Source organism: Balaenoptera borealis, assembly GCF_965194805.1.
Source record: "Balaenoptera borealis genome assembly, contig: HAP1_SCAFFOLD_1288, whole genome shotgun sequence".
In the NCBI taxonomy this organism is placed as follows: Eukaryota; Metazoa; Chordata; class Mammalia; order Artiodactyla; family Balaenopteridae; genus Balaenoptera; species Balaenoptera borealis.
In genome coordinates this window covers 78,365-150,453 of record NW_028122931.1, presented here as the reverse complement: position 1 = coordinate 150,453, position 72,089 = coordinate 78,365, and the positions used below count along the sequence as shown (strand labels likewise).

Genomic DNA, 72,089 nt, shown 5'->3' with positions numbered 1-72,089 from the left:
CTTCGTGCCTCAGGAGTACAGACCACACAATAAGCAGTTCCCTCCCCAACCAGCAGGAGGAGGGGAGGAGAGCAGGGGCACCAGGGGAATCTCACTCAGACAACAACACCCCAGGGGTGCCAGCGGGGACAGTGATGATGCAGATGAGGCACAGACCAAGAGATGGGACCAGAGGACACAAAAGGCAGCTGGTCAGGTCCTGGCTCATCTGCACCCAGGACACCTTTGTCCCATACACCCCCTTCCTCATACACCCTCTCCTTAAATGCAGATTCTTCAGATGCAAACAGGCAGAGCTTCAGACTGAAAGTCAGCTCTTCCAAAATGACCCATCAGCAAACACTGCAGGATTCCACTCCCTGTGCTTTGTGGCTGCTTCCCACTAGCTATCTAGTTTACATTTGGTAGTGTATATATGTCCATGCCACTCTCTCACTTCATCCCAGATTACCCTTCCCCCTCCCTGTGTCCTCAAGTCCATTCTCTATGGCTGAGTCTTTATTCCTGTCCTGCCCCTAGGTTCTTCATAACCATTTTTTCTTTTTTTTTAGATTCCATATATATGTGTTAGCATACGGTATTTGTTTTTCTCTTTCTGACTTACTTCACTCTGTATGACAGTCTCTAGGTCAATCCACCTCACTACAAATAACTCAATTTCATTTCTTTTTATGGCTGAGTAATAGTCCATTGTATATATGTGCCACAGCTTTATCCATTCATCTGTCGATCCTGCCAACACTTTTACTTTACTCAACTGAGACCAATGTCAGACTTGTAAGGTAATAAATTTACGATGTTTTGAGTCACTCAATTTGTGGTAATTCGTATGAAAGCAATAAAAAACAAATACAGAGGTCCTACAAGAGCCAGGCTATATATTTATATTTAAGTATTTCTAAAATGAATTTAACCCTGTGATTCACAGCAGCAGCAGCTTCCAAGGGATCCCACCACACACCTGAGGCGAAAGCAGCCTAATAAAGAAGCAGTGACAGCAGCAGGTCACTGCCCCACACTTGGGGTAGAGGGGGATTTGATCTACTGTAGCAGCAGCATAGCCTGAATGGGAATGCATCCTCCTGTGGCACTAGTCCCATCAGCATTAGTCTAATCTGCTAGCATCTGCTGTGCCAACAGGCCCAACGTATACAAACCCTCCAACTCAGTAGCATTAAGTGAGCCAGGCTCAGTGTTTCCTGAAACTCATATCCAATGGCACTGGAAAGCCCAGATATCACCTACTGTTATGAAAACATAAAAAACAATAACAGAAGACTGGCAACTTCAGAAAGAAAAGGCGAACAATGGAATGGGTGAAAACAAGTGGGATAAATATAAGAGACTATCATTAGTCTCATGAGTTTCTTAAATTCCCTATGATGGTCAAAGCAAAAATTATGACACCATCTGATGTGGTTCTCAATGTATATAGAGGAAATACTACAGAAAATCATACTTTAAAACTGGGGACTATTAAGAGGCCTAAATGGAAGTAAAATTTTGAAACTTCACTTGAAGTAATAAAAGACAGATTCCAGTAGGCTATGATAAGTTACATATGTATAGTGTAAGGCCAAAAGCAACCACTAAGAAAACTATACAAACAGTATACACAAATGATTATAAATAAATTAGATTAAAATGGACTTACCAAAAAATGTTTAAGTAACCCACAAGAAGGCAAAATAAGAGAAACACAGGATTGAGAAACTAAGGTAAAAGACAAAACAAAAAATAAAATGGTAGACCTAATCTTTAACATAGCAATAATTACATTAACTGTAAATGATCTAAATAACCAAGTCAAAGACAGAGATTGAAAGAGTAGATGAAAAAATCACAAGCATGATCCAACTCTATACTGTCTATAAGAAGCTTACTTTAAACATCATGATATAGGTAGTTCAAAGTAAAAGGATGAAAAAGGTAAATCATGTGAACATTCATCAGAAAAAGCAGGAATGGCTATATTAATATCAGATAAAGTAGATTTCAGAGCAAAGGAAATTATTAGGGGCAAAGAGGGTCATTACATAAAGATAACAGGAATAATCCACCTAGATGACCTAGTGATACTAAATGTGTGTGCACCAAACAACAGAACTTCAAAACACATGAAGCAAACACTGAAAAAGGTAAAAGGAGAGAATTTCAAATCCACAATTATTATTTGAGACTTCAACACAGCAATTTATAGAACTCCCAGAGAGAAAAATCAGCAAGGGTATGGAAGAACTGAAAACATCATCAATCAACAGGATATAACTGACATTTAAAGAACACACTCAATAAAAGCAGAATACATATTCAAGTGTCCATGGAACATTCACTCATATACCATACACTGGGTGATAAAAAAAACATTAGCAGATTTAAAAGAATTAAAATCATAGAGAGTATGTTCTCTAGCCATAATGGAACCAGACTAGAAATCAATAACAGAAAGACAACAGGAAAATCTTCAATCACATGAAAACTAAACATCACAATTCCAAATAACTCATGGGTAAAAAGTCAAGGAAAAATTTTTAAATGCATAGAATGAAAGAAAATGGAGATATAACAGATCAACATTTGTGGAATAAAGTGAAAGCAATGCTGAAAGGGAAGTTTATAGCACTAAATTGGGAAAGAAAATATTTCAAAGAAATAGTCTAATTTTCTATATTAAAATAGTAAAAACGGAAGAGGAAAAAACACTAAACAAGCAGAAAGAAGGAAATAATAAAGATGAAACAAAAATCCATGAAACTGAAAACAGGAAAATGGGGGGGGAGGAAATCAATGAAACAAAAGGCTGGTTCTTCAAAATAAACAATCTCATCAAGAAAGATGTAGCAAGACTGATCAAGATAAAAAGAGAGATGGCACAAATCACAGATATCAGAAATGCAACCAGGGATACCATGACATATCCTGCAGGTTAATAAGGGACAAGTTATTATGAACAAGTCTACACTATAAATTCAAAAATGTGGATGAAATGGACCAATGCGTCTACACCCAAAACTACCAAAACTCAGCCAAGATGAAAGAGACAATCTCAATTTTCCTGTAACTATGAGAAACACTGATTTTTCATTTAAAAACTCCCAAAAGAAATATTCAGGCTTAGATGTTTCACTTTTACCCAAGACTTAAAGAATTAACACCAATTTTACATGACTTGATAAGAAACAGAAGTAGAGGGAACAGTTCCTAATTAATTTTATGAAGCCAGTATTACCTTGATACCAAAACCAGACTGGGATAGTATAGAAAGAAGAAAACTACAGGCCAGTATTTTTTATGAAATTGGCTGTAAAAATCCTCAGCCAAATATGAGCAAATTAACTCCAGAAATATATAAAAAGAATAATATACCATGACCAAGTGGTATTTATTCCAGTTATGCAAAGTTGGTTAAATATTTGAAAATCAAACAATGTAATCTACCATATCCAATAGACTAAGGGGGAAAAGTCATGTGATCCTAATCATTAATGCAGAGAAAGCATTTGACAAAATCCAATCCCATTCATGATTTTAAAAAAAGAAGAAAAGAAACTCCAAGCAAACTAGGAATAGAAAAGGAACATACTGAAACTCATAAAGATGATCTACAAACAACCTATACCGACATTATATTTAACTGTGAAAGACTGAACGCTTTCTCTGTAAGATCAGAAACAAGGCACCGATATCTGCTCTCACCACTTTTATTAAATATATTACTGGAGGTTCTAGTAAGAAAATAAAGCAAAAATAAATAAACAGATAAATTTAAAAGTTAAATTTTTAAAAAGTTTATTTAAAAGATGAAAGAACTATTCCTACTATGTTGAATAGGAAGGAATATATCCTCCTGAATGTTGAATAGTAATATATCCTATTATATTGAATAAGGAAAACTAAAACTGTCTGTATCTGAAGATGAGATGATAATCTAAATGGAGAAAATACCAAGGAATCCACATAAAGCTTGAGAAATAATATTAGTTTGTAAATGTTTTAGAGTACAAGATCCACACAATTTTATCAAATTATATATTAATAACAAATGTGTAGAAGCTTAAATAAAAATATGTGATGCCATTTACAACTGACCTAAATAAATACTTAAATAGAAGCCCAATAAGACATTTATAGGACCTCTATACTGAAAATTACAAAATGCTGATGAAGAAAATTTTAAAAGTCCCAAACAAATAGGGAGACATACCTTGTTCATAGATTAGAAAACACAACATAATAAAGCTGTCAATTCTCCCCAAGTTAAGAGGCTTAACACAATTACTCTTAAAATGCCCTCAAGGTTTTTGTGGATATAGACAAGCTTATTCTAAGATTTATATGGTAGGAAGAGGCTGAAGAACAGCTAAAACAATTTGTAAAGGAAGATTAAAATGGGAGGAATTAATCTACCCAATTTCAAGATTTCGCAGTAATGATGGAGGGTAGACACATAGATCAATGGAATAGAACAGAGAACCCAGCAATAGACTGACACAAATACATTTAACTTGGTTTTGACAGCAGTGCAAAAGCTATCAAGGAAGAATAAACTTTTCAAAAAATGGTACTGAAACAGTTGGACATCCCTCGACAAAAACAAACAAACAAACAATGAACCTTAACCTAAACCTTACACATCTTACACAAAAATTAAATCAAAGTGGATCATAATCTTAAATGTAAAAGCAGGACATTTTTAGAGAAAAAAAATAGGAGAAAATCTTTGGCATCTACAACTAGGTGAATAATTCTTAGACTTGACACCGAAAGTATGATCAATAAAAGCAAAAACTGATCAATTGGATCTCATCAAAATGAGTTAAAAATGCTTCATAGAAGATCCTTTTAAGTGGATGAAAACTCAAATTACACAGTGGGAAAACATATTTGAAAATCCCATAGGAGACAAATGACTTGTATCTATAATATACAAAGAACTCTCCAAACAACTTTAAAAAATCCAACTAGAGAATAGGCAGAAGACAGGAACAGACATTTCATGGAAGAGAATATACACATGGCAAAGAAGCACATGAAAAGATGTTCAACATCGTTAGCCATCAGGGAAATGCAAATTAAGACCATAATGAGATATCAGAGAATAACTAAAATTAAAGTATAGTGACAACATCAAATGCTAGCGAGTACGTAGAAAAATTATATCACATCACTGGTGGGAAAATAAAATGGTTTAGCCACTCTGAGAAACAGCTTGACAGTCTCTTTTAATCCTAAAAGTAGATTCACCCTACAATGCAGTAATTGTACTCTTGAGCATTTATCCAAAAGAAACAAAAACTTAATGAAGTTCCCACAGAAACTTACACATAAATGTTCATAGCAGTTTTATTTCTAATAGCCACAAACTGGCAACTCCCCAAATGTCTTTCAATGGGTGAATGTTGAAACAGATTGTGATAAAATCTTATGATAGAATACTACCGAGCAACAACAAGGAACAAATTATTAATATATGCAAAAATTGAAATGAACTTCAAGGGAATGATGCCGAGGGAAAAGTTTTTAAAAGCCAATCTCCGAAGATTAAGTAATTCATGATTATGTTTACATATTATTCTTAAAATAACAAAACTGTGGAGATGGAGAACAGATTAGAAGTTGCCAAGGGTTAGAGATGGGGGTAGAAGGTACAGCGGGGGAACTCTGTGAGGTTTTTGTGGTCCCAGTACAAATAATACAACAATCTTGGTTTTAATCCCTAAAGATTTTTAAAAGCAATTCCTAGTAAGAGGTGTCCAGATATTTAGCAATGGCAGCAGATTAGAGGTATAGCTCCCCAACATGACAACTTCGAAAGAGATCTATACTATCAATACTAATTTAATGCATATGTTAATTTTTAAAAGGCCAGTCACAATACTTAAATGGTACATATCTTAACGATATTACTCTGGGTATCCAGCTATACCAGATGGACTAGCAGGATTTTCTGTCCATTCAATCTTATTTAAGACAGTAAATCTTATAATAAGACAGTTAAAAAAAGAAAAAGAAAAACAACAAACCTCAACTACAGTTGGATATTCTCACAGCAAGATGAGGTGAAAATACGTAGCAGCGGTTCAAAAGCTTAAGCAGTGGCACCTAAATTTGGCTGCACATTAGAATCCTCTGAAGCACTTTTTAAAAACCCTCACACCGACGGTTGGTCATGCTAGACCAATACAATCATTTTAACTCTCCTCAGACGATGCCAATGTCTAGCCAGAACGGAGAACCAGCGGACTAAGCAGAAGGGGATGTTTCTACAAAGATTTCTTAACAATAAGTCCTCTCACCCAATCAAGATTTACCTCCCCGCAAAGGGGTAAAGAAGGCTAGATGTTGTCCATACTTGCTTAGCTTTAATTAGCACTTGTGACTTGCCCAAAACCTAGATCATGTTTCCCCTAAATTTCATGTTATTCCCTAAGTTTTTCAAACCCAAGGCTAAGGGGTTTGCCAGGATGAGATTTTAAGCGCTCACACAGGGGAAGTCCCTGGCAAACCAGGACAGCGGTCACTCTACACTGCAATGTAAAGCATCCTAAATAACCCTGCCACTGCTCCCAGATACTAGTCTGTGCCAACCAGTGGAGAAAAGGCATTCTCCATTACTACCATGGCAAATGCTACTGTACTTACCTTGGCTAGTCCCTATCTTTTCCAGGCGCCACTCCCCTTCACCTGCTGGTGGACGCTTCGGCCAGCTGACAATGCAGATATTTTCAAACTTTAAGGTGAATAAAAATCATCTGGAGGGCCTGTTGTAACAGAGATCACTGAGCCCCACCAGAGTTGCTGATTCCATAGGGCTGGGACCGGGCCCTAAAACTTGAATATCTAACACATTATCAGGGGATGCTGGGAAAGCTGGTCAGGTAATGGTAAAGCTGGCCAGGAAAAAGAAACCCGACGTGTCAGATCATAAAGTACGGAAGGGCAAGCCCGCCGGCAGTCCAGGCCGGGGGAGGGGGGGACCTGGGTCCCCAGCCCTACAGGGCCAACGGCAGACCGGCTCGGGCGCCCCTCGGAAGCGCGGGGTCCCCGCTGCCGAGTCTGTGCCCCCGGCCGGCCCCGGCTCCCCTCTGCCCACCCTGCGCACGGGGGCTGGAAACGGCCGCGGAGAACCAGGCAGGGCGGGAAGGGGGGCTCCAAAGAGGGTCTGGCGACTCGAGTCGCTCCGTTACTCGGTGGGCTCAGCGCGCGCCGTGGGGGAAGAGAGGTGGAGGTCCGGGAAGAGGGGACGGGCGGCACTCACGTAGACCAGCAGCAGCCATGGGTAGACGGCGGGCTCGGCCACCACGGGCGACTCCAGCCTCAGCTTCTCCCCCACGTTTTCGCGCGCGGCCCCCGCACCAGGCTAGTCTGGCGGTTGGGGGAGGGGCGGGGCGCCGCCGGCGGGGGCGGGACAGGCGGGCGGGCGGGCGGGAGGCTGAGGGGAGGGAGCCTGGCCTGGGCCTCAGCCGGCGCTGCCGCCGCCGCCGCCGGCCTGCTCCCGTCCGGCCCCCGGCTCCCTCTTTGTGGTCACAGGCCCGGGGCCTCCAGCGCTGCTGCCAACTGGGGCCGGCGTGAGGCAAGCACAATGAGCCGGGGCCCAGCTGAACCACTCACTCGCGGCGAGCGCCTCCCGCCCTGTGGACCCGCCCCCACGCACGCACGTACGAACGCACGCACGTACGCACGCAAGCACGCACGCACGTCTTCAGCTGCCCCCCCGGCCACACCCACCGGCCCGAAGTGGAGACCCGGGGAGACCCCTCGGGGCCTGGGGTGGCGGGTTCGACTCCCGCCCTTGACGTACCGTGACACCTCCCCCCCAATATGTTTCTAGGTATTATATGTATATATGAATATACTATTATATACACACTTGCGTATGAATTTATATGTGTATGTACATGCGCATATTTACATATAGGGGTGTGTGTGTACACATTGTATATATGTATGTGTATATATCTTATATATATGATATATGTATGTATATATACGATGAATTTCTATATACAGTACATATATATTTTTATGCTATATGCTTTTATATGTAGGTGTATATGTGTGTCTATATGTATGTACGTGTATGTATTGCATATATTATATGTGTATGTATGTATACTGTCTATATGCACACCTAAATATCTTTGTATGTGTGTATATACGTATGCTATATATGTACCTAGGTGTGTATATTGCATATGTTATACGTATGTGTACATACTGTATACATACCAACTATGCATTTTATATGTGTGTATGTATAGTGTATATGTATGTGTGTATTGTCTATATTGTGTGTATATGTGTGTATACATACTGTATATATACAAACTGCATTTTATATGTGTGTATATATGTATGTGTGTATTGTATATACTATATGTGTATATGTGTGTATGCATACTGCATATGTACACAGCTGTATATTTTTGTATGCTTGTACATATGTACGTGTGTGTGTATATACACACACACCCCATATGGATTCTGTTTGTCTGGAGAACCCTCACTGATACGGACACTTATGACAATTGAGTACCTGCTCTTTGCCAGCCAGGGAGCCAAAGGCTTGTCTTTCGGTGTCTCCCTTAAGTATCACGAGTCCCAGGAGGGAAGGTGATGCTGCTCCTACCAGTTGAGGTGCCTCAGGGTCAGTTAGGTGGACAGGGCGGGGGGCTGGAGCCTGGTGGAGCCCAGGTGGAGTTCTAGCAGCAGTACAGCCTAGCAGTCCCACTTCCCCGGGTGCTTCTCACAAAGACGCCGAGGGAGAGTCGGGACCTGAAGGAGGGAATGAGGAAGCTTCCGTGGGTCCGCAAGCCCAGACCAAGGCTGACTCGTCAAGAGTGTTAGAGGTCAGGACTGTGGTTACCCTGGGGGTGGGCTTACACAGAGCCATTCATATCCTGAAAAAGTATCCATTCTGCTCTTGTTTGTATGGTTACCCCCCTCCCCCAAATCTTTTAAAAACAGATTCTCTTGGTTGCTGGGAACACACACGGGGAAGTTGTGTGTGAGGGGGTATGATCCAGGGGACAGGGAGGATAAGCCCCCCACTCGTAGGGCAAGGAGTGGCTCAGCTTTGTGAGCTGAGGATGGCCCACGAGGTTCCAGAGAGAAGGGTCCCTGCTCCGTTCCTGCTCTGTGCACCCCATTCCCAGCCTGAGAAGCCCAGAGCCACCCACCCCCCCGCAACACACACACACCAGGGAGGAGAGCCAGTCACCCTGGCTCCCAGCCTCCGGCTCCAAGGCTCCCGGCACTAGGAGCTATTTTCAGCTTTCATGCCCTAGGACACGGCCAGAGCTATTGTCTCCGGAAACTCTCTGTCTGTCTCTCCCCCAGCCTCCCTCCCTTCCTCCCTCCCTCCTCCGCTTCTTCCCCTCCAGCTCCCTCTGTCCTCCCCTCCACCCTGCATTTCTACACAGGATGGCTCACAGACAGCTGCTCCCCGTGCCCACCTGCCACCATTCCATGGATGTCAAAGCAAGCCCTGGGGACTTCCCTGGAGGTCCAGTGATTAAGACTCCGAGCTTCCACTGCAGGGGACGCGGGTTCGATCCCTGGTCAGGGACATAAGATCCCACATGCCACACAGCACGGCCAAAACAAAATGAATAAATAAAGTTATAGTGATGAAACAGCCCTAGTGGTGCAAGGATGGGACGTATAGCTCTATGGTATAGAAAAAAGGTCCAGAAACAGATATATGAGAACTTGATATGATAGAAAGTGGGGAAATCAAGGAGTTTTCAATAAATGGCATTAGGACAATTGCATATCCATGTGGGGAAAAGTAAATTAGAAAAAAAAAAAAAGCAAGCCCTGGTCAGGTGTGACCTTGGGCCCAGGGCCATTGGCACAGGTTGTCATGTGGGATGTTCTTCCTTAGACTCCTCCCTCCCTCCTGTGTCACTGTCACTTCCTCCAGAACCTTCCTGGACTCCCCTCCACAAGCCCGGGGTGTGCCCTCACCCGCCCTGGATCACCAGAATTCCAATCCCGGCCCACCCTTCCCCGCCAGGTAGAGAACTGTGCATGGTCAATAAGACCGTAGAGGTCATTGGCCATTGCTATTGCAGCTGGAATTGTTACTGTGTTTAGATAGGGTGACCAACACCCGCCCCCAGTTTGCCCAGGACCGCTCAGGTTTGAGCGCTGGAACTCTGGGGAAACTCTCAGTCCCGGGGAACCCCAGAAGGCTGGTCAGCCTATTTAGGACAGATCTTTCACTTGATCTCCCAACCCCCGAGAGCCAGAAAGGGAATCTCCCCCCTCCTTCCATTGTAACCTTCATTCATTCATCCACTCATCCCTTTATTCAACTCCTTTATTCAGCAAGTATTTATGAAGCATCTACTACACAGCAGACACTCTTCTAGGTGCTGGGGACATAACAGCATCCCTGTCCTCAAAGAGCTCACGTTCTAGCGAGGGCAGCAAACAGTAAACTGAGAAGGTGTGATTTATTACATGGGGATGATGTCTCGGAGACCACTGCAGGGCAGGGGAGGTGGGAGAGGAAAGGGGCAGTTCTAAATGCAGGCGCTGACGGGATTGGGGCAGACCTTGCCCTGGGCCAGGCTGGTTGCTTCAACACAGCTGTCCTCGCCCAGAGCCATCCTGCCCCCGCCTCACCCAGTTCTTCCGTGATGTGTGGGGAAAATCTGTGGTTGTCACAACTGGGAGGGAGGGCCCCTGGAATCAAATGGGTGAGGCCAGGGATGCTGCTAAACCCCACACAGTGCCCAGGAGGGGCCCTCAGCAGAGGATGACCCGCCCCGAATAACCCCAGTGCCACAGGGGAGACCCTGCACTAATATTATTCAGACCCGCTGGTGCCCCGATTCCTGCACAGGCAGGGACTCTAACCGGCTCACCTCTGTATCCCGAGGTGACCTAGAGTGGGGCAGCCACGAGGGCTGAGATGAGTATCGGGGGTGAAATGACAAACCTCTGCACCCACTCTCCCCTCCGCACCCCAGGGGCGATGGTCTCTATCTCCTCCCCGTGCAGGTAGCTTTTCCCTGAGCCATTTCTTCTTGTCAAGGTCCCTGTCGCAGGTTGGGTTCCCCGAAGATGACGTTGAGAGCAAGGATTGGAGTGCAGGTGGTTGATGTGAGGCGTGCAGGAACAGATACAGCTGCCATAGGGTCCCACAATTCCACTCCCGGGCATAGATCCGGAGAAAACTCTAATTCAAAACTATACATACACCCCTGGCATTTCCCTGGTGGTCCAGTGGTTAAGAATCCACGCTTCCAGTGCAGGGGGCGTGGGTTCCATCTCTGGTCAGGGAACTAAGATCTCACATGCCGTGTGACAATAAAAGAAGAAAGAAAAAAGAAAGAAAGAAAGAGAGAAAGAGAGAAAGAGAGAGAAAGAAAGAAAGAGAGAGAAAGAAAGGAAGAAAGGAAGAAGGAAAGAAGAAAGAAAGATACATGCACCCCAACGTTCATTGCAGCACTATTTACAGTAGCCAAGACATGGAAGCTACGTAAATGTCCACTGATGGATGAATGGATAAAGAAGATGTGGTACATATATACAATGGAATATTATTCAGCCATAAAAAGAATGAAATAATGCTATTTGCAGCAACGTGGATGGACCTAGAGATTATCATACTAAGTGAAGTAAGTCAGAAGAGAAAGACAAATATCATATGATCTCACTTATATGTGAAATCTAAAATACGACACAAATGAACTCGTCTACAAAACAAAAACAGACTCACAGACATAGAGAACAGACTTGTGGTTGCCAAGGGGGAGAAACAGTGAGGGAGGGTTGGATTGGGAGTTTGGGGTTAGCAGATGCAAACTATTAAATATAGGATGGATAAACTACAACGTCCTACTGTCTAGCACAGGGAACTATATTCAGTATCCTGGGATAAGCCATAACGGAAAAGAAAAAAGTTTTATTTATAGGTTCCATCCCTAACTGAGCTGGCCCATCGCCTCCCATGGTTCTAAGTGCAGCCCGAGGCTGCAGACTTCCCACCGTGGTCTTCAGCTCCAGAGCAAGCCACCTGCGAACCACCCACATCTTCCCAGCGGCTGGCAACTCTCCTTTGCTACTGATTCCAAGACACATCCAAATAGCAAAAATGTGACCATGAAAAGAAACTCAGGCATGTTCAAATCAGGGAAATAACATTCTTAGCTCTGTTCAGTACTCGCTTAATTTTACAAGAGCTTAGAGTTACAAAAAAGTTGCAAAGATCTGTACAGAGGGCCGTGGACCCTGACCCAGTACCCCTATTTCCAACTCGTTAGTACCTTAGTACGAGATGTTTATCCAACTAAGGAACCAAGATGGATACATTGTTATTAACTAAAGTCCACACTTTATTAGAATTTCCCTAGTGTTCCCCTAACATCCTTTTTCTGTCCCAGTCTCCTCTGGGCTGTGACATTTCTCAGACGTCGCTGGGTTTTGATACCTTGAAAGTTTTGAGGACTGGTCAGGTGTTTTGTCCCTCAATTTGTTTGTCTGTTTGTTTTCTGGTGTTTTCTTATGGTTGGTCTGGAGTTATGGGGTTTGGGGCGGAAGACCCAGACAGAGATAAAAATGCCATTCTCCTCAGGTCACATCAAGGATACACACCATCAACGGGACTTATGACAAACGATTTTACCCTTGATCACCTGGCCAGTATCGTCTTTTTTTTCTTGCTGCGTTGGGTCTTCGTTGCGTGTGGGCTTCAGTAGTTCTGGCTCCCAGGATCTAGAGTGCAGGCTCAGTAGTTGTGGCCCACGGGCTTAGTTGATCTGCGGCACCTGGGATCTTCCCGGACCAGGGCTTGAACCTGTGTCCCCTGCATTGGCAGGCGGATTCTTTTCTTTTCTTTTTTTCTTTTGCAACCAAAACTTTAATCCCAAGGATTCTCACAAAACATATTACAAATGACAGCATGAAAAAAAAAAATTGCACAGTAACTCAAAGTTCAGCTCTACAATATACTCTTAATCTGGCAGGACATAGGTATCTTGATAATCTCAAATTTCCAAAAAATATTACAAAGAGCTATGTATTCATGTACAGCAATCACAGAGGGGATGTATGACCTAACTCAAAGGTAAACTAACTTCCTTGAAACTTCTTAGATTTTAAACTCCCTGGACAACCTCTTGTCCGGTGTGAAGACTAGTGGAATTTTTAAACCTCTAATCTAGGGTAAGGGTGCGGCTTTCATTTTTACCTGCTGGCTTGGGTTCACAGCACCTTTTAAAGACTGCTTGCTTAACTACAGCTGCATACCATATCCCAGCTACAGAAAGTCTTTTCAATGTTTGCCAGTGTTGTTTCCATAATAGTAAACATCACACTTTAGGTGGGCAGGAGTTAGAGTTTTATTATCAGTCTAGGCAAGACCAAAAATTCAAAGCAAGTTCAATTTTGCTTAAGGGAACATTGTAAGGTAACAATTCTTCATATTACATGCCTCACAGGACCCATTTCAAACCATAGAGAATGACACCTTTATGTGTCACTCTCCCAAGAGACAAACAAATGTGAACAACTAAAACATTTAAAAAGTGCACCAAGCTTCGGAAGTCTCAAACAAAACTTGAATTTTCTGTACATACTCCTGCCAAATGAAGTTATTGCCTGTACACCACTCCTCTTGCAAAGTGGTCTTCTATTTCCTTTCATCTGACCTAGATCGGCTAGGAGACCTAGAGAAAGATCAGGACGGCTTGTGATTTCTCTCTTGGGACAGGGATCTCTCTCTTCTCCTATATCTAGAAAGGGACCTGCTCTGGCTGACGGAGAAGGCTCTCCATCTTGGAGATGTGTGGGAGGTGGAGGACTCCTCCTCCCATAATCATCTCGAGGGCGACGACCCCAAGAAGGAGGCAGTCACGATTTCGACTTCTCTTTTCCCATTCGACAGGTCCACTCTTACTCGGCAGCCACATAGTGTTCTCCCATCTAGTTCTCGGACAGCATCGGTTGCATCTCGGGGATCTTCACATTCAACGAGAGCGAAGCCGGGAGGGTTTTTAGCACCCCACACACTTCAGAGTGGTCCATAATAGCCTAAAGCTCGTTCCAATTCAGCCTTGTTACCACTGTTTCCAAGATTCCCTACATAAACTTTACAGTCCAACGGACAGGAATCACGTTGCAAGACTCTCGTGGCTCCTGGGTTTCACGGGCCACAGGGTGGTCCCGGGCCTCTAGAATCTGGTAGCTGAATCTGCTCGCACAAGCTGTCCTGTGGGGATGCGTTTCCCCCTATGTGTCCAGCCCGGGGCCCTGCTGTCTTGGCCCGGCCTCCCGGGTGAGAGGGTGAACCCCAGCTCCCTGGAGCAGACACTCAGAGCCCTGGTGACCGGACTCACGGCTGATGGGGCTGGAGCGGTGGCTGGATGCGTGTGGCCAGCCTGGTGGTGTTTGGCCCCGTCTGCAGTTCCAGCTCCAGCTGAGAAAGAGCCTCCCTGTGTTACTTTCTCCTGGTTGTGTAAGGATCCCCGGTGTCATTTGACAGAAATGTAGACGGTGTGTTCTTTCTCTCTTTTCTCCCTGCTTCCTCTCCTCCCTCTCTGCCTCCCTCTCTCCCTGTACCTCTTTCCCTGTTCCGCTCTCCCTCTACCTCTTTCCCATTCCACCTCTCTCTCCCTCTCTGTCTCTTCCTCTATCCCTCCCTCTCTCCCTCTCCCTCCCTCTCCCTCTTTCCTCTCCCTCTCTCCCTCTCCCTCTCTCCCTCTTCCCTCTCTCCCTCTTCCCTCTGCCTATTTCCTCTGCCTCTTTCCTCTCCCTCTTCCCTCTCCTCTTTCCCTCTCCTTCTCTCCCTCCCCTCTCCCTCTGGGAGGGAGTGAGGGAGATGGAGAGATGGAGGGAGCGGGAGAGTTAGACGGAGAGGGAGAGGGAGAGGGAGAAGAGGGAGGAAAGGGAGGGAGGAAACGTCTCTCCCTCCCTCCCTCCCTCTCCTCCCTTTCCCTCTCCCTCAGTCTCTCCGTCTCCCTCACTCCCTCTCAGAGAGGGAGAGACGGAGGGAGAGGCAAAGACAAGAGAGAGGGGGAGAGGGAGAGAGGGAGGGGGAGAGAGAGGGGGGAGAGAGGGAGAGCTCTCTTCCTCCCTTCCTCTCCCTCTCTCCTCCTTCTCTCCCTCTCTCCCTCACCCTCTCTCCCTCTCCCTCCCTCCATCACTTTCCCTCCTTCTCCCTCTCCCTCTCTCCCTCCCAGAGAGGGAGAGACAGAGGGAGAGGGAGAGGGGGGAGACAGGGACACGGAGAGGGAGGGAGGGAGGGAGGGAGGGAGACAGAGAGGGAAGCAGGCACCCTCTCGCCTTCTCCCTCTCCCTACCTCCTTCTCCGACTCCCCCTCTCCTCTCCCTCTGTCTCTCCCTCTCCCTCCCTCCCTCTAGGAGAGGGAGAGGGAGAGGAAGGGAGGGAGAGGGAGAGAGGGAGGGGGAGGGAGACGGAGAGGGAGAAACGTGTCGCCCTCCTTCCCTCTCCCTCCCTCGCCCTTTCCCTTCCTCTCTCCCTCTCCCTCCCTCTGTCTCACCCTCTCCCTCCCTCTGTCTCTCCCTCTCCCTCACTCCCTCCCAGAGAGGGAGAGATGGAGGGAGAGGGAGAGACGAGGGAGAGGGGGAGAGGGAGAGAGGGAGGGGGGAGAGAGGGAGGGGGGAGAGAGGGAGAGAAGGAGGAGAGAGGGAAAGGGAGGAATAGACCTCTCTCTCTCTCCCTCTCTCCGTCTCTCCCTCTCTCTCCCTCTCTCTCCCTCTCCCTCTCCCTTGTCTCTGCCTCTTCGTCTCTCTGTCTCTGGGAGGGAGTGAGGGAGATGGAGAGACGGAGGGAGAGGGAGGAGAGGGAGCGAGGAAGAGGGAGAGAGGGAGGGAGGGAGGGAGAGAGGGAGGGAGAGAGGGATAGAGGGAGGGAGGGAAAGATGTCTTTGTCTTTCCCTCCCTCCCTCTATCCCTCTCTCCCTCTCCCCCCTCCCTCTCCTGCTCCCTGTCCCTCTCCCTCCACCTCCTCCCCTCTCCAGAGAGGGAAGGAGGTGGAGGGAGAGGGAGCACGAGAGGGAGAGAGGGAGAGGGAAAGAGGTATAGGAAGAGCGGAACAGGAAAACAGGGACAGGGAAAGGGGGACAGGGAGAGAGGGAGAGGGAAAGAGGGAGAGGGAGAGCAGAGCAGGGAAACAGGGACAGGGAAAGAGGGAGGCAGAGAGGGAGATGGAAACGGGGAAAGGGAGGGGGGACGGACAGAGGGAGAGGGAGAGAGGGACAGGGAAAGAGAGACAGGGATGGAGGGAGGGAGAGAGGGACAGGACAGGGCAAGAGGGACAGGGAGAGAGGGAGGGAGAGAGGGAGGGAGAGAGGCAGAGGGAGAGATGGAGGGAGAGTGAGAGGCAGGGAGGTAGAGGGAGGGAGGGAGGGAGGGAGACAGAGACGAAGACAGAGAGGGAGACAGGGAGAAGGGCTGATGGGGGCTCCCTCCCCCTCCCATCCTCTGCCCACTGCTTTCTCTTTTTTCTGCTTCAACAAACACCAGGCGCCTTTCAGATCAGCCCTGAAGTCCACGTTGATGCTTGGGACGGCCTGACCTCCCCGCTACCTTCCAGCCCAGGACCACAGCTGGGAGATGAAGTCTGCGGGGCCCTGGGGGGGGGGGCAGCGGCGGCGGAGGTGGTGGAGGCAGGCACCTCCTCTGACGCCCAATCTCTCCTCCTTTACGAGGCAGCCGCCAGCTCCCCTCCCTGACTCCCCAAGATTTGGGGCCATTTTAATATGTGTCGATAATGCCATGAGCTACTATTTAACTTTTCCACGAGGACCCATCTCCCGAAATGCAGTGGTTTTCAGGCTTGGCTGCACTAGAGAACCCCCAGGGAAAGGAGAGACGTCTGTACCTCCCTCTCTCTCCCTCTCCCTCCGTATCTCCTTCTGGCTCTCTCCCTCTCCTTCTGGGGTGATGCCCGATGAGCTCAGATTCGCAGATGTTCCCCCCATCCCCTCTCTGTGCCTTGCGTGGGGCCTGGGCCTTCTCACTGTGGCCCGGGAACAGCCTCGACATTCAGACATCGGTTCCTGCAAGGACACTTGCGTTTGGTCCATACCGCATGTGGCTGCAGTCTGTGCTTCTCCCGTTTAGCATCTTCAGTAGATGGGGGCTGTGCATGAGCCCTTCATCTTCCCCGCAGACACCACTGGTGCTTGCTCGGCCTCGCGGGTGATGTCCACGGGGGACAGACCTGTGTCCCCACCTTCTTGGGCTGCAGACAGGCCACATTGGTCCTGTGGTGACTGGGGGCTCCCAGGAGAACCCCACCGCAGACCCAGAGAGGTGGCCCCAGAGAAGGTGGCGTACGCCTGGGGCCAGGCCTCACCAGCCAACCATGGGCCACCTGCAGCAACAGGTCTCTCGCCGTCCAGGGGCTGGGTGTTCGGGCGCCGTGGGGATGAGCTGCTGTCTGCACGGCAGCCAAGTTTGTATTGTTGAGCCCGGGGAGGCCCCTGGGTGGCTCCTGGAGAGCCTGGTCACATTTCTTCCTGCCCTTGGCCTTAGAGCTCATCATGGTTCACACCGTTTCTGTTTCCAAAAGGACCTGTGTTCATAAAGACCACATGTTAGGACAGCACCAAAGTGTCTAGAAATCCAGGCCAGGAGGAGGAGGGAGGGGGTTTGGCTGTGCCTGCCAGTGGCCTGAGAGCCCTCCCACCCACAGAGACCTGGCCCGGGGCCTGTGGGGAGGGCGTGGCCCACGGTCCCCAGCGCTGGCTGTCTCTGGGTTCCAGGAGAACTGCGCGATCCTCGGGGAGCTGGTAAGGCTGCAGGCTCAGAAGTCCCGCCTGCTGGGATTCAGCACGCGTGCCGACTCTGTGCTGGAGATGAACATGGCCAAGACCAGCCAGGTGGTGGCCACTTTCCTAGGTAACCCCGCCTCCCCGAGTCCCAGTGGGGACGGGGGTCAGGTGGACCTTGACTGGACGTGGTGCTGCCTGAGACCCCACTGTGTCAGCCCTTGGGGGTCGCCTTCCCCAACCCTTCATTCTGCCTCGAGGGGCGTGGGGTGGGGGGCGGCTGGGCGGCTGCCACAGGGACATAGCTGAGCCTCTCCCCTCCGCCCGCAGATGAGCTGGCCCAGAAGCTGAAGCCCCTCGGGGAGCAGGAGCGGCCCTGATCCTGGAGCTAAAGAAGGCTGAGTGCCAGAGGCGGGGCCTGCACTTTGATGGGCCCATCAACGTCTAGGACCTGCGCTACTACATGAACCAGGGGGAGGAGACGCGCTACCACGTGGACCAGTACCTGCTCAATGAGTCCTTCCCCATGCAGGTGGTCACGCGCGGGCGGCTGGGCATCTCCCAGGAGCTGCTGGGGCTGACCTTCGACCTGGAGGAAGGCGCCAACATGCGTCACGAAGATGAAGATGTGAGGCTCTACACGGTCCGGGACGCGGCCTCGGGCAAGGTCATCCATCAGCAAGTTCTACCTGGACCTCTACCCTCGGTGCATGCGTGGGGGAACCTGTCGGCCGTGGGCCGGGGCTCCTCTGTGGTAGCGGGGCCTCACCCGCGTCCCTCCCCAGGGAAGGGAAGTCCGGGCACATGGCCTGCTTTGGCCTGCAGCCGGGCTGCCTGCAGCAGGACGGGAGGTGCCAGATTGCCATCGCGGCCATGGTGGCCAACTTCACCAAGCCTACGCCCAACCCGCCCTCCCTGTTCCAGCATGATGAGCTGGAGACCTACTTCCATGAGTTCTGGCAAGCGATGCACCAGCTCCGCTCCCAGGAGGGTGCGGGCGAGGGGCTGAAGGCAGGGGGCGGGGAGGGCCCGGGCTCTCCCGTGGTCCTCAGGCAGGCCCTCGCCACGGGATTCTTCCGCTGATGTCACCCCGCACGAGGAGACGCTCTCGGTGTCAGTTTCCATCATCAAACCCCACGCACTGGGCGCGTAAACAACGGAAGTGGATGTCCTCGAGACTCTGGAGGCTGGAAGTCCCAGATCAAGGAGTCAGGACTGGTTCCCTGCATGTTAAATACAGGTATTCAAGAGTTGCCTTTAAAAAAGACAAAATAGAAGAAAGGAACGTTGCATGCAAGGCTGGTGACAGGCAGTGATGAGAACCAGAGGTTAGGCTCTGGGGCCGGGAGCACCACGCCCTGTGAGGTCCTGGGGCTGCTGCAAGTCTCGGTGGAGGCTCAGCAAGTCCCAGTGACTTCCCAATGGGGGGGTCCCCAGCTGAGCGTCTGGGCCCAGGACCCAGTGCTCGTTCAGTCTTCCTGCAGTCAGCCCTTCGTCCTGAGAGCGATGCTCTCACAGACTGCAACCGGAGCGCGTGGGGACACTTTACTGAGCTGTGCAGCCGTCACTACTGCCCTGTTCTGGAACATTTCCCTCACCCCAAAAAGGTCCCTCACGCCCTTAGTTATCATTCCCTCCCCTCCCCTGTCCCTGACAACCAGGAACCCACTCTGACTCTGTGGATCTACCTGTTCTGGACGTTTCCCCTCAGTGGGGTCACACCCTGTGTGTCCTTCTGTGTCTGACTTCTCTCGCTGAGCATCGTGTTCTCAGGGTGCATCCACGTGGCAGCGAGTGGCAGGGCTTCACAGCTTTGCGTGGCTGCGGGCCGGAAAAAAGACAAACGAAAAGAAGGGCACATTGCCTGCGACTCTGGTGACAGCCGGGGATGAGAACCAGAGGGTAGGCTCTGGGGCCGGGAGCGCCGCGCCCTGTGAAGCCCTGGCGCTGCTGCCAGTCTCGGCGGGGCACGGGCAGCGCCGTCCCCCAGGAGCTGCTGGACAAGCTCATCAAGTCCCGGCTGGCCAACCCCCGTGCGGCCGGGCCGAGGGAAAGGAAAGGGGCTCCCGGACCGCCCGGCTGGAAAGCACGGCCTGGACACAGTGCCAGCGCCCCCGTCTCCTTCCTCCCGCCCTCCAGGCCTCTTCAACCTGCGCCAGATCGTCCTGGCCAAGGTGGACCAGGCCCTGCACATGCAGACGCCCTCGGACCTGGCCTAGGACAATGCCCGCCTCTGCCAGGAGATCCTCAGGGTCCCAGCCACGCCAGGTAGCCAAGCACACGCCGGGCCCACCTTAGCGGTCGGTTGGCGGCTACTGCCCAGTTCAAGAGGATCCTCTGGTGGTGTGTGAAGGGGGACCGACTGACGGGCTCTGGTCGAGGCCCGCTGACCTCTGGCCTCTTCCTGCCTGGGTTCCTGGGCTGGTCCCTCCAGCTGTGGCGCGCGGAGTCCGAGGGTGGGCTGGGCCTATCTGCACGTGCTTTCTGGAGAGCCTGGAAGAGGCAGGAGAGGGCTTCATACCCCGGACGGAACGCATCGACGAGGTTTGCCCGTGCGTGTCGGTGCGGAGACGCAGTTCACTCCCTCGTGAGCGCTTTAACCCGCGCTCTCCCCGTGCTGGAGGGCGAGCCCTGACTCATCCCTCGGAGCCTCGGGCAGCTGTCCCTGTAAGAGGCTTAGGGGTGAACCCTCGTGAGCTTCAGCAGAAAGTCGGCAAAGATTGAATTGTGTCCCTCCACTGAGTTGCCAGCAAGGTCCCCGTTTTCTAGAAGTGTTGGGCCAATACTCCCTCTAGTGGCAGGGGACTCAGACAGGGCTGCTTTGAGGCCCCAAGCTCTGGGCTCTGGGGAAGGGGCACGGAGCGGCCAGGGGGCCGGGCAGGAACCTCTCCGCGTGTTTCCCAGGGACCCACCTGCCTGCGACTTTCGGCCACCTGGCAGGAAGCTACGACGCCCAGTCCTATGGCTACCTGTGCAGCGAGGTGTACTCCGCGGACACGGTCCACACACTCGTTTCAAGCAGGAGGGCGTCCTGAGTGGCAAGGTGAGAGGCCGGCCTGCCGTGCAGACCAACACGGAGGTCCTTGGCCTGGGCCTAGATGCTTGTGCCGCCCGCCTGGGCCTGCCAGGCTCTGAGGGCCCTGCCCAGAACCCCCTGCTCCCCTGCCCTTTGTTGAGTCACAGCAGAGGTGGCCACACCCACACCCTCTGTGAAGGGGGTGCTCCACCCTCCTGCAGCCCCGCCCCCTCTCCTCAGGTTGCCATGGACTACAGAAGCTGCATTCTGAGGCCAGGGGGCTCCGAGGATGCCAAGGGCATGGTGAAGCTCTTCCTGGGTTGTGACCCCATGCAGGACGCCTTCCTCCTGAGCAAAGGGCTGCAGGTTGAGGGCTGCAAGCCGCCGGCCTGCTGACGGCACGGGGTTTTGCCCCCCCGGGCGGGCCGGGTGCCTTAGCGCCCCGTCGGGGCGGGGGAGGGGCCGTGTGTCCTCCCAGCCCCCGAGTCCCCGGCGGCCAGCCTAGGCCAAAAGTCTCCACCTGGAAGTGTCTGGAAAGCCTGGCATCAAGGCTCCCCCTTGTTGCACTAATGCAATCCCTTCCTGGGGAGCTTTCCTGGTAACAAAACGGTTCTTTGAAAACGCAGCCATTAATAAAAAAGACTCTACTCCTGGTCTCTGCCTGCCGTCCCTTCCACCACAGGAGTGGCATGGGGGCCGTCACACTGGGGGGAGTTCTGACCTTGGTCGGGGATCAGCCCTGGGGCCGTGGGGACGCGTCTGGGTCACTGGGAGACGGCTGAGCTGTGGGGTGAGTTCAGACGGGGATGGTGCCCCGCACCCCGACCGGGCAGGCTCTCCAGTGAGGGGGTGTCAGTTTCCTGCCGGCCTCTCGCCCGTCACTGTTTGGCATCTCGGGGGCTGTGACTGGCTGGAGCTGGTTCTGGCGGTGGGCACAGCTGCGGGAAGCCCGGCTGTGGCTGTCCCTGTCCCCGTGTCCTGTCCTCCTGCTCACGGCCGGCCGGCTGGCTCCCTCTGGTCATCGGCAGCTGCTGAAGTCTGGACCACAGCAAGGGGCCGCCTTCCTGGGTCCTAGCAATTCTTCCCAAAGGCCTTAGGGATGTGTTTTGGTGGCAGTAGGAATTCAGAGAGGGTGCTGCACCACTGGAGCGGTAGGGTGGCTCTGGACCGTCCCGTGTGTCCTTCCCTGGCCTTTGAGCTCCTTGGGAGCCCTGCCTCCACAAAGGACGCCAGGCAGCGGAACGAGGGCGCGGGCGGCGCCCCGACCTTCTCCCCGTGGCCCAGGCGGGCAGGCCGTGCCACGCTCTGTCCTCCCTTCAGCCTGCCCGCCCGTTCTGTTGTTATTTTACCGAAGAGGACACAGACATTCAGAGAGGCTAGGGTCCATGCCTGAGGTCTCATATCCAGTAAGTGTCAGAGCCGGGGTTTGAACCCAGACAGCCTGTCCCGGAGACCGCGCCCTTACCTCTACACAAACCACCTCCTGGTTCCCTTTATTAGCACAAGACTCATTTCCCTGACAAGCCCAGGCCCCATAAAGGCAACCCTGCCTCCCCCACGTGACCAGCCCTTGCCAACTACTCACCCCAGTGGCAGAGGGACGAGCCACACAGGGGACCCGCCCATCTTGGCCATGGGGACACAGACACCCACTCACACCCAGAAGGACCTCCTCTTTACCTTAGGCCACACGCCCATGCCGAAGGAGCTGCTGTCTGCCAGCTGGTGCAGGTACAGTTCTGTCCTGGAAACAGAGAAGGGACCAGAAGTAAGGGAGGACCCACCCACACCAGTGGCCTGGCAGGGCAGGTGGGCATCATGGCACGGGGCTCCACAGAGTGCCCCAGGTGGCCCCGGGGTCTGCCTCAGGCCCTGGCCCTGCCTCCCGAATATTCCTCACTTGCTGCCCTCAATGGGCCCTTCTTAAGTGAAGGCCTTCCAGAAGCTTCCTTACTCCTCAGTTACCCTGCTCTGAAAACTGGGAGTTTCCTCCCTAATCTGCCCTCTCTCCAAAGGGTAAGGTGCCCCTCTGGCCTTAGCCAGGAGGCTCAGGACAGGTTGGGCCTGCCCTTCAGACGGGGGTGGAAGGCAGGAGACAAATGATGGGGGACGCAGAGGCAAATTGAAAATTATCACCCCTCGCCTGGGGTGAGCACTCCCTGGAGCTTCACTAGATAGAACCTTACTCATTCGTTCAACAGATGAGGAAACCAAGGCTCAGAGACAGGGAGCCACATGTCCAAGAATTCCCAGGAGTCAGCGAGGGGCAGAGATGACTCCCTGGGCCACCTCCCCCAGAAGGCCCTCCCAGATGAGTCTTGTGGCTTCTCTGCTGTTCCACCTGGTGCCTCCTCGCCCTGAGCTACCTCAGGTGCACCCAAGGCTCTCACAGAGTTTAGGAGCTTCTGGAAGATTTGGGGTCTGCTGTTCCTTGCCCACCTCCCACGCTGCTGTCAGAACCTGTACCAAAATGTCACCGTCACAGCAGACACCCACCACCACCCCCCAGCGTGTATAAAGAGCCATATGTGAATTATCTCACTTAATCCTGTAAGGTCAGCAGTCAAGGTACTATTTCCACTTTACAGAGGAAGAAACGGAGGTTCAGAGCAGGTGACACCTGGCCAGGTTCACCCAGCCCAGGAGCAGTACCAGGCAGCAAGAATCAGAGGCCAGATTCCTAACCACTGGGCTCCACTGCCTCTCACCTCTGGGCAGAGGCAGGGCTGGGGCCCTGGAGAGCGGAGGCCCTTTGTCTCACTGCCCTCGGCTGTCCCTGCTCAGCCCAGTCGCTCACCTGAGAGCCAGGTCCAATCCGGATAGCATCTGGGAGAAAACCTCGAAACTGCCTTCCCCTTCCAGCTGCGGGGCCACGTGGCTCTTCTCCAACAGCATCGTCTGCCAGGGGAGAGGACAGGCGCCGGTCAGCACGAGGCCCCGCTAGGCTGCCCGCACACCCCCACCAACCCCCAGGCCCACTCTTCGAGGCAGCACCTCAGGCCCCAACTTGGCTGGACGCCTCCAAATCAAAACGTGCCAGGCCTTTGTCTCACTGATTCAGAGTCCACGCAGGCAATCAACGAATGCAACGGGCTCATTCCGATGAAGGAATCCAAGGGTACTAACAATTAACCCAGAGCCGCCCTCCAACACACTCTTATGCAACCGAAGCCCTTAATAACTTGACCCACATGGTGATGCACGGTAGACTTTCAGGGCCGGGACAGAAAGGGATTTATCGTGCACCAGCGAGTCTGGGTATTCTCCTAGCTCCACATACAAACAACCCTTCTAATAACCTAATCCTGTTTTCTGTTCAAACAGAATGTTGGTGGGGGCGGGGGGGGGGGGGGAAGGGGAGGAGCCAGGTGATTTCAGAGAGAGGAACAAACAGGCCATGTGCCTGTCACACACGGGCTGCCGCAGAAGGCCAGCGAGCGCCTGTTTAATTTCAGCTTACGCTTTTAAGACCCAGCTAATGAGCGGCTGAATTATGTATCTACTCATGAATATTTCATCCCTGTGATACTCCGAGGCACAGACGAGCTGGCCTGCTCCAGGAGGAGATGTCTGGGCACTGAGTGAGGTGGGGAGGAGTTGGCCTTGGCCTGGGGAGCGATGACCATTTAGACACATTCCAGGGTCCCAGCTGGAGGCGTGGGCCCTGCTGAGTGGGGCTGAGGCTACTGCAGCCCCAAAGAGCCCCCTCTCCCTCCCACCCAGAGGCCTCACCTGGAGCTGGGCGGCCGTGACTCGGCCTGTGGCGTTCAAGTCCAGTGACATCACCATGGAGCACCGGGTGGCACGGCGGCTGTGGCCGGTGAACACGGAGCCAAAGGCCCGGAGGACAGTGAAGGTGGCTCGAATCTTCTCCACTGGTGGGGCACAGACAGGGCATCACCCGTGGCCCGGGTGCTGCCACCCCCACCTCTCACAGGACCCCATTCTGGCCCCAGGCCCCAGCAGGGGCCCCTCCACTCCCCCAACTCAGCTCTAAGCCACACCTCTTCCGCTGCTGGGCTGGCCCTGTGCTGCAAGCAGGGGCGCGGGGTGAGCAAGAGTGAGCCCAGAAGGGGAGATACACACACCTAGGATTGGTACGATCTGAGTGACAAGGGCTGCCCTAGGGCCTCCTGGGCCTGGTGGAGTCTAGGAGGAGGGCAGAGCATTAACATTCTTGGACCTGCTGTCGGGGAACGCCCATCACAGCCAGCTCAAAAAGCCCAGCAGTCCCAAGCTTTTTAACATAACTATTTAACAAGCACCCACTATGTGCTAGGCACCTGGATACAGCCTAGCCTGACTCCCACTCCCCCAACACACACTTTCAGCAGATCTACATTCTGGGAGGGCCTCTCCTTGCTGTATCCCCAGCTCCTCACAGGGCTCTAACCTGGGCCAGGTGCAGAACAGGTGATCAATAAAGCATTGGAATAAGCCCAGTGGAGAAGCAGGATAGTACAATGGTTAAACAAGCTTGAATATGGCCTCTCCCCGTTGTTAGTCACCTGATTTGGAGCGAATAAATTAACCCCCCTGTGCCTCAGATACCCCATCTATAAGATGGGGGTAATAATAGTACTTACTTACCTCATGTGGTTGCCACAAAGACTAAAAGCTTTAATAATGTAAAGTGCTCAGAACATGCTCCAAATGTGGTGGTGTTAGTATTGTTTGTTATTATTAGAAAAGCAATACTGCCTGGGCCATATATTCTCAGCAGGGGGAATACTGCCCCCAAGAGGGCAGAAACTGATTCTTGAGGATGGGGGCAGTTTTCCTTTCTTATGTATAGAATAGAGCACAGATACACACACACACACACACGTCTGTGTGTGTCTGTATATATATACACACATACACACACACTGCATAAACAAATATATGGTGAATCTATGGCATTAACTTTTCATGGTGGGAGACGATTAGGAGAAAGAACAACTAAAAAGGCTCCTCAGAGGGGCAACAATACATTGAGAACACTGGCCCAGGGGTAACAGCTCTGGAGCCAAACTGTCTGTGTTTGAATCTCGGTGCTAGGATGTATGAGCTGTGTGGCCTTCGGCAAGCTGGTTAACCTCCCTGCGTTTTAATGGCCTCATCTATAAAATTCAAATAATAATAATGTCTACCTTATAGGGATGTTTTAAATAATAAATAAGTTAACCTGCTTGGAATAGAGCCTGGCGCGTAAGTCCTCAGCAAGCATTTACCACGATCCCCATCAATATTGTAATTATTATCACCAACTGACACTATTTTTTATTGAAGTATAGTTGATTTACAATGTTGAAACTCTTTCTTTAATGCCCAGCTCAAACATCATTTCCTCAAGGAAGCCCCCCGGCCCCTTCTCTGTGCTCCCTCCGCCTCTCCCCTCCCCAGCTCGGCCAGCAAGCGGTGCAGAGCACTGGAGTCTGGCACAGATGTGCAGCTGAGTCTCCCTTCCGGCTGTCAGTGCCTCCTTGTCTTTGTTTTTACTTATCGGGTCCTCTGCACAGTCCAGTGGGCTGTGCGCTGCACAAGGACACCACACCTAAGGGCACAGCATTTATATCAGATAGCCATAGGCCTGTATACTTATTAGGATGATGGCCCAGAACGTGGTGGTCAAGTGTTTGGTTCTAACAATGTCAATGCGTGACGACGGTTCCACATGTGGCAGTGAGTGTCTTAGGCAAGGAGTACCTGTTTCTAATTCACACAAAAGTACCCAACAGACTAGGGGTGGCCCTGCCCAGAAGCCAGCACAGGGTCTGCACACAGGTGCTCAGTGAACGCTAGCTGAGCAGATATAAGAAAGAGCCGCCCAGCACCCCCTCTGACTCTCCCTTCCCTTCCCCCACGCCACCGCCCCCACCACGTCCCAGCTGCACGTCACCTGGAGACCACTGTACCTGAGACCCTGCCATCCACACTGCCTGCCATCCCCACCAGGTGCTCCAGGACCTGCTCGCAGCAGGTGGTCTTGCCAGCACCGCTCTGGCCCAGGGCCACGATGCTCTGGTCCCTCTGCTGGCTCAGCAGAGCCCAGTACGCCCGCTGGGCCAGGGAGCCAACGTGGGCGGGTAGGCCATCCCAGCAGCTCCTGGGCACCTGCAGGAAGAGCGCCGGCATCAGCCTTCCCACCCAGCCGGGGCCCAGGGAGCACTCCACAATGCTCCAACCCGGCCTCAGGCCCAGATCCACGTCCATGCCTCCCATCCTACTCCAGCCTTGTCAGAGACGTCGTGCATTTTTCTGGGGAGAGCCCAGCCTGGAGATCTAGTCCTGCCACTGGCTCGCTGTGAGTCCTTGGGCAGCCTTGGACCCTGCTCTGAGCCTGGTCTCTTCTTCAGCCAATGAGAGGCTTGAACTAAAGCTGCATTAGCTCATGGGGCTCATCTCACTTGCTACACAAAGGACTGGATCGTACCTGTCTGAAATGAAGCAGGTGGATAAAATGGCTCAATTGATGAGTGACGTCTGCCATGGAAACAGAATGGGGCATGGGGGAATTGGCGGTACGTGTGCTATGTATTTGCTATAACAGATTTAGATACCGGAAGCCCCTTTGACTTCATTCATTCATCCATCCATACATTCATTCACTCAGTAAAAAAAAAAAAATTCATTGAGTGTCTACTACATAGCAGGCACTAACCCAGGCACTGGGGGCACAACACTACTCAAGGCGAATAAAGGAAATCTCTGCCAACCGTGAGGAGATATCATTATACACCTATTAAGATGGCTAAAAAACCGGTTTTTAATTTTTTTTGACACACTACCAAGTTCTGGTTAAGATGCAGAGCAAGTGGAATTCTCCCACAATGCTACACAATACAGCCACTCTGGAGAACAGCTTGGCAGCCTCTTTTACAGTGATACGTACACTCGTCATCCAACTGAGCAACCCCACTCCTAGGTATTTACCCAAGAGAAATGGACATTTGTGTTCACCAAAAAACCCTCTGTCACTGGTTATATTGAGTAGGTATTCAAAATCATCAACAACCTAGAAACAACCCAAATGTCCCTCAACTAAAGAACTAAGATAACCAACCACCCTGGTTTTAGCACTGAAAGTCCCATGTCCCAGAAAAACCATTCCCTCCCACGGAAACCAGGACAACTGGTCCCCCTCCGAACAGATAAACAAAGCTGTGCAATAAAATACAATAGAATAAAAGAACTAACGGCTCACAGCTGCAACAATATGGGTGAATCTCAAATGCGCTGTGCATTGTGATAAGTGGAAGAAGCCGATTCCAAAGGTTACACGCAGTACAATCCCATTTATATGACTTTTCAGAAAAGGCACAACTAGGGAAAAGGGACAAAAGAACAGATTAGTGGCTGCCCAGGGCGGGACATGGGGGAGGGGATGACCACAAGGGTATGGAGAACTTTTGGGGGTGATGGGAACTGTCCTGTAATTGATGGCAGAGACAGTTTCACAACTATACGTGTTTGTCAAAAACTTACAGAAGTGAACACTAAAAAGGGTGACATTAACTGTATGTAAATTATACCTTAATAAACCTGACTTAAGACAAAAAAAGCCCTGCCTGTAGAGCTTGCTTTCCTTTGGGAGAAGACAGATGATAAAAAACCAACTAATTAAATTATACTCAACGGGAGTCATTTGAAAGCCATGAGCTTGGATGAGATCACCAAGGAAGTGGGCGTTTAAAGAGGGAGACAGAAGAGGTGTAGGGATGGGGCACCCAGACTTGGAGAGATCAGGGACCAGCAAAGGAGGCTGAGAGGGAGGGCCAGCGGGACAGAAGGAAAACCAGGAGAGCGGAATTCCTGAGCTGCGGAAGGGAGTGATGGCAGGAGGAGGGAAGGACCAGCCCCTGAAGTGCTGCTGAGGGTCAAGTCAGAGGAGGCCGGAGAATTGTCCACTGGGCTTGGCAGCATGGAGGTCACTGTGACCTTGACAAATGTCTGCTTAGCGTGGTTTTCAGGGAGAACGGAAGAGGGCGGTGGAGGTAGTGAGGGCAGTAGAAAGGCACCAAAGGGAGCAGGGAAACGGGCCTGGCTGGAGGAGGACCTTGGAAGCCCAGGATGCTAAGCGGGTGACAAGTGGGCTAGCATCCACCCTCCCAGTGGCTTGGCAGGACCAGGGGCACAAACTCCGGTGTGGCGGCCCTCCCCCTCCCCGAACCCCCAGCCTGGGGCTAAGGAGCACCCCCAGTGCACTGTTGGCCTTTCCTACCCCGAGGCCCCCAGGAACAGCAATGAGTCCCCATCCTGACACAAATCAAAAGGCTCACAGACCTACTAGAGAATGGACCTGAGGATATGGGGAGGGGGAAGGGTAAGATGTGACAAAGTGAGAGAGTGGCATGGACATATATACACTATCAAACGTCAAATAGAGAGCTAGTGGGAAGCAGCCGCAGAGCACAGGGAGATCAGCTTGGTGCTTTGTGACCACCTAGAGGGGTGGGATAGGGAGGGTGGGAGGGAGGGAGATGCAAGAGGGAAGAGATATGGGAACATACGTATATGTATAACTGATTCACTTTGTTACACAGCAGAAACTAACACACCATTGTAAAGCAAGTATACTCCAATAAAGATGTTAAAATAAATAAATAAATAAAAAAGGCTCAGCAGGACCCCAAACCTGGCAAAGTAGGACAAGCCGCCACACTGGCTGGACACAGCCTAAGGGAACGCAGCGGGCAGGGGGTCCTGAGGTCCGAGCCTCGGAGCCACCTGCCGCTTTGGAAACATAAAGTTCAAGGGCCAGGCTATCCCAATCGTCAGCCTTCTCAGGCCTGCAGGGGAACAGGGAGGATTCTGCAGACCCAGGCCCCACAGTCACACACAGGTACCCCCTGCATGCTTGCACACGGGCATGCTCAAGGGCACACGCACCCAACAGCTGCAGAGGCCTCTGCACACAGGTGTGCCCATCTACACCCCACGCAGTCACAGCACACTCACCCCAAAAGAGGCCTGCACCCCCAGGCACGCACCCAGCTCCCAGCCACCCGGCAAGCCCAGACCCCCAGTGAGAGAGGCCCCCAGCCCTGCCTGGAGCCCTCCTAGCCCATCTTCAAGGAGGCCTCAGTCCCAGCCTCACCGCAGGTCTCTGCTCCCACCTGGTGGCCATTTGAGGAACCAGAGGGGACTCAGCCAAAGACAGAAGGAAGCTGTGGGTGTGGGAGGCAGCGTGACTTGAGGGGGACCCACGCCCACCGCAGGGTTACAGGGGCTTAGGGGGATCACGGGACTCAAGTTCTTCCTACCAGGTTGGGTCCCAATCCCCGCACTTTTAGGCTCTTTGACCCAGGCCGTGTAGCAGACGCCGCAATCGAGGACAGTCACGGTCGAGAGAACTGGGCTTGCGGAGAGACCTGTGACAAACACCCCTCCCAGGGGCCCCTAAGGAACCAGAGCAGGCTCTCGGGGCCTTGGGCTGCAGTAACAGAAGCACAGCCTGCCTGGCAACGGAGGGGAGAGTGCAGCGTCGCCCTTCCAGGCTAATGAGAACCTACTGTATAGCACAGGGAACTCTACTCAATGCTCTGTGGTGACCTAAATGGGAAGGAAATCCAAAAAAGAGGGGATATATGTATATGTATAGCTGATTCACTTTGCTGTACAGCAGAACTACGCTCAAATAAAATTAATTTTTTAAAAAAGGTGCCTTTTGTTATGTTAATGAGGTGACTTTTGGAAAGCCAAATATATATGAGATGACCAAATATATATATATATATATAATATTTTTTTTTCCTTTCTAGATTACCAGTTTATTATAAAAAGATCTAACTCAGGAACAGCCATATGGAAGAGACGCACAGGGCAAGGTATGGGGAAAGGGGTGCAAAGCTTCCATGCTGTCCCACCTGGCACCTCCCTGGGTACACCAATCCAGAAGCTCTCCAAACTCCATTCTTTTTTTTTTTTTTTTTTAATAATTTTGAAGAACTTTTTTTAAAAATTATTTATTTATTTATTTATTTTAGTTGTGTTGGGTCTTCGTTTCTGTGCAAGGGCTTTCTCTAGTTGTGGCAAGCGGGGGCCACTCTTCATCGCGATGCGCGGGTCTCTCACCATCGCGGCCTCTCTTGTTGCGGAGCACAGGCTCCAGACGCGCAGGCTCAGCAGTTGTGGCTCACGGGCCCACTTGCTCCGTGTCATGTGGCATCTTCCCAGACCAGGGCTCGAGCCCGCGTCCCCTGCATTGGCAGGCAGACTCTCAACCACTGCGCCACCAGGGAAGCCCCAAACTCCATTCTTTTAATTTCACTGAAGCTTCGTTATGTAGACAGGATTAACTGATTCAACCTCAAGCCCCTCTCCCCTTCAAGGGGGTGGGGGGGAGGGTGGAAGAGACTGAAAGTTCCAATCCTCTAATTCTGGTTGGTTCCCCTGGCAACCAGCCCCTTCCTTAGGGGCTTTCCAAAAGTCACCTCATTAACACAAACTCAGGTGTGGTTGAAAGGGTTTTGTTATGAATATCAAAAGACACTCCTATCTGGAAATTCCACGGGGTTTAGAAGTTTTGTGCCAGGAATGAGGGACAAAGACCAAATATATATTTTATTATACCTACTGCCTAATACTAAATCTTACTGCTAATAAGGTAAGTACAATTAAAACGATAGTGAAATACCATTTTCACCTATCAAATTGGCCACATGGAAAAGTCTGATATTACTCTGTGTTGGTGAGGATACTGGGGAACAGGCAATCTCATACACTGCTAGTGCAAGTATGAAGGGCAGCATCTGCTGAAATTTTCAATGCATATTTCCTTTAATCCAGCAAGTCCACTTTTGTGGGCAATTCAGAACCCTCTCTAGAATAAGGGTCCGCAAATTTTTTTTTTCCAAAAAGGGCGAAAATGTAAATATTTTAAGGTTTGGGCCACGTGGGAGATGGCCAAATATATATTTTTGGTCTGAATGACCAAATATGTATTTTTCTTCATAAATCACAATATTGCACCCAGCTCAATAAAAATCTCCAAATGCTTTGCACATCAGCTGGCTTTGACAAGTCTTCACCTCTCCCCCCACCCCCTTCCTCTCTCCCTAAATCATGCTCTGAGTGTTTCTTGAAGAAATAGAAAAATCTTGGCTCCTCCAGCACATTGCCTCTCCACTCTCCATATTTGTGGTTGCCTCACTGACCCAGGTTGGCCACACGTCCCTTGCCAGCCACCTTACAGCCTGGTGAGATCCTGGACCTCCCAGATGGGCCTCCTGGCCTAGGGATGACCAGTAATATTTCTCTCAAATGCTAGCATCTACTGATCTGTAGTTGGGGACTGCCTGGAGTGTTGTATTGAGAAGGATCCTGAGCTATGGCTAAACTAGCAAGAAAGTGTGTGGTGATTGACTAGCAGTGTCTGCCATGGGCGCAGGAATGGTTCGGAGTGGTGCCTGTGCCAAGTATTTGCCATTTCCAGCCTGGGGCTTCCCCTGCCACAGTGAGGCAAGAGGCTGGTCAGTCTTTTGCTGGGAGGCTCCCCTGACTGCTCCATCACAGGGCTGTCTTTCTACCCCTGCTCCCTTGCTACCTGGAGTTTTGCTGTCTAATACGGCAGCCACTAGCCACATGGGGCTATTTCAATTTAAATGAATTAAAATTAAATTAAAACCTCAGGGGCTTCCCTGGTGGCACAGTGGTTAAGAATCCGCCTGTCAATGCAGGGGACACGGGTTTAAGCCCTGGTCCGGGAAGATCCCACATGCCTCGGAGCAACTAAGCCCGTGCACTACAACTACTGAGCCTGCGCTCTAGAGCCGGTGAGCCACAACTACTGAAGCCCACGCACCACAACTACTGAAGCCCGCGTGCTACAGCCCGTGCTCTGCAACAAGAGAAGCTACCACAGTGAGAAGCCCTCACACCACAACGAAGAGCAGCCCCCGCTCGCCGCAACTAGAGAAAACCCGTGCACAGCAACGAAGACTCAACGCAGCCAAAAATAAATAAATAAATAAATAAATAAATAATTTAAAAAACACACACGTAAGATGATTTTTTTAAAAAAGATCTGTATGTAGAACACTGAGCACCTAAGGGCTCGATTATGGGCTGTTATCATTCAAACGGGACTGATACAGAACTTTTCAAAGCTTCTGCTTCTGAGGTTTACACGTGCTGCTATGCCTAAGCCGGAAACTGATCATCACCATCTTTACATCACTTTGTGAAGTCATAACAATGGTGTTATGCATCTAGGGTTTTACAGGCAGTCCCAATTTCACATATTTAACACATTCTCCTGCCAAGAACCAAATACTTTATTTCAAAAATAAAATTACACTTCAGAACATAATATGGTAACCAGAGCCGAACCTAAGCTCCCACAATAACAACCAGAAAACTGGACAAAGTATATGAAGTAACTGTTTTCAGACACAGAAGGGGCTAGAGTCCCTGAAAGAAGGGAAGCAAACTAGGAGGACCCCAGGCTGCGTCAGCTCTTCGCCTGGAGGCACTTTCTGAAATGTGGTGCTGGGAGGGGGACCCAAGCAGACCATGGTGGTCCTGCCGAGGCAAAGGCACCAGGAGTTCACGGAAGACGAGGTGCCTGGAAACACCAGAAAAATAAATGAAATGAAGAGCTATATAGCTATTATAAGCCAGTGGTGATGACAACTTACTAGGATATACTCAATCCAAAAGAAGACTGGAGAAGAAAAAAGCAACAAGGAAACAAATAATACATACGAGATTTAAATCCAACTAAATTGGTAATTATTCAAGTGTAAATGGTCTAAATAGTCTAATTACAAGGCAGAGGTCAGAGAATAGACATACCATGCAAACACTAATATCAAGAAAGCTCGAGTGATTATAACAATATTAGACAAAGTAGACGTCAGAACAAATATATTATTACCAGGACAGACTTCTCATCATGATAAAAGTGGTAGATTCATCAAGATGACATAACAATCATAATGTGTGTGTACTGGGAATTCCCTGGCGGTAAGTGGTTAGGGGTCCATGCTTCCACTGCAAGGGGCACAGGTTCAATCTCTGGTCGGGGGACTAAGATCCCGCAAGCTGCATGGTACGACCAAAAAACAAAAAAATACCGTGTGTACCTATCACAGGAGATGCAACAATGCCTCTCCTAGGCACTTACCAAAGAGAAATGACAGCATTTGTTCACAACAAGACTTGATGAAAAATATCCATAGCAGCTTTACTCATAATTTCCCTGAACTGGAAACAACCCGATGTCCATGAAAAGTGAAGTGTGTTAATAAGTCCATACATTGGAATACTATTCAGCAATAAAAGAAACAAAAATCCCAACACAAGCAACATGATAATGAACCTCAAGGAAGAACATGGTGCTGAGGCAAAGGGGCCAGACCCAAGAGTGCATAGGATTTGATTCTATTGATAGGATGTTCTAGAAAAGGCAAATATAATCTATTGTGACTGGAAGCAGAAGCAGATCAGTGTTTGCCTGGGGCTGGGTGGGATGAGCTATTTAGAAACGGGCCCAGAGTGTACTTTTTAAAGTGATGGAAATGGTCCATATATGGATCGTGGTAACAGGTACGCGGGTGCACACTTTTGTCAAAACTCAAACTCTATACTTAAATTGGATGTATTTTATTGTGAGTGTTTTATACCTCAATAAAATTGCTTTTTAAAAGAACAAAAGCATACAGCATATTTATCAGTAAACAAAGAAAAATTAAGTAACAACTGGATCCTTAGACATGTGGTATCTCACGAGAAGGAAATCAGGCATATTCTGAAAGAGATAAGCTAAAAAGTTAACACTAGAAGAAAAGGGCCCAAATCAATGTTCCCAATAAGCTATCCTATTTCAAGTTCTCTTCCATCACCAATTCTGAACCCACTTCTTGGTTTAAAAGTAGAAGCCACAAAACAAACCTAATTTCAATCTTCTGAAATAGTCATAGATTATATGGTAAGCAAATGAATTCTGAAAGAGCAAACTTTGAAGACAATGAATTAAAAAATAAAATCAAAGCAGTGAAATATTTCCAGTAAGGAAAAAAAAAAAAGATTTCTTTGGAGAGTAAGTGCCTCTTACAAGGGAAGAAAGAATATGTGTGCTTCTTGAAGAAGCTGTCCTAGTTGCTCTCACTGTGTTCTACTGTTATAAACAGTCTCTTTGAGGGACTAAAGCAATTCTCTCTGCCCCCACCTCCATCCACACTTTGCTGGGATTTCTCTTGGAAACCACCAAATCACAAGAATCTTCTCTGTTCATCAGCGAGCAGAGTTGGGACAAAGCTCTGAACTCTAAGGCTGACCTAAAAGCATCACGCAGAACACAGAGCGGGTGTGACAATACTCTTCAGCAGACGGCCCACTGTGCAAAGCAAGTAAGTCACCTTAATTCCGAGATGCATGAACACAGTCATCGCCCTACACCCTCAGGCTCTTGCCTGAGCCTTTCTTTCACCTTCTGACCCCAGCTGAACCCAAGCACATGGTACCCTGCAAGCCCCTGTGCCTCCCACCCGCTTTTGTACCACAGCACAATTCACTGCAAATCTATCCTCCCATCTTCAGATGACTTCTCACCACCTCCACTGCTGGCCGCTGGTCCCAAAGCCGGGATCATCTCTTGCTGAGCGCTGCAGCATCTCCTGCTTCTTGCTTCCACAGCACCGAGACGATGCTGCATGAGCACTTGAGTCAGGGTGTGCCGCCCCAGTGCTCAAACTTTCCTGTGCCCCATCCCAGGACCAGTAAAAGTGGAGATCCTCGTGATTGCCTAAAAAGCCTCGCCAACCACCCCCCACCTGTCTCGCGGTCCCTCGCACTCAGCCCCTTGGCTGCAGCCACCTTGCTCTTCCTCCACCACGTGGTTCCAGTCTTAGGGTCTCTGCCCTGCTGAGCCCTCTGCCTGGACCCACTTCCCCCCAGTACACAGGGGCTCAGCCCTCACACCTCCCCAGGACGCTGTTCAACCGTCCCTTTATAAGTGGTGCCTTCTCCAAACACCCTTTTGAAACTGCCGCACATACCGGCAAGCCCTGCCCCCCTCTGGCCTCTACAATTCTCCACAACATTTACTACTGTGCGGACAGTGTGTATTCGTTGGTCTGTCTCCCGCCCCCCCCCCAACCCCCCGGTAGAATGTTAGCTCCAGGGACTTCCCTGGTGGTCCAGTGGCTAAGTGCAGGGGGGCCCGGGTTCGATCCCTGGTCAGGGCACTAGATCCCACATGCCACAACTAAGAGTTCACATGCTGCAACTAAAAGATCCCACGTGCCACAACTAAGACCCAGCGCAGCCAAATAAATAATTAAATAAATATATTAAACAAAGAATGTCAGCTCCATAGGGGCACCCATAGCAGTACTACTCACGGATGCATGGTACACAGTGAAAGTCACTGAACGAATGACGGAATTTTTAGTAGATTTCAAACAAAGCCCGAGAACCACCTCATAGCATATCTCTACATTTCCTGGTCTTGACTTTGACTAGAAGTAGGAATACTAAAATAAATCAAAAATAATGTATAAAACCCTCAGAAAAGGTATCTCCCAAAGAGCTAAAACCAGGGGATATTAATGACAGTGCACTGCCACCTGGAATTTCAGGCGTTTGGGGCTCCTAAAGTCCTAACCCCGCCCAATCATCCCTCTACTGTCAGTTCAAAAAGCTGACGGTCAACTTTTCCAGTAGAGGTGATGTTTCCTGGGTCCTTAGAACTCTCTAGGAATATATATTAAGACCCCAGCTTTGCTAATATTGCTAGAGCATGTAGCATTTTCCCTTAATTATGTGGACCCAGGCAACGAGACAGCTACAAAGTTGAGTCAGTTGCAGATGTTGGCTGATTGGCTAGACTTTCCTTTTGGCTAAGAGTGGTTTCCCCACACTTGCCATGGGATCTAAACTCATGGCTCTGAAACATCACCAGTAGCCCCTTCCAAGAATTTCGGAGACTTCTGGGCAGTAGTAAACACTCCTTACAGCTGTCTGATACTGGCATGCCAGAGGTCTGTGGGTTTCACATCCATCCTTTTGCAGAGTGAGCTGGTGGCAGGTGGAAAGTCCTCTGTGGCCTGACGCTGTTCTAGTCTCCCCTATGTGCTGTTTTGTTTAATAAGACATTTCCAGTGGAGCACTTAATATATATTAGATTCTCAATGTCTCATTCAACAAAGCACATAAAGCAGAGACCTGTGCACTGCCCCCAAATTCTGGATTTTAGTATCATGATATATTAACTAGGAATTGTATAGTTTATATGCTTTTTTAAAAAACAAACTCCAGCACTACTTACAATAGCCAAGACATGGAAGCAGCCTAAATGTCCGTCCACAGATGAATGGATAAAGATGATGTGGTATATATCAATATATACACAATGGTATATTATGCAGCCATAAAAAAGAATGAAATAATGCCATTTGCAGCAACATGGACGGACCTAGAGATGATCATACTAAGTGAAGTGAGTCAGACAGAGAAAGACAAATATTACATGGTATCACTTATACATGGAATCTAAAAAAATGATACAAATGAACTGATTTACAAAACAGAAATAGACTCACAGACATAGAAAACAAACTTATGGCTACCGAAGGAGAAACGTGGGGAGGGATAAATTAGGAGTTTGGGATTAACAGATACACACCATTATATATAAAATAGATAAACACAAGGACCTACTGTATGGCACAGGGAACTACATTCAGTATCTTGTAATAACCTATAATGGAAAAGAATCTGAAAAACAATATATATATGTATAGCTGAATCACTTTGCTGTACACCTGAAACTAACACAACATTCTATCAACTATACTTCAATTAAAAAAAAACCCAGGGCTTCCCTGGTGGCGCAGTGGTTGAGAATCTGCCTGCCAATGCAGGGGACACGGGTTCGAGCCCTGGTCTGGGAAGATCCCACATGCCGCGGAGCAACTAGGCCCGTGAGCCACAACTACTGAGCCTGCGCGTCTGGAGCCTGTGCTCCGCAACAAGAGAGGCCGCGAGAGTGAGAGGCCGGCGCACCGCGATGAAGAGTGGCCCCCGCTTGCCGCAACTGGAGAAAAGCCCTCGCGTAGAAACAAAGACCCAACACAGCCAAAAATAAATATAAATAAATAAATTTAAAGAAAAAAATTAAAAAAAAAAACCCCGAGGCGTGCTCATTTCCCCACTAACTTTTCCTGGTGACAGACGGAAAATAGCAGTTGTGAAGTGCCTACCTCCTATTCAGGCTCTGCTTTTTGGGGGATGGGCAAACTTGGTCACATTATTTTAACTAGCATAGAAAATACTAGTGCTGTGTTTAGTACACAGGTGGCCATCACTGTCTTAAACCAATAGTAATTCCCATCAACCACGGGCTCAGAAGAGCTCAGGGAAAATTAAATAGCAACCACCTACAAGATCAGAGAGAGAGTTGCCAGCCTGCAGATCAGGGGTCTGGTGGTCACATGCCAGGGTTCCTATAGTTCTAGTGATTAGCAGATGTTAAAGGATTGTGCCATTCCAGCAGAAGTGTAGCTCTTCTGAATTTTTCTGGGAAGAGATAATCATGGCTGATCTTAGAACCTGAATGATGTCTTGTAAGAGGAAAACCGGCCCAAATAAACTGGTTTAAAATAAACGAACAAAAAAGACAACGAAATTTCTCATAGGACTGGTTTAAGCCTTTTTACTCTCTTTGAAAGCTGCCACAATTTTCTCAGATGTCCCCAGTTTTCAGAGCCGCAGAGGCTGCGTGGCAGGGCAGGTGGCGTCTCCAACCTGGGGCGCCAATACCCAGGCTTGTGGGAGCCAACACAGATAAGGAGTCAGCCCAAAGGACTGCCTACCAGTGGGGTTTGGACTCACAGCCTTTCCCTCTTCTTCAGTGTCTTTCCTCTCTAGGCGGCATTTCTGTCTAGAGATGCAAGTTGAAAGTGCAGAATCTGTGTCCATCATTTCTGTGGGTTCCTCACCACCCGTTGCCTGTGGCTGCCTGGCCTCTTCAATTGAAAATCCAATCAGCTGTGCTTAGCCAAGTGTTTACCTCTGCTGTTTGAAAGTTTAAATGGATCTTTAACTCTTTCCCTCACTAGAAGTCTCCACAAAGCCATGGATAATTGATGCAGGGTTGAATGGGGCCTCAGGTTTTCTTCCCTTTTGGGGCTGGTGGCTCTCAGCTGGAGGAAGTTTTACACGTCAGACAGGGTGGGACGGCGGCCATCTGTGACTGTCAATCAGGGAGGCTGTTTGTCTGGGGAAGGCCCTGCACAGGGACACAAACAAACTCTTCCAAACAAAGGTGGAAACAAAAGAGAAAACAAAGCCTGAAGGGGGGTTCCCAGGTTAAGATTTCCCTCTCTACGACCACAAGCAAAAGGGCTCGATGTTCTATCATTTAACTCTGCTCTTCAAGTCAGAAGTTGCACAGAGGTTAAGTATTTGCAGATTTTAGCCACCTACCATGTTTTGAAGCACAAAGCACTTCGAGCAATAATTTTATAATCATAAAATAGGCTGGTAACTTTGTTCCTTGAAACTGACAAAAAAGTAAACCTAAAATGTTTTCCTCTGTGTCGCTTATTTTTTTTTCAGTACTTCTGTGGTCCTGTATTTTGCATATAATTACCAAATTAAAAAAAGAGGTCTCTATGTCATGTCTGTGTCCATCTTTCTTTCTACAGGCCTGCTTAGAAAATCCTTTTAAAAAGAACTTTGGGGCTTCCCTGGTGGCGCAGTGGTTGAGACTCTGCCTGCCAATGCAGGGGACACGGGTTCGAGCCCTGGTCTGGGAAGATCCCGCATGCCGCGGAGCAACTAGGCCCGTGAGCCACAACTACTGAGCCTGCGCGTCTGGAGCCCGTGCTCCGCAACGAAAGGCCACGATAGTGAGGCCCACGCACCGCGATGAAGAGTGGCTCCCACTTGCCGCAGCTAGAGGAAGCCCTCGCACAGAAACGAAGACCCAACACAGCCAAAAATAAATAAATAAATAAATAAATAAATAATAATTTAAAAAAAAAGAACTTTGTAAGATAGCAATTTGTCTTTCCAATGTATCCTTTTTATAATGAAACATACATTTTTTTTTCAAAGTCCATGGCAAGTATATTTCTTATGCCTTAGCCCCAAACGCCAAATATAATTTATGCATTCTTTCAACCCGAATGTTCTTTGAAAGCATGCTAAATATGTTTGAGACCAACGTTAATAAATATTTAAGAAATTAAAGTGAAAAGGAAAAATCGAAAAGAAAAGGCACCAGACTGGAAAGAAAGGAGTACATTTGTTTTTATTCAGAGACAGGATCTTACATGTAGAAAATCCTGAAGAACTCACACACATACACACATACACAAATCTACTAGAACTAATAAATTAGTTCAGCAAGATTGTAGGATACAAGATCACCATACAAAATCCAATTCTATTTCCATGTACTAGCAATGAACAACCAAAAATGAAATTAAAGAAACAATTTCATCCATAATAGCATCAAAAACATTAAAATATTTGTGAATAAATTTAAGAAGACACATAAGACTGAAAACTACAAAGCACTGCTGAGAGAAATTAGGGACGACGTAAACAACTGTAGAGACATTTCATTCATGGATTGGAAGACTTAATGTTGTTAAAATGACAGTTGTCTCCAAATCTATACATTCAACAAAATCCCTACCAAAATCTGAGTAGGCTTTTTTTTGAGGGGGGGCAGAAATTGAAAAACTGATGCTAAAATTCATATGGAAATGCAAAGGATCCAGAAGAGCCAAAAACAAGTTTGAAAAAAAAAAAGAAAGAAAAGAATAAAGTGAGAAGATTTTTATTTCCTGATTTCAAAACTTACTATAAAGCTACAGTAATCAAGACACTGTGGGACCAGCATAAGGACAGACATATACATCCACAGAACAAAACTAAGAGTCCAGAAATAAGTCCTTAAGTTTATGGTCAATCAATTTTCAACAAAGGTGCCAAGACAATCCAACGGGGGAAGAAAACGTTTTTATCTTCAAACAAAAAAACAAACATTTTTCAGACAACTAGATAGCCACATGCAAAAAAAGATGAATTTAGACCCTTACCTCACGTTATACATGACAACTCAAAAATCAAACAAAGACCTAAGAGCTAAAATGCTAAAACACTTCTAGAAGAAAAAGAGAAAAAAATCTTTGGGGAATTCAGTTAGGCAAAAAGTTCTTAGATAAGACACTAAAATTCATTCCAAAAAGTTGTAAACTGGACTTCAAAATTAAAACCTTCTGTACTTCAAAAGTCACTATGAAGAAAATGAAAAAGAAGCCACTGACTGGGAGGAAGTATTTGTGAATTATACACATGATAAATAACATAAATAAAGACAATCAATTTTTTAAATGGGCATAAGATTTAAATAGATATTTCACCAAAGAAGATATAAGAATGGCTAATCACCACAAACATGTCCAATATCACTAACTGTTAGGGAAATGCAAATCAAGACCCCAATGAAGCACCACTTCACACCCACTAGGAAGGCTAGAATCAAAGACAACAGCAAGTGTTGATGAGGCTATGGCAAACCCGGAACTCTCATAAAATGATGGTGAGAATGTAAATGTAGTATAATTTAGAAAGCAACTAGTGATTCCTTAGAAAGTTAAACATGAATTCACCATACAGCCCAGCAATTCCACTCCTAGTTACATACCCAGGAGAAATGAAAACATACATCCACACTTGTACGTGAATGTGAACACAGCAGCATCGTTTGTAATAGACCAAAAGTGGGAATAATTCAAATGTCCATCAACTGGCGAAGGGATAAACAAAATGTGGTCTATCCACGTAATGGAATATTATTCAGCAACAAAAGGGAACGAGAGACCGGAACACACAACGTGGATCAACCTCCAAAACCTGGTGTTAAATGAAAGAAGCCATGTGCAAAAGACAAACAGTCTACAACCTGTAAGATTCCACTCATATGAAATGTTCAGAAAAGGAAAATTACTATAGAGACAGAAAGCAGATTATTGGTTGCCTGGGGATGGGAGCAGGAAGTGACTACAAGTGGGCACAGGGGGTCTCTTTGACACATGGAAATGTTTTAAAATTAGACTGTGGTGCTGGCTGCACAACTCAGAGTTTACTAAAACTCATCAAATTTACACTCATAGTGAGTGAATTTTATAACATGTAATATCATGCCTCGATAAAGCTGTTTTTCAAAGAGTAAAAGTTGCAAAATTTTGTTTTGACCAAAACCATGTTTCAAAGACACCAATTCTCACACGAATTCAAAAAGATCAATATTCAGACTCTGGATTAAGCTCTGAAGTCAGTGTGAGAAAATGAAATGTCTTCCATGGCAATAATGATGTGACGTCATAGTACTTTAACCATGATGTTCTTTATATATGAGAGTAACATTTGCATACTTTATGAATTAAGCATCTATTTTGGAGTCTCCTTATAATCGGAAACATCCTTCTCTAACAGGAGAGGGTATGCAGTCAGAGAAGTGAGTAGATTGTCAACAGACAGATGGAATTTATCAAATGTTATGTGCCCCACTTGCATATGATGAAATTATTTCAGTATATCACAGAAGAAAATGGTAGCAAAACATCTTAACCATACAAATTGATTTTAACCGACAAATTGATTTTACTGTCTATTTGATAACCAGTATCCCTTTAAAACCATTCTTTCAATGAGCCAAACCCAGGACACTTGTCAATCTCTAAATGAGTAAGTTTTACTGACAGCAAATTAGGAATCCACTTCATTGATGTCCGTTAAGACGTATGGTTTCTATGTAAGGATGAGGAAGATAAAGGCAGCTGTCATTTACTTAACCTTTTTTATTCTGGAAACCGGCAATTAAAAACAAAGAAGTTAAGCATTGATCCTGCTCTATTAGTCTTCTATTGCTGTGTAACAAATATCCACAAACTCAGTGACTTAAAAACACCACTAATAAATACCTCCCAGTTCTGGAGGTCAGAAGTCCTGGCTGGCTCTGCTGGGTTTTCTGCCTAGGGGCTCACAAAGCCAGAATCAAGGTGCTGGCAACCTGGGTTCTTATCTAGAGGCTCCAGGGAGGAATCTGCTCCCAAACTCATTCATGCTGTTGGCAGAATGCAGTTCCGAGGGCTGTAGGACTGAGGTCCCCGTTCCCTTGCTGCCTGCCAAGGAGGAGGGGTCACCCTCAGCTCCTCGACACACTCACAATCCTTCTCATGGGGCCCCCTCCACCTGCAAAGTTGCCAAGGGTGCGTCCCACCTTTCTCCTGCTTCAATCTCTCTGACTTCTGCTGCCGGCCTGAGGACATTCTCTGCTTTTAAAGGGCTGGTGTGAGCAAATTCAACCCACCCAGAACACAACCTTAATTATATCTGCAAAATCTCTTTCAGCGGGTTACCCCTGGGAGTAACCCCTGGAGGCTTTTAAAAGTCACGGGAGACGTCGCAGAAATCTGCCAACCGCACCTGACTGTCTTTACAGGCAAATATATAGCGCAAGTGGATGAGTAAAAAGCAGTCAACGTGGAAGGAATGGCATGATTAGCAAACTCACCGCTTCCTAACTTCCTAATAAAATAATCGATTTATGCAGAGATCGTCAGTGAAAATGAAACGAATGGCAGATGACAGCTGAGTGAGGAGCCGGAGAGCTGAGCGCACCTGAGCCCACTTTAGAGAAGTGACGGACGGCAGAGCGGCCCCTACGTGTCATGTGCCTCTTGCTACAAAGTCCGAACCTAACACGCTAATCCAGCTGTTGGAGCTGGCTTTCAGCTCATAGGAAATTTAGGAAGCAGAAGTGCAATTTAAATGACACCACGAAAAAGCAAACAGAGAAATCCAGAATGTGGAACACTCTACAGCCGGCCCAGTTTCTTCAATACGTCAATTACCTGGGGGTGGGGGTGGGGGTGGGGTGGGGGGCTGTTCTGGATTAATGGGATGTTATTACCAATTACAATACAAGAACAATATTTGGATCCTGATTCAAAAAACACAAGAGTAAAAGGACATTTTAAAGTTAATCAGAAAAACCTGAATATGGACTCAGTATTAAAGTAAGAATCATCATTTTCATTGGTTGGCATAAAGGTCTTAAGGTTGTATGAGAAAACATTCAGATTTTTTAGAGACGCACATAGGGCTGAAATGCTACGAGGGGTTTGCTAATTGCTTTAAAATATTCCGGCAACCACAAGAAGAGGGGATGGACAAAGCAGGTACACAAAATGTTGAAACATACCGAATCTGGCTGATGTATATGCATGGGGGCTCATTGTTCTGGTCCACTTTTACCCCGGACTAAACATTTTTATAATAAACGATTTCATTTAAGAGATTTCATTCATTGAGCATCTGCTGAGAATCAATCACTGTGCTCAGGGCTTCGCATCCACTTCCTGCTGGATCCTCACTACGGCCTTATGAAGCAGGTACCATTTGTATCCCCACTTTTATAGCTAAGAATATGAAACAACGACCAGTGTGGGGTGTAGCCGACAGGCCTGCCAATTGCCCGCCACCCCAGCGAAGCCTCAGAGGCCAAGGAAATGAAAGATTTCTACATTTTTTGGTTTCACAAAGCAGTCTGACAAGTCGCCTGCAGCCCACGTTGGAGGGCGATCCCCCAAACCATGCGCCAACCGCAGCACAGGGGATGCTGGAAGGTTCGGAAGGAGACAAAAGGCAGAGACAGGTAGAGGGTGAAAGAGAAACAGAGGGACCACAGAAAAGCAACAAGGTGGAAACACAGGGAGACAGTCACGGAAAGGGGCGGAGGGAAGAGATGGGGAGACAGTGGGGAAGAGGGATGTGCTTGAAGGGGGATGTCACAGACCTAGAGTCAGACAAAGCTACTGCAACCTTGGTCCACCTTCCACTCTGCCCCACCCCTCACACCAACCAGAAAACGGGAACGCCTCGGAGCAAAGGAGGGACCAGACACGTTCAGTATAGAGCTCTGTCCACGTGTAGTTACAGATCCGTGTCAGGCACGGTTACCTTGTCCTCTCTCCCCATCCCCCAGCCCCCATCCCGTGACCTTCTCCCCAGACAGCTCACCAGCTCCAAGCTCAGAGCCAGGAGGAAGGGAAGGAGGAGTTATTTATTTATCTAAACCATGTTTCAGTTTTTTAACGGCCTGAGATAAAAGTCACAGACCCTCAGTGCCCAGCAAAGCTGTTCTCAGCGGGGAAAGTCTGTGAGGCTGAAGTTAATAGCACGAGGGCCACGTTAATGCCACTAGGGGGTTCAGATCAGAGGCTCCTGGAGGCGGCTTCAGGTGACGGTTTAATCACAACGGAAAAAACGGGTCTGGGGTTTGCAACGTGTGACTGGGGGGGTGGGGGGAGTGGGGATGGCAGAAAGGGGTTACAGGAGGGAGCGTGGGGAGCAGAAAACACAAAGGAAGACAGAATCCTCAAACAGAATCCTCAATGCCTTTCAGAGACTGGAACTAGACCTGCAGAGGAGGGCAGGCCTGTCACACCGACCCCCCACCCCGCCCCGGGCATGTTAATAACACGGAACCACTTGCTCAAATTACACGTTAAAAAACACCTTCTTGGCCTTCCCTGGTGGCACAGTGGTTATGAATCCGCCTGCCAACGCAGGGGACACGGGTTCGAGCCCTGGTCCCGGAAGATCCCACATGCCGCGGAGCAACTAAGCCTGTGCGCCACAACTACTGAGACTGCGCTCTAGAGCCCGCGAGCCACAACTACTGAGCCCGCGTGCCACAACTACTGAAGCCCGCGCACCCTAGAGCCCGTGCTCCACAATAAGAGAAGCCACCACAATGAGAGGCCTGCGCACTGTAACAAAGAGTAGCCCCCGCTCACCGCAACTAGAGGAAGCCAGTGCGCAGCAATGAAGACCCAACACAGCCAAAAATAAAATAAAATAAAAAATAAAATAAATTAAATTTAAAAAAAAACTGTAAATGACGCCTGCCCTCAAAAAATGCCCTGGGGTAGGGCATAGGCAAGGAAATTCAACACATGACAAATTTTTCAAGAACTCAATATGAAGAGGGAAGGTGTAGTCACTCTTTAAAAAAAAAAGGAAAAGAAAAAAAAGGACATGCCTAAAGTTCACTATAAGGAATTCTTAGCCATATGCAAATCCAACGTCCAAAAAGGTTTCAGCTCACACCAGTCAAATGACCATCAGCAAAAAGTCTACAAACTATAAATGCTGAAGGGCTTGTAGAGAACTGTGTACCTTCTAGCTGCTGGTGGGATATAAAGTGGTAACAGCACTAACACAAACTGAATGGAGCTGCTTTAAAAGGTAAAAATTCAGCTACCATATGATGCGGCAGGGCACCTTTTGGGCCTATAACCTAAGGCCACCAGAATCGGAAAGACAGAGGCAGGCAAATGTGCACTGCAGCAATATTGAAATAGCCAAGATATGGAAGCAAAAAAAAGGTCCATAAACAGATGAATGGACAAAGAAGAAGTGGTATATAGACAGAATGGAATATAAGTCACGAAAAAAAATAAAAGAATGGCATATGCAGCACCACACATGAGCCTAGAGATAATCACACAACGTGAAGTAAATCAGAATGCGAAAGACAAATGCCTTTTGATATCACTTATGTTATCTGAAAATTCATAAAAATGAACATATTTCCACAGAGAAAGGCAATCTCAGATTGAGAAGACAAACTTATGGTTAAGCCAAAGAAAAGGTGTGAGGAATGGATAAATTAGGATATTGGGGTTAACACACATATACTAATACGTATAAAATATATAATCCCCAAAGACCTATGGAATACCAAGAGTGGTCTACTCAACACTCTGTAATAACCTACATGGAAAAGAACCCAAAGATCAATAGATATATGTATATGTGTAAATGAACAAGATTCTGTACACCTAGAAAAAAAGACATTTTTCAATCAAGTTTGCTCTGATAAAAACTACAACTTAAAGACACAGACAAGAATTAAGGAGGCTAAAACTTATGGGGGTTTGTCCTGGCACATTCCACTCTAATCTGCAACCTAAAAGCACAACTTGCAGCAAGGTTCTGTTTCCCTAGCAAGCAGAGTTGGCAACGTAGAAGTCTTCCCACCCTAAGGCCGTTTCCTCAAACAGCAGCTCAAATCTACTGCTAATGGTCACTAATATTCACAAGGACTGCAGGGCTGTAAATGACTCATGCCCTCAAAAAATATCCTGGGGCAGGGAATGGCCAAAAAATCCAAACGCGGCAAATTTTTCAAGAAGGCAATTAGAAGTTGTAAGTTTAGCTCAATCTTTAAAAAAAAATGAAAAGGACATTGATAAACGCAAAACATCAGGAATTGTCAGACGCATGGAAACCCAATCTACACAAAGGTATCACCTCACACCAGTCAGAATGACCATCAGCAAAAAGTCAACAAACAATAGATGTTGAAGAAGTTGTGGAGAACAGCATAACCTCTCGGTCTAAGTGGGATGTAAAGTGGTAACAGCCAATAATAGGAACAGAATGGCAGTGTGTTTAAAGGTAAAAAGTGAGTCACCATATGATCTGGAAGGCCCACTATTGGGCCTGTCACCTGTGAAAGCCAGAATCCAAAAGACACGGGATGGAAAATCGTGTATTGCAGCAGTATTTACAATAGGCAAGACATGGAAGCAAACAAAATGCCCATCAACAGATAAATGGACAAAGAAGAAGTGGTATACGTACCGAATGGAATAGTAGCCTCGGGAAAAAAATGAACAATGCCGTTTACAGGACTACAGATGAGCCTAGAAATAATCATATTAGGTTAAGTCAGTCAAAAGGGAATGACAAATATCCTATGATATCATTTATACATGTTATCCTAAGATTGTTACCAATGAACATATTTCCACAGAAAAAGACACTCACAGACTTATAAAACAAACTAATGGTTAACCAAAATGAAAGGTGGGAGGATGGATAATTTAGGACTAAGGGGCTAACATACAGAGATTAATGTATGTTAAATGTATATAAACATATAACATATAAACTATATGAATTATATAATCACTAATACATAGAAAATATATAATGACAAAACACCTACCAAATACCAAGGGAGGTCTACTCAACATTCTGTAATAACATACATGGTAACAGGATCCGAAGATGAACAGACATATGCATGAATCATTGAGCAGATTCTGTACAGCCAAACAATCACAACACTCTAATCAAATTTACTCCGATAAGAAATAGAAATTAAATTTAAAAAGCAAACATAAGTAAGGAGACATAAACTTCTGGGGGCTTGTCCCAGCACATTCCACTCTAATTTACAACCTTGGAACGCTACCTCCAGGAAGACTCTGTTGCCCTAGTAACAAGAGTTGAGAACGAAATAATGCTGCCACCTTGTGGCTCTTTCCCACAACAGCAGCTTTAAACCCAGTGCTAATGGTAGCTTAATAGTCACAAGGACTGCTGGGCTGTAAATGACGCCTGCCCTCAAAAATGCCCTGGGGTAGGGAATAGGCAAGGAAATTCAACACATGACAAATTTTTCAAGACGTCAATATGAAGAGGGAAGTTGTAGTCACTCTTTAAAAAAAAGGAAAAGAAAAAAAAGGACATGCCTAAAGCTCAGTATAAGGAATTATTAGCCACATGCAAATTCAACGTCAAAAAGGTTTCAGCTCACACCAGTCAAATGACCATCAGCAAACACTGCAGGATTCCACTCCCTGTGCTTTGTGGCTGCTTCCCAATAGCTATCTAGTTTACATTTGGTAGTGTATATATGTCCATGCCACTCTCTCACTTCATCCCAGATTACCCTTCCCCCTCCCTGTGTCCTCAAGTCCATTCTCTATGGCTGAGTCTTTATTCCTGTCCTGCCCCTAGGTTCTTCATAACCATTTTTTTCTTTTTTTTTAGATTCCATATATATGTGTTAGCATACGGTATTTGTTTTTCTCTTTCTGACTTACTTCACTCTGTATGACAGTCTCTAGGTCAATCCACCTCACTACAAATAACTCAATTTCATTTCTTTTTATGGCTGAGTAATAGTCCATTGTATATATGTGCCACAGCTTTATCCATTCATCTGTCGATCCTGCCAACACTTTTACTTTACTCAACTGAGACCAATGTCAGACTTGTAAGGTAATAAATTTACGATGTTTTGAGTCACTCAATTTGCGGTAATTCGTATGAAAGCAATAAAAAACAAATACAGAGGTCCTACAAGAGCCAGGCTATATATTTATATTTAAGTATTTCTAAAATGAATTTAACCCTGTGATTCACAGCAGCAGCAGCTTCCAAGGGATCCCACCACACACCTGAGGCGAAAGCAGCCTAATAAAGAAGCAGTGACAGCAGCAGGTCACTGCCCCACACTTGGGGTAGAGGGGGATTTGATCTACTGTAGCAGCAGCATAGCCTGAATGGGAATGCATCCTCCTGTGGCACTAGTCCCATCAGCATTAGTCTAATCTGCTAGCATCTGCTGTGCCAACAGGCCCAACGTATACAAACCCTCCAACTCAGTAGCATTAAGTGAGCCAGGCTCAGTGTTTCCTGAAACTCATATCCAATGGCACTGGAAAGCCCAGATATCACCTACTGTTATGAAAACATAAAAAACAATAACAGAAGACTGGCAACTTCAGAAAGAAAAGGCGAACAATGGAATGGGTGAAAACAAGTGGGATAAATATAAGAGACTATCATTAGTCTCATGAGTTTCTTAAATTCCCTATGATGGTCAAACAAAAATTATGACACCATCTGATGTGGTTCTCAATGTATATAAAGGAAATACTACAGAAAATCATACTTTAAAACTGGGGACTATTAAGAGACCTAAATGGAAGTAAAATTTTGAAACTTCACTTGAAGTAATAAAAGACAGATTCCAGTAGGCTATGATAAGTTACATATGTATAGTGTAAGGCCAAAAGCAACCACTAAGAAAACTATACAAACAGTATACACAAATGATTATAAATAAATTAGATTAAAATGGACTTACCAAAAAATGTTTAAGTAACCCACAAGAAGGCAAAATAAGAGAAACACAGGATTGAGAAACTAAGGTAAAAGACAAAACAAAAAATAAAATGGTAGACCTAATCTTTAACATAGCAATAATTACATTAACTGTAAATGATCTAAATAACCAAGTCAAAGACAGAGATTGGAAGAGTAGATGAAAAAATCACAAGCATGATCCAACTCTATACTGTCTATAAGAAGCTTACTTTAAACATCATGATATAGGTAGTTCAAAGTAAAAGGATGAAAAAGGTATATCATGTGAACATTCATCAGAAAAAGCAGGAATGGCTATATTAATATCAGATAAAGTAGATTTCAGAGCAAAGGAAATTATTAGGGGCAAAGAGGGTCATTACATAAAGATAACAGGAATAATCCACCTAGATGACCTAGTGATACTAAATGTGTGTGCACCAAACAACAGAACTTCAAAACACATGAAGCAAACACTGAAAAAGGTAAAAGGAGAGAATTTCAAATCCACAATTATTATTTGAGACTTCAACACAGCAATTTATAGAACTCCCAGAGACAAAAATCAGCAAGGGTATGGAAGAACTGAAAACATCATCAATCAACAGGATATAACTGACATTTAAAGAACACACTCAATAAAAGCAGAATACATATTCAAGTGTCCATGGAACATTCACTCATATACCATACACTGGGTGATAAAAAAAAAACATTAGCAGATTTAAAAGAATTAAAATCATAGAGAGTATATTCTCTAGCCATAATGGAACCAGACTAGAAATCAATAACAGAAAGACAACAGGAAAATCTTCAATCACATGAAAACTAAACATCACAATTCCAAATAACTCATGGGTAAAAAGTCAAGGAAAATTTTTTAAATGCATAGAATAAAAGAAAATGGAGATATAACAGATCAACATTTGTGGAATGAAGTGAAAGCAATGCTGAAAGGGAAGTTTATAGCACTAAATTGGGAAAGAAAATATTTCAAAGAAATAGTCTAATTTTCTATATTAAAATAGTAAAAACGGAAGAGGAAAAAACACTAAACAAGCAGAAAGAAGGAAATAATAAAGATGAAACAAAAATCCATGAAACTGAAAACAGGAAAATGGGGGGGGGGGAGGAAATCAATGAAACAAAAGGCTGGTTCTTCAAAATAAACAATCTCATCAAGAAAGATGTAGCAAGACTGATCAAGATAAAAAGAGAGATGGCACAAATCACAGATATCAGAAATGCAACCAAGGATACCATGACATATCCTGCAGGTTAATAAGGGACAAGTTATTATGAACAAGTCTACACTATAAATTCAAAAATGTGGATGAAATGGACCAATGCGTCTACACCCAAAACTACCAAAACTCAGCCAAGATGAAAGAGACAATCTCAATTTTCCTGTAACCATGAGAAACACTGATTTTTCATTTAAAAACTCCCAAAAGAAATATTCAGGCTTAGATGTTTCACTTTTACCCAAGACTTAAAGAATTAACACCAATTTTACATGACTTGATAAGAAACAGAAGTAGAGGGAACAGTTCCTAATTAATTTTATGAAGCCAGTATTACCTTGATACCAAAACCAGACTGGGATAGTATAGAAAGAAGAAAACTACAGGCCAGTATTTTTTATGAAATTGGCTGTAAAAATCTTCAGCCAAATATTAGCAAATTAACTCCAGAAATATATAAAAAGAATAATATACCATGACCAAGTGGTATTTATTCCAGTTATGCAAAGTTGGTTAAATATTTGAAAATCAAACAATGTAATCTACCATATCCAATAGACTAAGGGGGAAAAGTCATGTGATCCTAATCATTAATGCAGAGAAAGCATTTGACAAAATCCAATCCCATTCATGATTTAAAAAAAAAGAAGAAAAGAAACTCCAAGCAAACTAGGAATAGAAAAGGAACATACAGAAACTCATAAAGATGATCTACAAACAACCTATACCGACATTATATTTAACTGTGAAAGACTGAACGCTTTCTCTGTAAGATCAGAAACAAGGCACCGATATCTGCTCTCACCACTTTTATTAAATATATTACTGGGGGTTCTAGTAAGAAAATAAAGCAAAAATAAATAAATAGATAAATTTAAAAGTTAAATTTTTAAAAAGTTTATTTAAAAGATGAAAGAACTATTCCTACTATGTTGAATAGGAAGGAATATATCCTCCTGAATGTTGAATAGTAATATATCCTATTATATTGAATAAGGAAAACTAAAACTGTCTATATCTGAAGATGAGATGATAATCTAAATGGAGAAAATACCAAGGAATCCACATAAAGCTTGAGAAATAATATTAGTTTGTAAATGTTTTAGAGTACAAGATCCACACAATTTTATCAAATTATATATTAATAACAAATGTGTAGAAGCTTAAATAAAAATATGTGATGCCATTTACAACTGACCTAAATAAATACTTAAATAGAAGCCCAATAAGACATTTATAGGACCTCTATACTGAAAATTACAAAATGCTGATGAAGAAAATTTTAAAAGTCCCAAACAAAGAGGGAGACATACCTTGTTCATGGATTAGAAAACACAACATAATAAAGCTGTCAATTCTCCCCAAGTTAAGAGGCTTAACACAATTACTCTTAAAATGCCCTCAAGGTTTTTGTGGATATAGACAAGCTTATTCTAAGATTTATATGGTAGGAAGAGGCTGAAGAATAGCTAAAACAATTTGTAAAGGAAGATTAAAATGGGAGGAATTAATCTACCCAATTTCAAGATTTCGCAGTAGTGATGGAGGGTAGATACATAGATCAATGGAATGGAACAGAGAACCCAGCAATAGACTGACACAAATACATTTAACTTGGTTTTGACAGCAGTGCAAAAGCTATCAAGGAAGAATAGACTTTTCAAAAAATGGTACTGAAACAGTTGGACATCCCTCGACAAAAACAAACAAACAAACAATGAACCTTAACCTAAACCTTACACATCTTACACAAAAATTAAATCAAAGTGGATCATAATCTTAAATGTAAAAGCAGGACATTTTTAGAAAAAAAAAATAGGAGAAAATCTTTGGCATCTACAACTAGGTGAATAATTCTTAGACTTGACACCGAAAGTATGATCAATAAAAGCAAAAACTGATCAATTGGATCTCATCAAAATGAGTTAAAAATGCTTCATAGAAGATCCTTTTAAGTGGATGAAAACTCAAATTACACAGTGGGAAAACATATTTGAAAATCCCATAGGAGACAAATGACTTGTATCTATAATATACAAAGAACTCTCCAAACAACTTAAAAAAATCCAACTAGAGAATAGGCAGAAGACAGGAACAGACATTTCATGGAAGAGAATATACACATGGCAAAGAAGCACATGAAAAGATGTTCAACATCGTTAGCCATCAGGGAAATGCAAATTAAGACCATAATGAGATATCAGAGAATAACTAAAATTAAAGTATAGTGACAACATCAAATGCTAGCGAGTACGTAGAAAAATTATATCACATCACTGGTGGGAAAATAAAATGGTTTAGCCACTCTGAGAAACAGCTTGACAGTCTCTTTTAATCCTAAAAGTAGATTCACCCTACAATGCAGTAATTGTACTCTTGAGCATTTATCCAAAAGAAACAAAAACTTAATGAAGTTCCCACAGAAACTTACACATAAATGTTCATAGCAGTTTTATTTCTAATAGCCACAAACTGGCAACTCCCCAAATGTCTTTCAATGGGTGAATGTTGAAACAGATTGTGATAAAATCTTATGATAGAATACTACCGAGCAACAACAAGGAACAAATTATTAATATATGCAAAAATTGAAATGAACTTCAAGGGAATGATGCCGAGGGAAAAGTTTTTAAAAGCCAATCTCCGAAGATTAAGTAATTCATGATTATGTTTACATATTATTCTTAAAATAACAAAACTGTGGAGATGGAGAACAGATTAGAAGTTGCCAAGGGTTAGAGATGGGGGTAGAAGGTACAGCGGGGGAACTCTGTGAGGTTTTTGTGGTCCCAGTACAAATAATACAACAATCTTGGTTTTAATCCCTAAAGATTTTTAAAAGCAATTCCTAATAAGAGGTGTCCAGATATTTAGCAATGGCAGCAGATTAGAGGTATAGCTCCCCAACATGACAACTTCGAAAGAGATCTATACTATCAATACTAATTTAATGCATATGTTAATTTTTAAAAGGCCAGTCACAATACTTAAATGGTACATATCTTAACGATATTACTCCGGGTATCCAGCTATACCAAATGGACTAGCAGGATTTTCTGTCCATTCAATCTTATTTAAGACAGTAAATCTTATAATAAGACAGTTAAAAAAAGAAAAAGAAAAACAACAAACCTCAACTACAGTTGGATATTCTCACAGCAAGATGAGGTGAAAATACATAGCAGCGGTTCAAAAGCTTAAGCAGTGGCACCTAAATTTGGCTGCACATTAGAATCCTCTGAAGCACTTTTTAAAAACCCTCACACCGACGGTTGGTCATGCTAGACCAATACAATCATTTTAACTCTCCTCAGACGATGCCAATGTCTAGCCAGAACGGAGAACCAGCGGACTAAGCAGAAGGGGATGTTTCTACAAAGATCTCTTAACAATAAGTCCTCTCACCCAATCAAGATTTACCTCCCCGCAAAGGGGTAAAGAAGGCTAGATGTTGTCCATACTTGCTTAGCTTTAATTAGCACTTGTGACTTGCCCAAAACCTAGATCATGTTTCCCCTAAATTTCATGTTATTCCCTAAGTTTATCAAACCCAAGGCTAAGGGGTTTGCCAGGATGAGATTTTAAGTGCTCACACAGGGGAAGTCCCTGGCAAACCAGGACAGCGGTCACTCTACACTGCAATGTAAAGCATCCTAAATAACCCTGCCACTGCTCCCAGATACTAGTCTGTGCCAACCAGTGGAGAAAAGGCATTCTCCATTACTACCATGGCAAATGCTACTGTACTTACCTTGGCTAGTCCCTATCTTTTCCAGGCGCCACTCCCCTTCACCTGCTGGTGGACGCTTCGGCCAGCTGACAATGCAGATATTTTCAAACTTTAAGGTGAATAAAAATCATCTGGAGGGCCTGTTGTAACAGAGATCACTGAGCCCCACCAGAGTTGCTGATTCCATAGGGCTGGGACCGGGCCCTAAAACTTGAATATCTAACACATTATCAGGGGATGCTGGGAAAGCTGGTCAGGTAATGGTAAAGCTGGCCAGGAAAAAGAAACCCGACGTGTCAGATCATAAAGTACGGAAGGGCAAGCCCGCCGGCAGTCCAGGCCGGGGGGAGGGGGCGGACCTGGGTCCCCAGCCCTACAGGGCCAACGGCAGACCGGCTCGGGCGCCCCTCGGAAGCGCGGGGTCCCCGCTGCCGAGTCTGTGCCCCCGGCCGGCCCCGGCTCCCCTCTGCCCACCCTGCGCGCGGGGGCTGCAAACAGCCGCGGAGAACCAGGCAGGGCGGGAAGGGGGGCTCCAAAGAGGGTCTGGCGACTTGAGTCGCTCCGTTACTCGGTGGGCTCAGCGCGCGCCGTGGGGGAAGAGAGGTGGAGGTCCGGGAAGAGGGGACGGGCGGCACTCACGTAGACCAGCAGCAGCCATGGGTAGACGGCGGGCTCGGCCACCACGGGCGACTCCAGCCTCAGCTTCTCCCCCACGTTTTCGCGCGCGGCCCCCGCACCAGGCTAGTCTGGCGGTTGGGGGAGGGGCGGGGCGCCGCCGGCGGGGGCGGGACAGGCGGGCGGGCGGGAGGCTGAGGGGAGGGAGCCTGGCCTGGGCCTCAGCCGGCGCCGCCGCCGCCGCCGCCGCCGCCGGCCTGCTCCCGTCCGGCCCCCGGCTCCCTCTTTGTGGTCACAGGCCCGGGGCCTCCAGCGCTGCTGCCAACTGGGGCCGGCGTGAGGCAAGCACAATGAGCCGGGGCCCGGCTGAACCACTCACTCGCAGCGAGCGCCTCCCGCCCCGTGGACCCGCCCCCACGCACGCACGTACGCACGTACGCACGCACGCACGTACGCACGCAAGCACGCACGCACGTCTTCAGCTGCCCCCCCCCGGCCACACCCACCGGCCCGAAGTGGAGACCCGGGGAGACCCCTCGGGGCCTGGGGTGGCGGGTTCGACTCCCGCCCTTGACGTACCGTGACACCTCCCCCCCAATATGTTTCTAGGTATTATATGTATATATGAATATACTATTATATACACACTTGCGTATGAATTTATATGTGTATGTACATGCGCATATTTACATATAGGGGTGTGTGTGTACACATTGTATATATGTATGTGTATATATCTTATATATATGATATATGTATGTATATATACGATGAATTTCTATATACAGTACATATATATTTTTATGCTATATGCTTTTATATGTAGGTGTATATGTGTGTCTATATGTATGTACGTGTATGTATTGCATATATTATATGTGTATGTATGTATACTGTCTATATGCACACCTAAATATCTTTGTATGTGTGTATATACGTATGCTATATATGTACCTAGGTGTGTATATTGCATATGTTATACGTATGTGTACATACTGTATACATACCAACTATGCATTTTATATGTGTGTATGTATAGTGTATATGTATGTGTGTATTGTCTATATTGTGTGTATATGTGTGTATACATACTGTATATATACAAACTGCATTTTATATGTGTGTATATATGTATGTGTGTATTGTATATACTATATGTGTATATGTGTGTACGCATACTGCATATGTACACAGCTGTATATTTTTGTATGCTTGTACATATGTACGTGTGTGTGTATATACACACACACCCCATATGGATTCTGTTTGTCTGGAGAACCCTCACTGATACGGACACTTATGACAATTGAGTACCTGCTCTTTGCCAGCCAGGGAGCCAAAGGCTTGTCTTTCGGTGTCTCCCTTAAGTATCACGAGTCCCAGGAGGGAAGGTGATGCTGCTCCTACCAGTTGAGGTGCCTCAGGGTCAGTTAGGTGGACAGGGCGGGGGGCTGGAGCCTGGTGGAGCCCAGGTGGAGTTCTAGCAGCAGTACAGCCTAGCAGTCCCACTTCCCCGGGTGCTTCTCACAAAGACGCCGAGGGAGAGTCGGGATCTGAAGGAGGGAATGAGGAAGCTTCCGTGGGTCCGCAAGCCCAGACCAAGGCTGACTCGTCAAGAGTGTTAGAGGTCAGGACTGTGGTTACCCTGGGGGTGGGCTTACACAGAGCCATTCATATCCTGAAAAAGTATCCATTCTGCTCTTGTTTGTATGGTTACCCCCCTCCCCCAAATCTTTTAAAAACAGATTCTCTTGGTTGCTGGGAACACACACGGGGAAGTTGTGTGTGAGGGGGTATGATCCAGGGGACAGGGAGGATAAGCCCCCCACTCGTAGGGCAAGGAGTGGCTCAGCTTTGTGAGCTGAGGATGGCCCACGAGGTTCCAGAGAGAAGGGTCCCTGCTCCGTTCCTGCTCTGTGCACCCCATTCCCAGCCTGAGAAGCCCAGAGCCACCCACCCCCCCGCAACACACGCACACCAGGGAGGAGAGCCAGTCACCCTGGCTCCCAGCCTCCGGCTCCAAGGCTCCCGGCACTAGGAGCTATTTTCAGCTTTCATGCCCTAGGACACGGCCAGAGCTATTGTCTCCGGAAACTCTCTGTCTGTCTCTCGCCCGGCCTCCCTCCCTTCCTCCCTCCCTCCTCCGCTTCTTCCCCTCCAGCTCCATCTGTCCTCCCCTCCACCCTGCATTTCTACACAGGATGGCTCACAGACAGCTGCTCCCCGTGCCCACCTGCCACCATTCCATGGATGTCAAAGCAAGCCCTGGGGACTTCCCTGGAGGTCCAGTGATTAAGACTCCGAGCTTCCACTGCAGGGGACGCGGGTTCGATCCCTGGTCAGGGACATAAGATCCCACATGCCACACAGCACGGCCAAAACAAAATGAATAAATAAAGTTATAGTGATGAAACAGCCCTAGTGGTGCAAGGATGGGACGTATAGCTCTATGGTATAGAAAAAAGGTCCAGAAACAGATATATGAGAACTTGATATGATAGAAAGTGGGGAAATTAAGGAGTTTTCAATAAATGGCATTAGGACAATTGCATATCCATGTGGGGAAAAGTAAATTAGAAAAAAAAAAAAGCAAGCCCTGGTCAGGTGTGACCTTGGGCCCAGGGCCATTGGCACAGGTTGTCATGTGGGATGTTCTTCCTTAGACTCCTCCCTCCCTCCTGTGTCACTGTCACTTCCTCCAGAACCTTCCTGGACTCCCCTCCACAAGCCCGGGGTGTGCCCTCACCCGCCCTGGATCACCAGAATTCCAATCCCGGCCCACCCTTCCCCGCCAGGTAGAGAACTGTGCATGGTCAATAAGACCGTAGAGGTCATTGGCCATTGCTATTGCAGCTGGAATTGTTACTGTGTTTAGATAGGGTGACCAACACCCGCCCCCAGTTTGCCCAGGACCGCTCAGGTTTGAGCGCTGGAACTCTGGGGAAACTCTCAGTCCCGGGGAACCCCAGAAGGCTGGTCAGCCTATTTAGGACAGATCTTTCACTTGATCTCCCAACCCCCGAGAGCCAGAAAGGGAATCTCCCCCCTCCTTCCATTGTAACCTTCATTCATTCATCCACTCATCCCTTTATTCAACTCCTTTATTCAGCAAGTATTTATGAAGCATCTACTACACAGCAGACACTCTTCTAGGTGCTGGGGACATAACAGCATCCCTGTCCTCAAAGAGCTCACGTTCTAGCGAGGGCAGCAAACAGTAAACTGAGAAGGTGTGATTTATTACATGGGGATGATGTCTCGGAGACCACTGCAGGGCAGGGGAGGTGGGAGAGGAAAGGGGCAGTTCTAAATGCAGGCGCTGACGGGATTGGGGCAGACCTTGCCCTGGGCCAGGCTGGTTGCTTCAACACAGCTGTCCTCGCCCAGAGCCATCCTGCCCCCGCCTCACCCAGTTCTTCCGTGATGTGTGGGGAAAATCTGTGGTTGTCACAACTGGGAGGGAGGGCCCCTGGAATCAAATGGGTGAGGCCAGGGATGCTGCTAAACCCCACACAGTGCCCAGGAGGGGCCCTCAGCAGAGGATGACCCGCCCCGAATAACCCCAGTGCCACGGGGGAGACCCTGCACTAGTATTATTCAGACCCGCTGGTGCCCCGATTCCTGCACAGGCAGGGACTCTAACCGGCTCACCTCTGTATCCCGAGGTGACCTAGAGTGGGGCAGCCACGAGGGCTGAGATGAGTATCGGGGGTGAAATGACAAACCTCTGCACCCACTCTCCCCTCCGCACCCCAGGGGCGATGGTCTCTATCTCCTCCCCGTGCAGGTAGCTTTTCCCTGAGCCATTTCTTCTTGTCAAGGTCCCTGTCGCAGGTTGGGTTCCCCGAAGATGACGTTGAGAGCAAGGATTGGAGTGCAGGTGGTTGATGTGAGGCGTGCAGGAACAGATACAGCTGCCATAGGGTCCCACAATTCCACTCCCGGGCATAGATCCGGAGAAAACTCTAATTCAAAACTATACATACACCCCTGGCATTTCCCTGGTGGTCCAGTGGTTAAGAATCCATGCTTCCAGTGCAGGGGGCGTGGGTTCCATCTCTGGTCAGGGAACTAAGATCTCACATGCCGTGTGACAATAAAAGAAGAAAGAAAAAAGAAAGAAAGAAAGAAAGAAAGAGAGAGAAAGAAAGAAAGAAAGAAAGAGAAAGAGAGAGAGAGAAAGAAAGAAAGGAAGAAAGGAAGAAGGAAAGAAGAAAGAAAGAAAGATACATGCACCCCAACGTTCATTGCAGCACTATTTACAGTAGCCAAGACATGGAAGCTACCTAAATGTCCACTGATGGATGAATGGATAAAGAAGATGTGGTACATATATACAATGGAATATTATTCAGCCATAAAAAGAATGAAATAATGCTATTTGCAGCAACGTGGATGGACCTAGAGATTATCATACTAAGTGAAGTAAGTCAGAAGAGAAAGACAAATATCATATGATCTCACTTATATGTGAAATCTAAAATACGACACAAATGAACGCGTCTACAAAACAAAAACAGACTCACAGACATAGAGAACAGACTTGTGGTTGCCAAGGGGGAGAAACAGTGAGGGAGGGTTGGATTGGGAGTTTGGGGTTAGCAGATGCAAACTATTAAATATAGGATGGATAAACTACAACGTCCTACTGTCTAGCACAGGGAACTATATTCAGTATCCTGTGATAAGCCATAACGGAAAAGAAAAAAGTTTTATTTATAGGTTCCATCCCTAACTGAGCTGGCCCATCCCCTCCCATGTTTCTAAGTGCAGCCCGAGGCTGCAGACTTCCCACCGTGGTCTTCAGCTCCAGAGCAAGCCACCTGCGAACCACCCACATCTTCCCAGGGGCTGGCAACTCTCCTTTGCTACTGATTCCAAGACACATCCAAATAGCAAAAATGTGACCATGAAAAGAAACTCAGGCATGTTCAAATCAGGGAAATAACATTCTTAGCTCTGTTCAGTACTCGCTTAATTTTACAAGAGCTTAGAGTTACAAAAAAGTTGCAAAGATCTGTACAGAGTGTACAGAGTGCCGTGGACCCTGACCCAGTACCCCTATTTCCAACTCATTAGTACCTTAGTGTGACATGTTTATCCAACTAAGGAACCCAGATGGATACATTGTTATTAACTAAAGTCCACACTTTATTAGAATTTCCCTAGTGTTCCCCTAACATCCTTTTTCTGTCCCAGTCTCCTCTGGGCTGTGACATTTCTCAGACGTCGCTGGGTTTTGATACCTTGAAAGTTTTGAGGAGGACTGGTCAGGTGTTTTGTCCCTCAATTTGTTAGTCTGTTTGTTTTCTGATGTTTTCTTATGGTTGGTCTGGAGTTATGGGGTTTGGGGCGGAAGACCCAGACAGAGATAAAAATGCCATTCTCCTCAGGTCACATCAAGGATACACACCATCAACGGGACTTATGACAAACGATTTTACCCTTGATCACCTGGCCAGTATCGTCTTTTTTTTCTTGCTGCGTTGGGTCTTCGTTGCGTGTGGGCTTCTGTAGTTGTGGCACGGGGGCTCAGTAGTTCTGGCTCCCAGGATCTAGAGTGCAGGCTCAGTAGTTGTGGCCCACGGGCTTAGTTGATCTGCGGCACCTGGGATCTTCCCGGACCAGGGCTTGAACCTGTGTCCCCTGCATTGGCAGGCGGATTCTTTTCTTTTCTTTTTTTCTTTTGCAACCAAAACGTTAATCCCAAGGATTCTCACAAAACATATTACAAATGACAGCATGAAAAAAAAAATTGCACAGTAACTCAAAGTTCAGCTCTACAATATACTCTTAATCTGGCAGGACATTGGTATCTTGATAATCTCAAATTTCCAAAAAATATTACAAAGAGCTATGTATTCATGTACAGCAATCACAGAGGGGACGTATGACCTAACTCAAAGGTAAACTAACTTCCTTGAAACTTCTTAGATTTTAAACTCCCTGGACAATCTCTTGTCCGGTGTGAAGACTAGTGGAATTTTTAAACCTCTAATCTAGGGTAAGGGTGCGGCTTTCATTTTTACCTGCTGGCTTGGGTTCACAGCACCTTTTAAAGACTGCTTGCTTAACTACAGCTGCATACCATATCCCAGCTACAGAAAGTCTTTTCAATGTTTGCCAGTGTTGTTTCCATAATAGTAAACATCACACTTTAGGTGGGCAGGAGTTAGAGTTTTATTATCAGTCTAGGCAAGACCAAAAATTCAAAGCAAGTTCAATTTTGCTTAAGGGAACATTGTAAGGTAACAATTCTTCATATTACATGCCTCCCAGGACCCATTTCAAACCATAGAGAATGACACCTTTATGTGTCACTGTCCCAAGAGACAAACAAATGTGAACAACTAAAACATTTAAAAAGTGCACCAAGCTTCGGAAGTCTCAAACAAAACTTGAATTTTCTGTACATACTCCTGCCAAATGAAGTTATTGCCTGTACACCACTCCTCTTGCAAAGTGGTCTTCTATTTCCTTTCATCTGACCTAGATCGGCTAGGAGACCTAGAGAAAGATCAGGACGGCTTGTGATTTTTCTCTTGGGACAGGGATCTCTCTCTTCTCCTATATCTAGAAAGGGACCTGCTCTGGCTGACGGAGAAGGCTCTCCATCTTGGAGATGTGCGGGAGGTGGAGGACTCCTCCTCCCATAATCATCTCGAGGGCGACGACCCCAAGAAGGAGGCGGTCACGATTTCGACTTCTCTTTTCCCCATTCGACAGGTCCACTCTTACTCGGCAGCCACATAGTGTTCTCCCATCTAGTTCTCGGACAGCATCGGCTGCATCTCGGGGATCTTCACATTCAACGAGAGCGAAGCCGGGAGGGTTTTTAGCACCCCACACACTTCAGAGTGGTCCATAATAGCCTAAAGCTCGTTCCAATTCAGCCTTGTTACCACTGTTTCCAAGATTCCCTACATAAACTTTACAGTCCAACGGACAGGAATCACGTTGCAAGACCCTCGTGGCTCCTGGGTTTCACGGGCCACAGGGTGGTCCCGGGCCTCTAGAATCTGGTAGCTGAATCTGCTCGCACAAGCTGTCCTGTGGGGATGCGTTTTCCCCTATGTGTCCAGCCCGGGGCCCTGCTCTCTTGGCCCGGCCTCCCGGGTGAGAGGGTGAACCCCAGCTCCCTGGAGCAGACACTCAGAGCCCTGGTGACTGGACTCACGGCTGACGGGGCTGGAGCGGCGGCTGGACACGTGTGGCCAGCCTGGTGGTGTTTGGCCCCGTCTGCAGTTCCAGTTCCAGCTGAGAAAGAGCCTCCCTGTGTTACTTTCTCCTGGTTGTGTAAGGATCCCCGGTGTCATTTGACAGAAATGTAGACGGTGTGTTCTTTCTCTCTTTTCTCCCTGCTTCCTCTCCTCCCTCGCTGCCTCCCTCTCTCCCTGTACCTCTTTCCCTGTTCCGCTCTCCCTCTACCTCTTTCCCACTCCCTCTCTCGCTCTCCCTCTGTCTCTTCCTCTCTCCCTCCCTCTCTCCCTCTCCCTCCCTCTCCCTCTCTCTTTCCTCTCCCTATCTCCCTCTCTCCTCTCTCCCTCTTCCCTCTTCCTCTCCCTCTTCCCTCTGCCTCTTTCCTCTGCCTCTTTCCTCTCCCTCTTCCCTCTCCTCTTTCCCTCTCCTTCTCTCCCTCCCCCTCTCTCCCTCTCCCTCTCTCCCCCCTCTCTCTCCCTCTTCCTCTCTCCCTCTCCCCTGTCTCTGCCTCTCCCTCCGTCTCTCCCTCTGGGAGGGAGTGAGGGAGATGGAGAGATGGAGGGAGCGGGAGAGTTGGAGGGAGAGGGAGAGGGAGAGGGAGAAGAGGGAGGAGAGGGAGGGAGGAGACGTCTCTCCCTCCCTCCCTCCCTCTGCCTCCCTCCCTCTCCTCTCTTTCCCTCTCCCTCCATCTCTCCGTCTCCTTCACTCCCTCTCAGAGAGGGAGAGACGGAGGGAGAGGCAAAGACAAGGGAGAGGGGGAGAGGGAGAGAGGGAGGGGGAGAGAGGGGGGAGAGAGGGAGAGCTCTCTTCCTCCCTCCCTCTCCCTCTCTCCTCCTTCTCTCCCTCTCTCCCTCACCCTCTCTCCCTCTCCCTCCCTCCATCACTTTCCCTCCTTCTCCCTCTCCCTCTCTCCCTCCCAGAGAGGGAGAGACAGAGGGAGAGGGAGAGGGGGGAGACAGGGACACGGAGAGGGAGGGAGGGAGGGAGGGAGACAGAGAGGGAAGCAGGCACCCTCTCGCCTTCTCCCTCTCCCTACCTCCTTCTCCGACTCCCCCTCTCCTCTCCCTCTGTCTCTCCCTCTCCCTCCCTCCCTCTAGGAGAGGGAGAGGGAGAGGAAGGGAGGGAGAGGGAGAGAGGGAGGGGAAGGGAGACGGAGAGGGAGAGACGTCTCGCCCTCCTTCCCTCTCCCTCCCTCGCCCTTTCCCTTCCTCTCTCCCTCTCCCTCCCTCTGTCTCACCCTCTCCCTCCCTCTGTCTCTCCCTCTCCCTCACTCCCTCCCAGAGAGGGAGAGATGGAGGGAGAGGGAGAGACGAGGGAGAGGGGGAGAGGGAGAGAGGGAGGGGGGAGAGAGGGAGAGGGAAGAGGGAGAGTGGGAGAGAGGGAGAGAAGGAGGAGAGAGGGAAAGGGAGGAAGAGACCTCTCTCTTTCTCCCTCTCTCCGTCTCTCCCTCTCTCCCCCTCTCTCTCCCTCTCCCTCTCTCCCTCTTCCCTCTCTGCCTCTTCCCTCTGCTTCTTTCCTCTGCCTCTTTCCTCTCCCTCTTCCCTCTCCTCTTTCCCTCTCCTTCTCTCCCTCCCCTCTCCCTCTGGGAGGGAGTGAGGGAGATGGAGAGATGGAGGGAGCGGGAGAGTTAGACGGAGAGGGAGAGGGAGAAGAGGGAGGAAAGGGAGGGAGGAAACGTCTCTCCCTCCCTCCCTCTCCTCCCTTTCCCTCTCCCTCCGTCTCTCCGTCTCCCTCACTCCCTCTCAGAGAGGGAGAGACGGAGGGAGAGGCAAAGACAAGGGAGAGGGGGAGAGGGAGAGAGGGAGGGGGAGAGAGGGGGGAGAGAGGGAGAGCTCTCTTCCTCCCTCCCTCTCCCTCTCTCCTCCTTCTCTCCCTCTCTCCCTCACCCTCTCTCCCTCTCCCTCCCTCCATCACTTTCCCTCCTTCTCCCTCTCCCTCTCTCCCTCCCAGAGAGGGAGAGACAGAGGGAGAGGGAGAGGGGGGAGACAGGGACACGGAGAGGGAGGGAGGGAGGGAGGGAGACAGAGAGGGAAGCAGGCACCCTCTCGCCTTCTCCCTCTCCCTACCTCCTTCTCCGACTCCCCCTCTCCTCTCCCTCTGTCTCTCCCTCTCCCTCCCTCCCTCTAGGAGAGGGAGAGGGAGAGGAAGGGAGGGAGAGGGAGAGAGGGAGGGGGAGGGAGACGGAGAGGGAGAGACGTCTCGTCCTCCTTCCCTCTCCCTCCCTCGCCCTTTCTCTTCCTCTCTCCCTCTCCCTCCCTCTGTCTCACCCTCTCCCTCCCTCTGTCTCTCCCTCTCCCTCACTCCCTCCCAGAGAGGGAGAGATGGAGGGAGAGGGAGAGACGAGGGAGAGGGGGAGAGGGAGAGAGGGAGGGGGGAGGGAGGGAGAGGGAAGAGGGAGAGTGGGAGAGAGGGAGAGAAGGAGGAGAGAGGGAAAGGGAGGAAGAGACCTCTCTCTCTCTCCCTCTCTCCGTCTCTCCCTCTCTCCCCCTCTCTCTCCCTCTCCCTCTCTCCCTCTCCCTTGTCTCTGCCTCTTCGTCTCTCTGTCTCTGGGAGGGAGTGAGGGAGATGGAGAGACGGAGGGAGAGGGAGGAGAGGGAGCGAGGAAGAGGGAGAGAGGGAGGGAGAGAGGGAGGGAGAGAGGGAGGGAGGGAGGGAGGGAGAGATGTCTTTGTCTTTCCCTCCCTCCCTCTATCACTCTCTCCCTCTTCCCCCTCCCTCTCCTGCTCCCTGTCCCTCTCCCTCCCTCTATCCCTCTCTCCCTCTCCCCCCTCCCTCTCCTGCTCCCTGTCCCTCTCCCTCCACCTCCTTCCCTCTCTGGAGAGGGAAGGAGGTGGAGGGAGAGGGAGAGGGAGAGGGAGCACGAGAGGGAGAGAGGGAGAGGGAAAGAGGTATAGGAAGAGCGGAACAGGGAAACAGGGACAGGGAAAGGGGGACAGGGAGAGAGGGAGAGGGAAAGAGGGAGAGGGAGAGCAGAGCAGGGAAACAGGGACAGGGAAAGAGGGAGGCAGAGAGGGAGATGGAAACGGGGAAAGGGAGGGGGGACGGATAGAGGGAGAGGGAGAGAGGGACAGGGAAAGAGAGACAGGGATGGAGGGAGGGAGAGAGGGACAGGACAGGGCAAGAGGGACAGGGAGAGAGGGAGGGAGAGAGGCAGAGGGAGAGATGGAGGGAGAGTGAGAGGCAGGGAGGTAGAGGGAGGGAGGGAGGGAGGGAGGGAGACAGAGAGGGAGACAGGGAGAAGGGCTGATGGGGGCTCCCTCCCCCTCCCATCCTCTGCCCACTGCTTTCTCTTTTTTCTGCTTCAACAAACACCAGGCGCCTTTCAGATCAGCCCTGAAGTCAACGTTGATGCTTGGGACGGCCTGACCTCCCCGCTGCCTTCCAGCCCAGGACCACAGCTGGGAGATGAAGTCTGCGGGGCCCTGGGGGAGGGGCAGCGGCGGCGGAGGTGGTGGAGGCAGGCACCTCCTCTGACGCCCAATCTCTCCTCCTTTACGAGGCAGCCGCCAGCTCCCCTCCCTGACTCCCCAAGATTTGGGGCCATTTTAATATGTGTCGATAATGCCATGAGCTACTATTTAACTTTTCCACGAGGACCCATCTCCCGAAATGCAGTGGTTTTCAGGCTTGGCTGCACTAGAGAACCCCCAGGGAAAGGAGAGACGTCTGTACCTCCCTCTCTCTCCCTCTCCCTCCGTATCTCCTTCTGGCTCTCTCCCTCTCCTTCTGGGGTGATGCCCGATGAGCTCAGATTCGCAGATGTTCCCCCCATCCCCTCTCTGTGCCTTGCGTGGGGCCTGGGCCTTCTCACTGTGGCCCGGGAACAGCCTCGACATTCAGACATCGGTTCCTGCAAGGACACTTGCGTTTGGTCCATACCGCATGTGGCTGCAGTCTGTGCTTCTCCCGTTTAGCATCTTCAGTAGATGGGGGCTGTGCATGAGCCCTTCATCTTCCCCGCAGACACCACTGGTGCTTGCTCGGCCTCGCGGGTGATGTCCACGGGGGACAGACCTGTGTCCCCACCTTCTTGGGCTGCAGACAGGCCACGTTGGTCCTGTGGTGACTGGGGGCTCCCAGGAGAACCCCACCGCAGACCCAGAGAGGTGGCCCCAGAGAAGGTGGCGTACGCCTGGGGCCAGGCCTCACCAGCCAACCACGGGGCACCTGCAGCAACAGGTCTCTCGCCGTCCAGGGGCTGGGTGTTCGGGCGCCGTGGGGATGAGCTGCTGTCTGCACGGCAGCCAAGTTTGTATTGTTGAGCCCGGGGAGGCCCCTGGGTGGCTCCTGGAGAGCCTGGTCACATTTCTTCCTGCCCTTGGCCTTAGAGCTCATCATGGTTCACGCCGTTTCTGGTTCCAAAAGGACCTGTGTTCATAAAGACCACATGTTAGGACAGCACCAAAGTGTCTAGAAATCCAGGCCAGGAGGAGGAGGGAGGGGGTTTGGCTGTGCCCGCCAGTGGCCTGAGAGCCCTCCCACCCACAGAGACCTGGCCCGGGGCCTGTGGGGAGGGCGTGGCCCACGGTCCCCAGCGCTGGCTGTCTCTGGGTTCCAGGAGAACTGCGCGATCCTCGGGGAGCTGGTAAGGCTGCAGGCTCAGAAGTCCCGCCTGCTGGGATTCAGCACGCGTGCCGACTCTGTGCTGGAGATGAACATGGCCAAGACCAGCCAGGTGGTGGCCACTTTCCTAGGTAACCCCGCCTCCCCGAGTCCCAGTGGGGACGGGGGTCAGGTGGACCTTGACTGGACGTGGTGCTGCCTGAGACCCCACTGTGTCAGCCCTTGGGGGTCGCCTTCCCCAACCCTTCATTCTGCCTCGAGGGGCGTGGGGTGGGGGGCGGCTGGGCGGCTGCCACAGGGACATAGCTGAGCCTCTCCCCTCCGCCCGCAGATGAGCTGGCCCAGAAGCTGAAGCCCCTCGGGGAGCAGGAGCGGCCCTGATCCTGGAGCTAAAGAAGGCTGAGTGCCAGAGGCGGGGCCTGCACTTTGACGGGCCCATCAACGTCTAGGACCTGCGCTACTACATGAACCAGGGGGAGGAGACGCGCTACCACGTGGACCAGTACCTGCTCAATGAGTCCTTCCCCATGCAGGTGGTCACGCGCGGGCGGCTGGGCATCTCCCAGGAGCTGCTGGGGCTGACCTTCGACCTGGAGGAAGGCGCCAACATGCGTCACGAAGATGAAGATGTGAGGCTCTACACGGTCCGGGACGCGGCCTCGGGCAAGGTCATCCATCAGCAAGTTCTACCTGGACCTCTACCCTCGGTGCATGCGTGGGGGAACCTGTTGGCCGTGGGCCGGGGCTCCTCTGTGGTAGCGGGGCCTCACCCGCGTCCCTCCCCAGGGAAGGGAAGTCCGGGCACATGGCCTGCTTTGGCCTGCAGCCGGGCTGCCTGCAGCAGGACGGGAGGCGCCAGATTGCCATCGCGGCCATGGTGGCCAACTTCACCAAGCCTACGCCCAACCCGCCCTCCCTGTTCCAGCATGATGAGCTGGAGACCTACTTCCATGAGTTCTGGCAAGCGATGCACCAGCTCCGCTCCCAGGAGGGTGCGGGCGAGGGGCTGAAGGCAGGGGGCGGGGAGGGCCCGGGCTCTCCCGTGGTCCTCAGGCAGGCCCTCGCCACGGGATTCTTCCGCTGATGTCACCCCGCACGAGGAGACGCCCTCGGTGTCAGTTTCCATCACCAAACCCCACGCACTGGGCGCGTAAACAACGGAAGTGGATGTCCTCGAGACTCTGGAGGCTGGAAGTCCCAGATCAAGGAGTCAGGACTGGTTCCCTGCAATGTTAAATACAGGTATTCAAGAGTTGCCTTTAAAAAAGACAAAATAGAAGAAAGGAACGTTGCATGCAAGGCTGGTGACAGGCGGTGATGAGAACCAGAGGTTAGGCTCTGGGGCCGGGAGCACCACGCCCTGTGAGGCCCTGGGGCTGCTGCCAGTCTCGGTGGAGGCTCAGCAAGTCCCAGTGACTTCCCAATGTGGGGGGGGTCCCCAGATGAGCGTCTGGGCCCAGGACCCAGTGCTCGTTCAGTCTTCCTGCAGTCAGCCCTTCGTCCTGAGAGCGATGCTCTCACAGACTGCAACCGGAGCGCGTGGGGACACTTTACTGAGCTGTGCAGCCGTCACTACTGCCCTGTTCTGGAACATTTCCCTCACCCCAAAAAGGTCCCTCACGCCCTTAGTTATCATTCCCTCCCCTCCCCTGTCCCTGACAACCAGGAACCCACTCTGACTCTGTGGATCTACCTGTTCTGGACGTTTCCCCTCAGTGGGGTCACACCCTGTGTGTCCTTCTGTGTCTGACTTCTCTCGCTGAGCACCGTGTTCTCACGGTGCATCCACGTGGCAGCGAGTGGCAGGGCTTCACACCTTTGCGTGGTCGAGGGCCGGAAAAAAGACAAACGAAAAGAAGGGCACGTTGCCTGCGACTCTGGTGACAGCCGGGGATGAGAACCAGAGGGTAGGCTCTGGGGCCGGGAGCGCCGCGCCCTGTGAAGCCCTGGCGCTGCTGCCAGTCTCGGCGGGGCACGAGCAGCGCCGTCCCCCAGGAGCTGCTGGACAAGCTCATCAAGTCCCGGCTGGCCAACCCCCGTGCGGCCGGGCCGAGGGAAAGGAAAGGGGCTCCCGGACCGCCCGGCTGGAAAGCGCGGCCTGGACACAGTGCCAGCGCCCCCGTCTCCTTCCTCCCGCCCTCCAGGCCTCTTCAACCTGCGCCAGATCGTCCTGGCCAAGGTGGACCAGGCCCTGCACACGCAGACGCCCTCGGACCCGGCCTAGGACAATGCCCGCCTCTGCCAGGAGATCCTCGGGGTCCCAGCCACGCCAGGTAGCCAAGCGCACGCCGGGCCCACCTTAGCGGTCGGTTGGCGGCTACTGCCCAGGTCAAGAGGATCCTCTGGTGGTGTGTGAAGGGGGACCGACTGACGGGCTCTGGTCGAGGCTCGCTGACCTCTGGCCTCTTCCTGCCTGGGTTCCTGGGCTGGTCCCTCCAGCTGTGGCCCGCGGAGTCCGAGGGTGGGCTGGGCGTATCTGCACGTGCTTTCTGGAGAGCCTGGAAGAGGCAGGAGAGGGCTTCATACCCCGGACGGAACGCGTCGACGAGGTTTGCCCGAGCGTGTCGGTGCGGAGACGCAGTTCACTCCCTCGTGAGCGCTTTAACCCGCGCTCTCCCCGTGCTGGAGGGCGAGCCCTGACTCATCCCTCGGAGCCTCGGGCAGCTGTCCCTGTAAGAGGCTTAGGGGTGAACCCTCGTGAGCTTCAGCAGAAAGTCGGCAAAGATTGATTTGTGTCCCTCCACTGAGTTGCCCGCAAGGTCCCCGTTTTCTAGAAGTGTTGGGCCAATACTCCCTCTAGTGGCAGGGGACTCAGACAGGGCTGCTTTGAGGCCCCAAGCTCTGGGCTCTGGGGAAGGGGCACGGAGCGGCCAGGGGGCCGGGCAGGAGCCTCTCCGCGTGTGTCCCAGGGACCCACCTGCCTGCGACCTTCGGCCACCTGGCAGGAAGCTACGACGCCCAGTCCTATGGCTACCTGTGCAGCGAGGTGTACTCCGCGGACACGGTCCACACACTCGTTTCAAGCAGGAGGGCATCCTGAGTGTCAAGGTGAGAGGCCGGCCTGCCGTGCAGACCAACACGGAGGTCCTTGGCCTGGGCCTAGATGCTTTTGCCGCCCGCCTGGGCCTGCCAGGCTCTGAGGGCCCTGCCCAGAACCCCCTGCTCCCCTGCCCTTTGTTGAGTCACAGCAGAGGTGGCCACACCCACACCCTCCGTGAAGGGGGTGCTCCACCCTCCTGCAGCCCCGCCCCCTCTCCTCAGGTTGCCATGGACTACAGAAGCTGCATTCTGAGGCCAGGGGGCTCCGAGGATGCCAAGGGCATGGTGAAGCTCTTCCTGGGTTGTGACCCCATGCAGGACGCCTTCCTCCTGAGCAAAGGGCTGCAGGTTGAGGGCTGCAAGCCACCGGCCTGCTGACGGCACGGGGTTTTGCCCCCCCAGGCGGGCCGGGTGCCTTAGCGCCCCGTCGGGGCGGGGGAGGGGCCGTGTGTCCTCCCAGCCCCCGAGTCCCCGGCGGCCGGCCTAGGCCAAAAGTCTCCACCTGGAAGTGTCTGGAAAGCCTGGCATCAAGGCTCCCCCTTGTTGCACTAATGCAATCCCTTCCTGGGGAGCTTTCCTGGTAACAAAACGGTTCTTTGAAAACGCAGCCATTAATAAAAAAGACTCTACTCCTGGTCTCTGCCTGCCGTCCCTTCCACCACAGGAGTGGCATGGGGGCCGTCACACTGGGGGGAGTTCTGACCTTGGTCGGGGATCAGCCCTGGGGCCATGGTGACGCGTCTGGGTCACTGGGAGACGGCTGAGCTGTGGGGTGAGTTCAGACGGGGATGGTGCCCCGCACCCCGACCGGGCAGGCTCTCCAGTGAGGGGGTGTCAGTTTCCTGCCGGCCTCTCGCCCGTCTCTGTTTGGCATCTCGGGGGCTGTGACTGGCTGGAGCTGGTTCTGGCGGTGGGCACAGCTGCGGGAAGCCCGGCTGGGGCTGTCCCTGTCCCCGTGTCCTGTCCTCCTGCTCACGGCCGGCCGGCTGGCTCCCTCTGGTCATCGGCAGCTGCTGAAGTCTGGACCACAGCAAGGGGCCGCCTTCCTGGGTCCTAGCAATTCTTCCCAAAGGCCTTAGGGATGTGTTTTGGTGGCAGTAGGAATTCAGAGAGGGTGCTGCACCACTGGAGCGGTAGGGTGGCTCTGGACCGTCCCGTGTGTCCTTCCCTGGCCTTTGAGCTCCTTGGGAGCCCTGCCTCCACAAAGGACGCCAGGCAGCGGAACGAGGGCGCGGGCGGCGCCCCGACCTTCTCCCCGTGGCCCAGGCGGGCAGGCCGTGCCACGCTCTGTCCTCCCCTCAGCCTGCCCGCCCGTTCTGTTGTTATTTTACCGAAGAGGACACAGACATTCAGAGAGGCTAGGGTCCATGCCTGAGGTCTCATATCCAGTAAGTGTCAGAGCCGGGGTTTGAACCCAGACAGCCTGTCCCGGAGACCGCGCCCTAACCTCTACACAAACCACCTCCTGGTTCCCTTTATTAGCACAAGACTCATTTCCCTGACAAGCCCAGGCCCCATAAAGGCAACCCTGCCTCCCCCACGTGACCAGCCCTTGCCAACTACTCACCCCAGTGGCAGAGGGACGAGCCACACAGGGGACCCGCCCATCTTGGCCATGGGGACACAGACACCCACTCACACCCAGAAGGACCTCCTCTTTACCTTAGGCCACACGCCCATGCCGAAGGAGCTGCTGTCTGCCAGCTGGTGCAGGTACAGTTCTGTCCTGGAAACAGAGAAGGGACCAGAAGTAAGGGAGGACCCACCCACACCAGTGGCCTGGCAGGGCAGGTGGGCATCATGGCACGGGGCTCCACAGAGTGCCCCAGGTGGCCCCGGGGTCTGCCTCAGGCCCTGGCCCTGCCTCCCGAATATTCCTCACTTGCTGCCCTCAATGGGCCCTTCTTAAGTGAAGGCCTTCCAGAAGCTTCCTTACTCCTCAGTTACCCTGCTCTGAAAACTGGGAGTTTCCTCCCTAATCT

The 72,089-nt window shown here is 49.2% G+C and overlaps 1 pseudogene across 1 annotated transcript; it reads left to right on the top strand.

The window, feature by feature from the left end:
• The first annotated feature begins 14,353 nt into the window (after window positions 1-14,353).
• On the top strand, window positions 14,354-70,485 carry LOC309621967 (thimet oligopeptidase-like; annotated as a pseudogene). The gene is made up of 8 exons: window positions 14,354-14,398; window positions 67,064-67,199; window positions 67,400-67,775; window positions 67,855-68,050; window positions 69,064-69,106; window positions 69,213-69,341; window positions 69,978-70,116; window positions 70,330-70,485. The product of its transcript is annotated as a thimet oligopeptidase-like (transcript).
• Window positions 70,486-72,089: the final 1,604 nt, after the last annotated feature.